At 34.2% G+C, this 60,948-nt stretch overlaps 4 protein-coding genes across 4 annotated transcripts; all 4 read right to left on the bottom strand.

Moving 5' to 3' along the window:
• Window positions 1–1,757: 1,757 nt before the first annotated feature.
• LOC131616065 (vacuolar-sorting receptor 1-like) lies at window positions 1,758–11,120 on the bottom strand. Its single transcript, XM_058887294.1, has 12 exons — window positions 10,552–11,120; window positions 9,189–9,887; window positions 8,968–9,056; window positions 8,814–8,883; window positions 3,355–3,438; window positions 3,159–3,235; window positions 2,995–3,076; window positions 2,792–2,874; window positions 2,639–2,705; window positions 2,429–2,557; window positions 2,239–2,345; window positions 1,758–2,144 (listed from the first exon to the last, which is right to left on the bottom strand). The coding sequence occupies exons 1-12, from the start codon at window positions 10,853–10,855 to the stop codon at window positions 2,049–2,051; spliced, it is 1,887 nt and encodes a 628-aa protein (XP_058743277.1). The 5' UTR covers window positions 10,856–11,120; the 3' UTR covers window positions 1,758–2,048.
• Window positions 11,121–11,729: 609 nt separating this feature from the next.
• Window positions 11,730–14,991, bottom strand: LOC131616066 (uncharacterized). Its single transcript, XM_058887295.1, has 5 exons — window positions 14,742–14,991; window positions 13,710–14,667; window positions 13,392–13,487; window positions 13,128–13,264; window positions 11,730–12,373 (listed from the first exon to the last, which is right to left on the bottom strand). The coding sequence occupies exons 1-5, from the start codon at window positions 14,960–14,962 to the stop codon at window positions 12,199–12,201; spliced, it is 1,587 nt and encodes a 528-aa protein (XP_058743278.1). The 5' UTR covers window positions 14,963–14,991; the 3' UTR covers window positions 11,730–12,198.
• Window positions 14,992–18,447: 3,456 nt separating this feature from the next.
• LOC131619794 (receptor-like protein 7) lies at window positions 18,448–20,794 on the bottom strand. The gene is made up of 5 exons (XM_058890852.1): window positions 20,034–20,794; window positions 19,395–19,492; window positions 19,230–19,282; window positions 18,620–18,692; window positions 18,448–18,486 (listed from the first exon to the last, which is right to left on the bottom strand). Exons 1-5 carry the CDS (start codon window positions 20,689–20,691, stop codon window positions 18,448–18,450), a joined length of 921 nt encoding a protein of 306 aa, XP_058746835.1. The 5' UTR covers window positions 20,692–20,794.
• Window positions 20,795–22,209: 1,415 nt separating this feature from the next.
• Window positions 22,210–24,541, bottom strand: LOC131617942 (subtilisin-like protease SBT4.3). Its single transcript, XM_058889211.1, has 2 exons — window positions 24,178–24,541; window positions 22,210–23,951 (listed from the first exon to the last, which is right to left on the bottom strand). Exons 1-2 carry the CDS (start codon window positions 24,527–24,529, stop codon window positions 22,210–22,212), a joined length of 2,094 nt encoding a protein of 697 aa, XP_058745194.1. The 5' UTR covers window positions 24,530–24,541.
• Window positions 24,542–60,948: the final 36,407 nt, after the last annotated feature.

Raw genomic sequence — 60,948 nt, 5'->3', positions numbered from 1 at the left:
GCATAGAAATGCATGCATTCAATAATGAAAAGAAAGAGTGTAAAAAAAGAAAGGAAAAAAGTGATTATTTGTAGGAAGGAATCAATATACTTACCTGGTTTCTTGGAGAGGAGAAGTGAGTGGCACTGTCTGAGGGAGGAGGAGGAGATGGATATTGTGGCAATGCTGTGATCATAGAACTCATACTCCATGTTGCAGGTTGATGATGGAGATTCTTGCCACGTTTTGTTTTCAAGGTTCTTGCTAAATAACAAGAAGAGGAAGAAGAAGAATCTATTTGGTCTGAGAGAAAATTGGACATAATTTCCAATGCAAACTAATCACTATGCTCTTCACTTACTTATAACTAAAAATTGGACATTATTGCAAATGCAAACTATTTGAAAAATTGAATAAACAGTCATTTTTGAAGGTATGAAGTATAAAAAACATAGAAAAATGTATTTTTCGTATATTATTTTATTAATTAATTTAGATCGTCGATTGTGTCTTTAATTAACAATTTAATTTATTAATTAATTGTGTTTGTTATGAAATGATTATGTCTTATTAGTGTTTGCAAACCTATTTCATGTGTTCATTAATAAGAGAAAAATTTACCACATGATTTTTGAGGGTGAGACATTTGTTGATGCCGAGCCAATCTATTATGTAGAAGCAACTAAAATAAAGGTGTGGAAGAGATTCAAGCCATAAAAAGGAATCAAACTTAAACTCTAGTTTCATTACCAACACATAAAAGGCCAATTGAAGTCACGTAGATTTACAAAGAGGTTCCATTGCAAAGCATAAAGAAAAGACTTGTTGCACAATATAACATGGAACTTTTGTAAAATGATTGAATCAAGACATTCTTAATATAGTGTGACTCTATGTAGATGATTTACACTTTGGTTATTCTAGATGAACAATGAATTTGATATGAAAAATTTAGGAGGACTGAGGTATTTCCTATGCTTTGAGTTTGCTCAAACTAGAAGTGGAATGATGATTCATCAGTTAAAGCACATGATTGATATTCTAAAGAGGTTCAGCACAATGAACTGCAATTCAACATTTTCTCATATGGAAGCCAATATGAAACTAATCAAAGATCAAGGGATAACATTCTGTACAAACAAATGGTAAGATGTTTTAGGAATGCTTGCAACCCAAGACATAGTATATGCTTTAGTGTAGGAGTAGTTAGCCATTTTATGCATGAACCTAAACCATATCATATGTAAAAAATGAAGAGATTAATGAGATATCTTTAAGACATAATTGGTTTTGATGCTTTGTTCCCAAAATTTGAAAGGGAAAGGCAACTTATTTAGATTTTGTGGAAAGAAGAAATGCAATGGAATATGTGCTTGACCTTTTGAATCCTTGAATTTCACGGTGTTCTAAGGAACAAACAGTCGAGGCATTGTCATCATGTGAGATTGAATGCACCTCAGTTTGCAATGTCAAGGTTTTCGGTTGCAATAGTTATTATGTGAAATGAAGATTGCCAAGGAAAGATTCCACCAACCTACTGCAAATATGATGATCAAATTGCGGATGCTTTAACAAAACCATTAAAGATTGAAAATTTTATTGGAATGAAGAATATGCTCAATGTACTAAGCCTATAGACTTTGAATTAAGAGGGTGTTGAAGTGTAATTAAAAAATTAATTAAAGTTTTTGAGATAGTTAAGTTACTTGTTACCAAAGAACTAACTAATTGTGTCTGTAAGCCCATTTCACGCATCGTATAAGTAAGCCACGTGTTCATGAAAAAGATGAGATCAAGTACATAACCATCTTTGTCTGTGTTCACTTAATTCTAACAATTGTAAATCAATTCTTGGCAGCAATAATATTTAAGGGGGTAAGGATGATACTAAACTAGCAGAGTCTTGTTGAGTAAAATAGCTTGTTTTTCGCATTAATTGATATAATAACAATAACTAAACAGCTAGCTATAGATTGGATTGTAGAGGAAGTCACAACTTTAAATTGTTCTTTGCATAGAAATATGACTGTAACTATAATAATCTTCTGCTGCATCTTCTTCTACTTCTTCTACACAGCATGCTGAACTTGATTTAAGTTCTCCGGTTGATTATCCAACGGCATATATTGCGCCATTATCGCTCTTATCTCATAATCCATGTATCTCTGCACAAATTCATATTTTCTTTTTAACTTCAACAATGTTTTTGGTAGAATGACTGTAGAATACGATAAGATTATAAGTGTGACAGAATGATACCTGGATTCTGTACTTGTAGAATGCATATCCGCCAGTGCCACCAATACCTAATATCAGTATAAGCATCCAAACAAATCCCCCATTCGACACTGAAGCGCTATATTTGCCTGAGTTTTGTATCACATATCACAAACTGATTATCATACAAATTATTCATTCTCAACTCAAAATGGCTAAAAAACTCACTCACCAATACACATGTCACTTTCCCGCATATAGAACAAACCGTTACTACACGAGCATTCATAACTCCCCCAGGTGTTTTTGCAGCTGCACTCTGGGCACTGGCATGCCAATTTCTCTTTGCACTCATCCACATCTTCAACAAGATCATATCAACAAGTAAATGCCTCTGCACTATAAATTTTTCACAATAGAATTGTTCAAACAAATTTAGTACCTTCACATGAGTGGACTCCGTCGCCCCTGAATCCATGCGGACACTTACAACCTTTTGTATGATCGTCCTGCAAAATCAATTCAGAAACTAAAGATAATCAAAAACACGTAAGCATGTATGCAAGGAAGCTGCAGACGAGAGGAGTCGGCTTACGATACAAGCAGAGTAAGACCGACCGCCTTGGGTTCCCTGCCAACAACCTCCGTTGTTGACTGCACACCGCAAAGGTCCACTAGCTGTTTAAACATTCACATAAACACCGAAAGTTGTTTTAGTTTCACTTCATATTTTTAAATAAATAGTAGCTTGGAGACGAAGCAATTGGTTAAAATAAGTGAAAGAAACTAATTTACTACCTTCGCAATGAGTATATCCATCACCAACAAACTTCACATTTTGTACAATAGGGCACTCGCATATTCTTCCGCGGAAAGTGTCCTATTATGAAGAATATTATCATTAATCGCAAAACGAATATTTAACAAAAATGTGTTGAGACAGGATTGAGTGAACCAAATACCCTGCATGCTGTAATGTTGGCAGTTTTGTCTTGCCAACAACCACCATTGTTCACCAAACACTCATTTGTTTCCATGTCTGCATATAGTAATAATCAACGGTACAAGATATATCAGTGGATTCTTGTAAAAGCAAAATCACTGAGAGAACATAAGAAAGTAGAAAAGAAGAATAAAAAGAAAAGAAAAAATAATGACCTGGAGTTAAACAAATTGATGGCTCAGTTGTCTCTTGGAAACTTGCGCAGATTGCTTTCAATACCGCTGCTTTCGACAGCATACCTAAAATCGAAGCAAAATTAAATAGCCATCATTCAAAGTAGTTTTAAATTTCGAGTTTCTAATTGCATATGCAACTGCATGTGCAATATTGAAGTTTCAGGTTTCCACAATCATGTTCATAACTGCAATTGCGACCACATTGATAGATTCTGAATAGTATTGACAATTAAGGGAATAATAATACACACCATTAGAGTACTTTATGGCAGTTATACAGGGAATAACTTCCTGCAGTAGCAGTTACAAACTGCAACAGCAGTTATACTTACACAATTAACTGTAAATAACCTCTAGGATTAGAGAGCCTAGTCTCTCCCAAACCAACCCAACCAAATACAAACTGAATGATAGCCTTTCTCATTCTTTATTCTACTTATATACTTGACATCTAACTAAATCATTTGGGCCTAACTTACTTGGCCTTTGGGCCTACGCCTAACATACACATTAGTAATTGGAGGTCTACTAACAATACTCCCCTCCAAAAGTTTCACCTTGTCCTCAAGGTGAAAATCAGGAAATTGTTGGTTGATGACCTCAAAAGCTTCCCATGTTGCTTCAAATGCTGGTAAGTCCTTCCATTGAATAAGCACCTCCACAACGTTGGCAGCATTAGTACGGACAGCCATGAGATTTTGAGGTTCCACTTGAAGTTCTAAATCTTCTGACAGCATAGGTGGTAATGGTTGAGGATTTGGGACTGGTGTGACAGCTTTCTTCAACAGAGAAACATGAAAGACGGGATGAATCTTACTTTCAGCAGGAAGGGCTAATTGATAGGCAACCAAACCGATGAGCTTAGTAATTTGATAAGGGCCATAAAAACGAGGACTAAGCTTTTCATTGATCTTCTTTGCCAAAGATTTGAGTCTATAAGGCTGCAATTTGAGATAAACCCAGTCCCCAACAACAAATGATACATCTCTCCGGTGTTTATTGGCTTGAGTTTTCATTCGGTTTTGGGCTTTGGCCAAGTTGGAATGAAGATCATGCAGAATGATGTCACGTTCTTGAGTCAACCTGTTAACTTCCTCCACCGTTGAAGGAACAGTGGTACCCTTAACCAATTGTGGTGCATCACGGCCGTATAAAGCTTTGAAAGGAGTGGTCTTGGTTGAGTTGTTGTAATTGGAATTAAACCAAAATTCTGCCCAACCTAGCCACTTGACCCATTGCCGCGGTTTGTGTCCGGTTAAACATCTCAAATAGGTCTCCAAGCACCGATTTGTTACCTCAGTTTGGCCATCTGTTTGAGGGTGATAAGCTGTACTGAACTTCAATTTGGTACCAGCCATTTTGAACAATTCCGTCCAGAAATGACTCAGAAAAATCTTGTCCCGATCAGAGACTATGGTAGAAGGAAAACCATGAAGTCTAACAATTTCTTGCAGGAAAATTTCAGCCACTGACTTAGCATTAAAAGGATGGCTAAGAGGCAAGAAATGAGCATATTTAGTGAATCTGTCAACCACCACTAAGATAACATCCTTACCTTGACTTTTGGGAAGCCCTTCGATAAAATCCATTGATATATCGGTCCAAACTTGAGAGGGGATTGGAAGTGGTTGGAGAAGACCAGCAGGGGATAAGGTTTGGTATTTATTTTGTTGGCAAATAGCACAAGAAGCCACAAAATTCTGAATATCTTTCTTCATCCCTTCCCAATAAACCAAGGCACCTAACCGTTTATAAGTGCGGAAAAATCCCGAATGGCCACCTACTGCTGAAGAATGGTATTCATTTAGTAGTTTGGGAATTTTGGAAGAACTCCGGGGTAAGACTAACTTGCCTTTGTAGAATAGTTTCCGATTTTGGAAGGTATAGTTTGGGTGAGTACTGGAATCCCGCAACAAGTCGTGAATAATGCTTTGGAGCTTAGAATCAGCCATTATCTCCGCTTCCCATTCTTCCAAATCAGCAAAGTGGATCACAGAAACTGCAGCATAAGTCATGCGACGGGATAGAGCATCGGCTGCTCGGTTATCACTGCCGGGTTTGTAAACAATATCGAAATCAAAGCCCATTAATTTAGAAGTCCATTTGAATTGGTCATCACCCAAAATGCGCTGGTCAGTGAGGAACTTTAAACTTTTCTGGTCAGTGTGAATAATAAAATGGCGTCCCATCAAGTAATGTCTCCATTTCTGAACCGCCATGACAATAGCCATAAGTTCTCGCTCATAGACAGATTTGCGTTGTGCCCGGTCAGATAAAGTTTGGCTTAAAAATGCTACTGGTCGACCCTGCTGCATTAATACGGCGCCTAAGCCTTTGTTAGAGGCATCTGTCTCAATAACAAAGGGAAGAGAAAAATCTGGTACAGTAAGGATAGGTAATTCAGCCATGGCGTTTTTCAAAACTGCAAAGGCAGCTTGTGCTTCCTCATTCCAACCAAAATTGTCTTTCTTAAGAAGTTGAGTGAGAGGTCTCGCAATCTTCCCATAATTTCGAACAAACCGACGATAATAACCCGTCAGACCTAAGAATCCCCGTAAGGCTTTAAGATCTCTTGGAATAGGCCAATTGAGCATTGCTTCAATTTTCTGTGGATCGGCTGCCACACCCTTCCCCGAAATGACGTGTCCCAAATATTCCAATTGGCTTCGTCCGAAGGTACACTTTTTGAAGTTGGCCACCAATTGATTCTCTTTGAGCAAGATCAAAACAGCCTCCAAATGTCTCTTGTGCTCCTCCTCGGTTTTACTATACACCAAAATATCATCAAAAAATACCAATGTGAATCTACGTAAATATGGGCGTAACACTTCATTCATTAAAGCCTGAAATGTCGAAGGGGCATTAGTAAGACCAAAAGGCATAACAACAAATTCATAGTGGCCTTCGTGAGTTCTAAAGGCTGTTTTGGGGATGTCCTCTATTTTCATTCTGATTTGGTGATAACCAGACTTCAAATCCAACTTAGAGAATATCGTCGCACCTCCGAGTTCATCCAACAATTCATCAATAATGGGTATAGGAAATTTATTTGGCAGAGTGATTTTATTTAAGGCTCGATAATCTACACAAAACCGCCAGCCACCGTCTTTTTTCTTGACAAGGATGATAGGGCTAGAGTACGGACTAACACTTGGCCTAATGACTCCGGATTGCAACATGTCATCTACTAATTTCTCAATTTCATTTTTTTGATAATGGGGATACCTGTAAGGACGTAGATTGGGGATAGGAGCGCCTTCCTTCAATATGATTGCATGGTCATGACTCCGTTGGGGTGGTAAACCTTGTAGTTCGGTGAATACTTCTGGATAGTCTTCCAAAATTGGTCGAATCCACGGTAGTGTGGCAGCATGTGGGTCTGTTGCTTCTGAAATCATGTGATAGGTGATTAGAAACCCTTCCCCTTGGTTGGAGAGTGCCTTATACATGGATTTGATAGATGCCGGTGCTTTGGAGAGGGTGGGATCCCCTTGGATTATGTGAGTTCCTGTGGGTGTAGGAATTTTGAGAAGCAAGTCTCCAAAGTTGGCCCGGATTTCCCCAAGTTGTGCTAGCCATTCCATCCCCAACACAATATCGACTCCACCAAGTTCAAAGACATAAAAGTCTTGTTGAATTGTAAGACCTTGAATGTCCAAGGTTAATTGTTGACAAACCCCTCCACATGGAATTTTGCGGCCATCTCCCACCTCCACATTAAAAGAAGGTGTTGCAGCAATGGATAAGCTTAGTTGGTGAGCCAAGAGAGAGGAAATGAAATTGTGAGAGGCTCCACAATCGACCAAAACCAAAATGCGTTGCTCTGCCAAATATCCCCACAACTTTATAGTTTTCTTAGATGTGAATCCTGATATACTATACATCGACAATTGAAGGGTATGGAGTGTGGATTCTGCTGTTTCAATAAATGGGGCTGATTCGTCATCGTCGTCTCCTTCCATAAGCATGACATGAAATTGTTTATTAGCGCACACATGACCCGGAGCAAATTTTTCATCACAGCGAAAACACAAATTCTTGGCCATTTTATCCTGCAGTTCCGTGTCTGTAAGGCGTCGAAAAGCTCGCCCACGAGAAGTAGTTGCTGGTTTTGTGTTAGATGTCTCAGTTGTGGCAGCAATCGACGTTGTTTTGGCGTTGATTGCTTTGTTGTTGGAGTCCCACGTAACAGTGCGGTTAGAAGGATAACCATAACCCTTGGTGAAAGTCTTGGAGTGGGTGTTGGAGGAAGTTCCTTTGTCAAGGATGACATTCTTTTCATCAATTTTCTGGGCGAAATCCATCATCTCGGCCAAGGTTGTAACCGGATGTAATTTCAATTCTGCCTTTACCCCATCTTTTAACCCATTGAGAAAAATCCCTTTAAGATAATCTGGTTCTACACTTCTAAGTGGGCCAGCATACAATTCAAACTTGTCCCGATACTCTTCCACCGATCCCATTTGCTTAAGGCTGAGGAGCAGTTCATAGGGACTTTGTAGCATTGACGGTTGAAACCGTTTGATCAAACCAGCCTTGAAATCATCCCAAGATGGTGAGGGGGAACAAAATTCCCACCATTGATACCAAGTGAGTGCTTTTCCTTCCATTGCTATCATGGCAGCCTGTACCTTTTCCTCGTCAGTTACACCCCTTAAATCAAAGTAGCGTTCAACACGATTAATCCACCCAAAAGCGTCTTCACCCTCGAAAATGGGAATTGTAAGTTTTCTCCATTTGTCATCATGGTTGCGGAGATTCTGTCCAAATACAGGGGTACCATTACCTATGTTGTCATTTCGGATAGTGAGACCGCGGACAGTTTCGAGTAGTTCATCAATTCGGCGCTGCGATTCATATTTTTCAGTTTCCATCAGATTGCGCAACTCATGAATCTCTTCTCTGGTTGCAACAAAACCTTCATATGCCCTTTCCAAAAATTCCAATCTTGCTTCCATTTGGCGGCGCGTGTGGACCATAAACTAGTGCCAAGGATCGTTGTCTATGATACCAATGATAGATTCTGAATAGTATTGACAATTAAGGGAATAATAATACACACCATTAGAGTACTTTATGGCAGTTATACAGGGAATAACTTCCTGCAGTAGCAGTTACAAACTGCAACAGCAGTTATACTTACACAATTAACTGTAAATAACCTCTAGGATTAGAGAGCCTAGTCTCTCCCAAACCAACCCAACCAAATACAAACTGAATGATAGCCTTTCTCATTCTTTATTCTACTTATATACTTGACATCTAACTAAATCATTTGGGCCTAACTTACTTGGCCTTTGGGCCTACGCCTAACATACACATTAGTAATTGGAGGTCTACTAACACACATCAACTGAAGTTATGTACAATTCCAATTCAAAACATTGGAAAAATCGATGTGCAAATTCGCTATAAAACCTTGGAAAGCTGTGACAAACCTCTATATTGTCTGTTGTTTATAACAAGAGTAGGTAGTATTGTAACATCTCCACGAGTACCCTGTCCAATCTGAAACCAAAGTACAAGAAAAATGCAATAACCATTTAAGAACAAACTTATAAGAATACTTAAATTTTTCTTCTTCATACCAACCTGTGCATCCTGTTCAGCCTTAAGGATAGGATTTTCAACATCTGCATTGCGATCCCCTATGCATTCTTTAATTTTTTTTAAATCAACACCTATATCAAGTAAATCATGAAAGATTTAGCAGCTATGTTAAGTGTTGTTATGATACTCGTAAATAATCAAACACCGCAAAGAAAAAAGGCCACATTATTATACGCAACGAAACATGAAAACATCCAACCTACCAAGAGATTGAACAACTTGATCCGAGCATTCTTCAGTGTATCTATGTCCTCTCATTGGACATCGGATTGCAAAGTCGGTAACATAATCCCACCATTGCCAAGGCTTACCACTATCATTTGCAACTTTAAAGAAGCAAGCTTGGCGCAAATTTTGAACAACAACATCTTTCCCATCATACCCTCTACTGAAATCTTGTTCGGGATCAGGCGCACAGTACCTCCCGTTATTAATGCACTGAGCTTTACACTGTTGGCTTAAGATGAATGCTTCTGGACAATACCAAGTTATATAATGAGGCGTAAACCGAGTGTACCCTTTTTGCTCAAGTAATTGAGCCGCGCCTTTAAAACTCTTCAAAAAATTCATTTCGCTCTCACATTTTGGACCACACTCGTCGTTACTACTCGTCCATAACTCATATTCAACTCTCTCGTCAGGGTGTGGAAGTGCTTCTCTCCAATCGAGATTTACGTTCACCATTCCTCCACTTGAGAGAGCCTTCTTGATACTGTCCCCGAGTGATTTGCTGATAAGAGCCGACGGAATTGTAATCTTTTCAATATAATCATCAGCGTTACCACCAGTCCCTTCTTCAGGAGTGTCCATGGTGATCAATGGTTCTACCCTGTCATCTGCAACAAGAATCGCTGCTGCTCCACCCATCTGAGCATTCCATGCCTTCAAAGTGAAGTAACAATCTACAAAAAAAAAGAAGGTCTTTTAAACACTTGAGCATTTCTATTTGAGATTTTTCTAGCTAGTAGTAACTGATATATATGATCAATGTGTTAGCAATCGCAACATCATAAAAAAATAATTGCAATAGCGTTACGCTGAACCCTACCACCGCTACGCTATTATGCTATAGCGCGCTATTCACAACATAGATAACAATTACTAAAGTGAAGAAAGAATTGCAATGTAAGTGGTAGAAACATGTTATCCCACACTATCATTCCAATACTCTTTAGTCTCTGATCAGGTAAGGTTTTTGTGAATTTCACTCAAATATGTGTGACAAGATGAACACTGACTACCGAGTTCATCAGACACAAACACATAAAACAACATGATACCTTACCATAAGGGTCGTCTCAAGTTTTTGACAAATATTTTACGGGACCTTATTTACCCATGGTTTAACCGTGACATATTTTGAGCCACGTGTTTTAGCCAGTCTTACACGCCCTCAAAGAGAGTCATATGCTTACTAACAAACTAACTCAATACAAGTTTACACACTTCATAGAAACCCATGTTTTAGAAAGTAAACAAAAAAACACAAGTTTTACTATGTTTCTTCTTCCTTTTTTTGGTCATATATTGATTAAAAGGAGTGAAGAATTGGAAAGCGTAACAAACCTCCGCGATCAACAAGAACAAAGGAAGGAAAGCTTCCAGGCTTGGAACTCAAGGAAGTATCAGCATCATTAAATTTGTGGCATCCATTCTGATTAAACTTAGGGTACACAACTGTTCCAATCATGGTTCCACCATATTTAGGAACCCCAAAATTCCCAATTGCACATTCATAAACACCTCTCAATGATTTGGGAGAAGTGATTTTCAAATTGTTTTTTTCTACCACAAATCTTCCCATACAACAAGACCCACATAGAAAAATCCAAAGACACCATAAAAAACAAAACTTTGTCAACATTTTCATGCAAAAAACTATTCTACTAGTACAAATTAGAAAGATCTACAAATAGCATTGAATCAGTATAAGCTTAGTGTAATAATGTATGCAATGTGATGAAGGATTAGGAAGAAAACCCAGATTAGGAAAATGGAAAAGAATGGATTTTTTTGTGGTTGATGTGAATGGAAAGAGAAAGTGAAACGAAAATGGCGAAAGAAATGGGCAATGGGGTGTACGTGTTGGTTTCATTCATTCAAATGGCAATACATTTTTGAAAATCATCCTTCTATTATTATGAAAATATGATAACTAACTTTTGTTTTTGTTTGTTTGTGTGAAAACATCATGATAACTAACTTATGGTTTCAACAATGTTGTCTTTTTTAATAAAAATATTATAATTTAAAAATGGTTGCAAATAGTCCTATACTATGAAAAAAAATACAATATGCAATTATAACTGAATTAATTTTACACAGTCAATATATGACCATTGTGTATTCCTCTATTTATTGGCATGACATGGTAGGGTGATCAATTAATTTGATTTTGATGTATTTCATTGTTATATTAAATTATTGTATTAATACAAAATTTTATAATTATAATCTATATGATAAATTTTATTATGATTATACTTAGTTTTTGCGGTTATTTGTTAAGTAAATAGATTGAAGATGTATAGCTTTTGCGGTTATTTGTTAAATAAATAGATTGAAGATGTAAACAAATTGGTGGAGAAATATTTAAAGAAGTGAAAGAAATTTGGTTGCACTTTTATGTTTATTTCATATTGTTGATAGTGAAGATAAATCTTCTATAGACATTCTTTACAAATATATAATCAAAGCTAAATAAGAGATGATGAAATATTTTTAATGAAACAAGAAAGAAGAGATTATTTGGTAAATTCAGCATGTTAATATAATGAAAGAGAGTGAAGCAGTAACAACATGAACTCAGGAAGGGATTATCATATGGACTGTCTCCACCACCTGAAGAGTGATAATTCACTCAAACCTGTAATTTTAAAACTCATTGAAGATAAGGATTCCAGAAAATATGCTATGAGAAGCCCCAAACAAAAGGGGATTAAAATTAGAAGGCATATAACTAAGGATGATAGTCAAGTAAAACTAAGCTGGTGAATGATTTGATCATAACATATGTTCAAATGTTATGGAGAGTATCGAGATTTTTGCTCCTACGTGATACACGTATCATTTGCAGTTATGATTATGATCAAATGGCACCGCGACTCTGTTTCTCCATTACTAACTGAAACCTTCCGCACAACAAACTATTTGTATATATGAACATTTACATATGACGACATATGAAACACTACTATACAAATATGGGCGACATTATTCCCGTTTATCTTCCTCAATATCTTCTGCAATCGTAAGATTTGTGGCACTGGAACCTTTCCTTTCTTTCCGCTCAAGATTGGTTGTCACATCCCCACTCATCTTTGCAATGCTGCTTGTCAGAGAGATACCTTCCTCATCAATGTCATCTGTTCCTTCTAAGTATGCATATCTAGAAATAAAATATTTAAATGCAATCAGTCTAAGTGACATGAATCAAATGATGGAGGTAAAAACAGAGATTATTCTGAAGGTGTTCCTATATACAGAGATACAACATAATTTCCCTAGTGTAGAGTTTTTCCATGTCACTTTTGGGTTCAATTGGCAATAAATACTTATTCTGAAACTCTCAAGATTCACCATAGGGGCTAGAGACTAGTACAACAACAATCTAAGCCTTTTTCATCACTTTCATGGATTAAATTAAATGACAACTTTTGTAAAATGTATTTGCTGACAATTGGACACGAAAGGGGCATGAAAAGTCCGGCTAACTAGAAATAAGGAATTTGGTAAGAATGAACCTATTGATCAATACAATAGAAACTCACCAAATCAGAGTGTAAGAAGTAACAATTATTGAATAGAAAAGAAAGTTATGAAGAAGTCTAATAGAAACTGGCTAGTACATCTTCTATTTACAAGTTAAAAAAACCTGTACCCTGTACTAGTACATCTAAGTTTATAGAATACACAAGATCACATAACCACCAAAGAGTGCAGTACAGATTACAGGTTCCCAATGAAATGAAAAGAAAATTATGAAAAGGTAAATTCAGAACAAATTTTGCTATTACACGTTACAACTAATATAACTAGCAGTGGATTGACATTTGGACTAAGGTTTTACATAATATTAGCATAAAACAGCCACATAACTCTTTTAGTAACACCATTCATGAAGATCCTAGAAAAGAACGTACCTGGTAGGGTTACGAGAAGGAGCCCAAAGGACACATATCACCAGCAAGAGAGTATATGAAAGCAGGGACCAGAAAGCAGGAATAATCCAAGCAATTTGCCACAGCTCACTTAAAGGATCGGTTGCATTGAAGTACAGCTGGTTAAACACAGTAACAAATGATCATTAACAATATTATCTCTAATTAATTTTATTTAAAAATGCTTAAATGAAAATCTGTTGCATCTCTAAAATCAATGCATCAAATATCTTTTGCAAAAACTACCTCAAAGCCAATCCATGCAATGGACAATAGCACAGACACTGCAAGGGTATTCGTAAATTTTCGGTAGATCTCCATCTTAGCCAAGTTTCTCCTTGTCTACACCCAAAAACAAATAGAAAATGAGAATAAGTAGAAATGGTATGCCTAACTCACATATTTCAGACTATATAAACCTCAAACCTTAGTAAACAATTCTTGCTTTCCCCCCAAAAAAGAAACACAACCCAACAGAGAATAGAGGCAGTGGTTAATTGATTACTATTACACTGATAAAAACAGCACTGAAGAATATGGAAAGGAAGTGAAATTAGTAATTGCCTGCAGTTTCTCCAAGGTTTTAGACAAGGAAGAGAAGATCCAGAGAATGAAGCATGAGTCAAGGCAAACAACAGGTAGTACCAACAGCAACTTAGATTTCCCAGAGAAGTCATTGATGTTCCCCAAATGCTCAACAAGCTCAAACGCTTCACATGCAACAAAGTACATCAACCCAAGAAGCACAACTCTATTCGCAACCCCCTGCCCGCCAAGGGTAGGACGAACAACACCGTATCCCATAGAAACAACAAGCAGAAGCAACCTCGAAAGCGTCTTCTTAACAGAGGTAAAAGTAACAGCCCATATCGTAATTCCCATAGGCCTACTACCAGTAACATTGAAATTGGCATACTCAAAATACCACAAAGCCATCTCACACATTCCAAGAGCAATAACAGCTGTTATATGGTAGTGAAGGTGAACATGCACAACATCCTTCTCTTTCCAAAACTGAAGAAACCTCAAAAACCATAGAAGACCAAGTAACAGATAAGCCAAAGACATGAAACCGTAAAGCGTCATAAGAGGTGCCATTTTACCAGGAAGATAACCAGTAGGGTTTCTCCACACAGTTTTTCCAGTAACAGTAGTCCCCTTCAGGTTAGGATCACAAAACATGAAGTATAGATAATACATCCCAGTAGCATTAATTTCAACAGTTTGAGGATCCATCTTAGCAACTTGATCGATCCCTCGGAAGAACGTCTTAATCCGTTTGGGGAAGTCGGGGTTATCAGGATTATTCTGAACAATAACTTCACCAACATTACAGTTATGCAGTTTAGCAAGATCAGGAGTACAACAAATCAAATCAGATTTGGGATTAAAATAGAATCCACCAATTCTGTTTCTGTCTTTAACTTCAAGAATAATAGCTTCAACAAGACCAGTGTGAGTTTGCATTTGGCCATAGGTGATGGCAGATTCATTGGGTCTGGTGAACGACACCGTTTCAAACCTGAATTGAATTGAATTGAAATGAACGAAACCCTAATCGTAATAGTAAGTGAAAAAGAAAGAGTGAATGAATACCTGATGAAAGATGAAGAAGAGGAGAAGAGAGCTTCGGTGCCGGCGTGGAAGAAGAAGGCGTTGGAACGGTGAGTGAAAGGTTGGTTGTTGTAGTGATGAATAGAAGCGTTGATTTTGATGAGAAAGAGTGAAAATAGTGCATAGAGGAAGTTGAATCTCATCATGATGAACAAGATTGTAGTAGTAAGTAAGAATGAAGAATGAGAAAAATGAGAGAGCATCGATGGTACTAACAAGTTAAGAGTTACTAGGTTGAGTAAATGTTGTGTTGTTCAAATCAGTCACGTGGTGTCAACTTTTTCATTTTTGTTTACACTCTTTCTCTATAAATGTTACATGGCATCTAAGTATCTACTAGTACTAACACTAGTAACAAACCCGTGCATTTGTACGGGTTCTTGTGTGGGACGCGCATTTGTTTTAAATATATAATTTTTATTAGCAAAATATTTGGTACCTTGGAAAAATAATAATTAAATGTATAGAAAAATGTCTGATATTCGTGAAAAAATAATAATTGAATGTATAGAAAAATATATGGTACCTGTGAAAAAAATAATAATTGAATGCGTAGAAAAAATTTCTATACCTGTTAAAAAATAATAATTGAATATTTAGAAAAATATCTGGTACCCGTAAAAATATATTAATTAAATGTTTAAAAAAATATCTGGTACCCGTGAAAAAGTAATAATTGAATATATAAAAAAATGTCTGATACCCGTGAAAAAAATAATTGAATGTTTAAAAAAAAATCTGCTACCAGTGAAAAAATAATAATTGAATATATAGAAAAATGTCCAGTATCCGTGAAAAAATAATTGAATGTTTAGAAAAACGTCTGATACCCATGAAAAAATAATAATTTTAATATATAGAAAAACGTCTGGTATCCGTAAAAAAATAATAATTAAATGTATAGAAAAATATCTGATATCCGTAAAACTTGAATAATTTGGATAACTGTTGAGTCTTATCTATTTTTTTTAAAATCTAAAAAAAAAACAAAAAAAAAATTAAAAATAGTGAATTTCAATATCAAAATTCACATAAATAAGAAATCGGTAGAAATTGGTGAAGAAGTGATATTAAAATGAACAAACCTTGATAAGAGTATCTTGATCTGAATTACATAGAATACCTGCTAACTATTTATCACTCGAAAGGAAAAACTATAAATAGGATGAAAAATCAAGATTTCATCATATACAGATGATTGTTGATCTTTTCCTAGGCGTGATTTATATTATGTCTTGAATGCTTATCAAAATAAAAAATAATATTATGTTTTAAAAAATCCAGATTTAAGTGATACATTTTATTATAAGAGTATATTAAAAAGATAAAATGTGGAAGTGACTGAATGTGAAATTGACCTGCACCCCACAAAATGTGGACCAAAGTTATGATAAAAAACAGTGAAGACAGCTTGCAAAAAAGTTTGTTTTCTTCGAGCATGATTAATATCCAAGGGTCAATGAGATATTACATTGTGGTTTTAGATGTATTGTAGAATGACGATATTGGATATTCTCCTGCTTTCTGTGTTGAGGACGATATCCTACTTAACATCTACTGGGTATTCTCCTGCTTTCTGTGTTGAGGATAATATCCTACTTAACATCTACTGGTTTATAGACAATACATAATAATATATTAAAAAATTAATGTGTCTACAATGTAACATTTTTTTTTGCTATACCTTACGCCATAAAATTCTCTATCAAACATACCTATAAATGAAAATGAGATATCCATGTATTGAATAAGCATATAGTGTTCCTGTTAATACCAATTGTTATCATTCATCAAATTGTAAAGTGTTAATTACAATATATATATATATATATATATATATATATATATATATATATATATATATATATATATATATATATATATTAAAATCTTTTCTTTATATTGATTTTTATAATGATAGAAACACTTTTTTTTTTTATAAAAGAAAAACCTCTACATTTGTAAAATACACAATCATGCTCAAAATATTACTCCCATTGGAAAAAGATGAAATGGAATAATTTTATCCCTCTCTTCAATTGTAGTCATATTTCATTATGGTATTACACAATTGAATAGTTATATGCATGATGCTTCCATCTTCCATCCAATCTCTTAACATTTACAGCATTACTTTGATGCCATAGCAGGAGATTCCTTATTATCACAATTTCCAGTTTTGTTTCTACCAATCTGCACTCAGAAAGTATCAAATAAGTTAATTCAATTCCAAAAAAATATTGGATTGAACTTATAATTTAAACAACAAACTTTGTAACAACAACAATTTCTCAAGCATTATATGTTTTTCAACCAACAACTTTAACAACTTTCCCATGTCAAACTCATACTCAGTATGAATAGCATAACTCCATGATGAAGATTATTGCAACATGAGTATTCATTAGCAGCAAAATTCATTGTATTAATCAAAGGGTGAGACATTTACTAAATTAAATATATTCTGGTTAAGGTAAATTAAATATATTCATAAGATCATGACGATTGATGATTCAAAGCCAAAACTTAAACATCATTCATATGTCTAAATATATAAACAGGAGGAGCATAAACAGGCTTCATAACTGAATGAGCCCTAACTGTACGAAAAAGTAGTGAGCTTCTAGAGAATATACAACTACATCATGTCGTATCCATGCCACAGCAGTTAGCAAAGAAACTATTCCCGCCGAAAAGAAACAGAGCAAAAGTCAATACTAATTCATACTAAATTCACAATGTGCATCCAAACATGAGACTGGCCTTCAAAATTAAAGCTAGAACTAAAACTCTTGCTGACTCATACCTTGCCATGCTAATCAAAACTTGAACATACTCACCTGAACTGAACCAAATTCCACTCAAACCTTTCTTAAATTTAGTGCTATAGATGTGTCCAAACCATCACAACCTGCTATAACAGACATGCACCAAGACCAAACAGCCAGTTAAACCCACAAAAATCTTCATAGAATTTCAAACCAAGTTAACATGCATAATATTCAAACACGAAACCCATCCCTGCAACTTTCTTTCAATCAACTCAAGCCATGTTTATACAATGTATTCAAACAAACCAAAACTAACAAACTTTAATAGCTTTCAATTATTAACCATTTCAATTTAATACACTCTAATTTCTAAACCCATTCAACCATAACCAAACTTGAATCATTCTAACAATACCAGCATAAATCATATTGCAGCCATTTATTCATGTATGTCTTACATACAATATTCAAACATGCACCCTTTTCAGTAAAGAATAATTAAGACATATTTTGTACTCACAAGAAAATGTGGTTGGTTCCAGCTTCCTCTTTCCATGTTGCCCTGCTCAATCGGATTCAACTGGATTGCTAAACTTGAAATAATGCAAACAGTGATTGACGTGCTTAAATGTTGAAAGACAAATGTTATAAAGACAAAATGTTGAAAGAAAAATGTTATAAAGAATTGGATTGAATAATAAAAACTTTAATTATACAACGATGAACCAAACAATCATTACGAAGGTTGAACTATGACATGGTTATCATCTTCAATTGCTTTCCCGTTGAAGTGATTGGATTTTGATTGAGATGATGATTTGCATCATCAATGGATGTCATTGGTGCTATTGTACACCAGATTGGATTTTGTAGAGAATTTGTATTAGTCAACAGCAAGGTGTACTTTGTTATTTACTCTATAGGTTATACCTATTTCTTGGACAATAATGTTGTTTCTGAGACAACAGAATACAAACAAAATAATTAAAATCCTAAACTATAATCATTAAAATTAGAATACATTCAACTAAAATAAACAAAAGGGCATCTCCAAAACATATAAAAATGATAACTTTATCAACGAAATACCTCTAATACAGCAGAGATTTGATCCAAAATCAAAAACTTTATCATCCAAATACCTCTAATATCCACAGTCACTCTGCAAAAAAAAAAAAACAAACATGAAATTCAATTAAGTTCCAAACAATAACAATAGAAGATTCATAATTCATCATTAGGGTTTATGTGAAGGAATCAGAATTTTTAAGGGGAATGATTCAAATCACGGGTCTAATCTTTACTACAAATCACAAATAAACTTTGGTTCACAGTAAAGAGAATCTGATTCCCAATTTTCACTGCAAGCAGAATATAGAACCAAAACCCTAAAATTTCATCATCATCATCATGTATACAAATTTTCCAAAAACTATGAGAAGAAAGAAAAAGAACTCAGTTCATATTCAGTAAATGGGATACAACACTAACGTTCATGAAACCCTATTTTATCATCATCTTCCTCATTTTTTACACAAACCCTTCAGAAAATATTGAGAGAAGAAGACAGATTAAAGAACTCAAAACACGAAAAACAAAGAAAGATCTCACCGATTTGCTGTGACTTTGAGCGTCACCAACATCATCATCAATTTCTCGACCGTAACCCTTAAACAACCATCAACGGTTAAAAATCAACATCACGATATCATCGGCAAACGTGTTCATCGTCACCATCAACATCATATTCATCTACAGAAAAATCAAAAGAAGAACGATATCAGAGAAATAGAAACAAAAGAAAGAGGAAGAGGAAGAGAGAGATAGAGGAAGAGAGAGAACAAATTTTCAAAATAGAAGCAACCCTGGGCACATAACGTAGAAGTGAGAAAAGGAAACGTGAAGTGAGGAATAAGGAAGTAATAGACAGACTAAGATTGGAGAGGCATGGGAAAGAGGAAGCTGCAATGATAAGACAGGTTGAGTAAAGCATACAGTAAAATTGGGTTTCCAAGGAAGAAAAAAAACGAAACAGGTTTTGGTTTTGTTGCAAGAAAGTGAGTTAGTGGAAGGTAGCATAGAAAGAGCAAGCTTTTCAAAGAGAGCATACACGTGGCTTAACATATGAGCAAAGGGGCAGTTTCGGAATTTCCAGAACATACAACTTTCTTATATTGTAGATTAGTCAATAACAATTCACTAATTTATCCTTTGTTTTAAGTTTATTATTTACACTTCAAAGATGACCAAAGAGTAATCAATCAATACATCTATTGATATTTTAAAGAGACATTTATTTTGAGACATAGAAAAAATGCAAATGAGACACTTATTATGAGATAAAAGGAGTAATATTAATTCGCAATCTCCCCTCCAAATCATGCCAAATGTTTTGTGATTTTACTTGGAATTAGGCCAACTAGTTTATTGCTAGAAAGATCTAAATATTCCAATTTGAATAAATTTCCAAAAACATTTAAATTGTTGCCGCTAAAATTATTACCTCCAAGATTTAAGAAAGTGAGCTTTGTAAGTTTTGAAAGTGATGATGAGATCTTACCCTCAAAATTGTTGGCGACAAGGTTTAAGAATGTGAGTTGAGTGAGGTTCCACAAAGATGGAGGAACCATTCCATTAAAATTGCAGGCTCGAAGGTTTAAGTGAGTAAGAGACTTCAAGTGACCTATGGAATAAGGAATTTCACCTGAGAAAGTAATGTAGGAGAGGTCCAAGTACCTAAGAGGAGTGCTCCAATTGAACTTTGGAAGTTGACCACTAAGATCATAATTATCAAACAAATTTAGTTTTTGAAGATTAGGTAAAGAGAGGATGTCACTTGACAAATTTCCTTGCATCCCAGTGTATGACAGACTAAGAGAAACCAAAGAGGATGACAAATTATTTATCATAGACAAAGAGTTCTCTCTTATTGAACTCATATTCACACTATCTAGATAAAGCTCCCTCAAATTGGTAGCATTAAGAATGGGTTTCTTCCATGTGAATGGATTGAGTTCCATGTCATTTGTGATAAGATCAAGTGATACTAATTTTGACAAATGAGAGATGGTGGAAGGAGTATTACCCATGAGATTAGAGTACGATAGATTTATATATCTGAGATTAACTAGATCACTAACACCAACTTGCAATGAAGACATGGAAAAGTCATTAAAAGCCAAGTTGAGTTGTTGAAGGTGTCTAAGTTGAAAGATAGTGCTGTTGGGATGTAATTCACCTACCAGATTGTTGCAACTAAGATCCAGACCAATCACGTAGTTTGACACGTTGTTGCATGTGACACCATCCCACTTGCAGCAATCTGTATTATTTTTTCAAGAATTGGCATATGATGAACCACCTTTCTGGAGAAGGAAAATAAATTCCCAAATTGCTTATGATAGACCACATTTCTGTAGAAAGGAAAGAAATTCCAAAAATTGTATATGATAGGCCACATTTTTGGAGAAGGGAAAGATATTCCAGAAAATGTAAATGATAGATCATACTTTTAGAGAAGGGAAATAATTCTAGAAATTGCATATGATGGATATGTTTTTGGAGAAGGGTAAGAAATTCCGGAAATTGCTTATTATAGACCACATTTTTGGAAAAGAGAAAAAATTCCACAAAATGCAAATGATAGATCACACTTTCTAACTGGGTTAACAATTGTGTTCATGTGTTCTAATCAGAACTGAAGTAAATGCATGAGAATAAATGAGGGTACATGAGGGAAAGCAAAGAAAGGGTCTAGAAAATACTCTAGGATTAACCTCAAAGAACCCAAAACGATATCTAAAAAACAAAATATCTATGTAGAATATTTTATATATGTGAAGATTAAAGTACTGACACTGTTATCTGGATAATGGATGCCTGAGATACACGATTGGCGTAAAACATATGTTCTAAAGCTCGACATTGAAATATGAAGGACTTGTGGCATTTGGAGGAAAATAAAAATGAAAGATCAATGATTATAATATTGTTGATAATTTTTCTTTCCTTTATATTCATAATGTTTTATTATTTCAAGGATTGACTCATAATTAACTAAAAAATTGTAGTTATGACATAATCTTTAGTAAAAAATCCTCTAAAATCATCAATAAGAAATTTGGTCCAATCATGTTCAATGGAAAAATGAAAAATAATGTGTGTAAATCTTTTTTTCAAATTTAAAAGCTCAAGAGGTAAAATGCATTTTGTCCATAAATGAAGAGAAATGGAATTGTTACGGTTAGCACATGATATTTGGAGTTGAATATATAAAATTAATAAGTTCAAACTTTTTAGAGGTATGAATATGTATTATATAGTTTTCTTCTATGGGGTATGCATCATCAATTTTACTTCTTTTATTTTTTACTGTCAACATATCAACTTCACTAAGGTTGATTTCCATGAATATCTTACGAGTTTTCATATATATTTTGTTTTGGCTAATAGGACAACAAAGTCAAACACTACTAGCAAGAGCTATTGGTGATTATATAGTTTACTTAGCATTCTTCCATGGTTCTTTTATGCAAGTAAAACTATCTATATTCAATGTACATACAAATTTGATATTTATGAAATCAACATAAACATAAACAACTTTAGAGATACAAAAGCATCATACTTTATAAGAGACTCAACAATCATATGTTTATTTTCCATAACAACAACTTGGTTTAGGATATTATTTGAACAATAATTGGACTCTTTACATTGTGAGTGCCATCTGACCAAACAAGTGACGAAGAAAATGCAGTTTGATTAGATTCTTGTTTCCCAATAAGGGTGACGACAAATGATTGTTTCTCATTCAATGTCTTGAATGAAAGAAGTTTTGGCTCCACTATAATTTTGATATTTGGAATTGGAATCACAGTTGCTTTGTAGCTTGAGTTGGGGGGGCCAACATTCGTAACTGTTCTATGAATTTGAACATTGAAAGGTTTATTAGGCTTTATAGGGATCACTAGTGCAGGATAGTTTATATCTTTTACCAAAGACCGGTGAGAATTTCCAATACAAGTTAAGTTTTCTTTACTAATCTGTTTAATTTGGTTAGTATCAAAGCCATAATTACAAAGCATTTTCACATAATCTTCTTTAGAGATGTCATAAATCAGTCCAGGATTAAGAACCTTTTGTGGATTGACATTCCCAGATCCATAAGCAAACTCACCTGGAGAATTATTATAAGTACCATTAACTGATTTTGCCGTGGTCATGATGGCAGATTTGATAGCTGCAGGTGACCAATTTGGATGAAATGATTTCACATATGCAGCAATTCCTGCAATATGGGGACATGCCATGGATGTTCCAGATTCTATACTGTATTTGAACCTCCTTTTGTCACCCACATTATCAGATGGTGATGCTTGGTATGAATATGCAGCTAAAATCTCCACTCCTGGAGCACTTACATCTGGTTTCATAATTTCTGGAACCACAGGATTAGGCCCGCGAGAAGAGAAATGGGGTACTTTTGGAGCATCAACATCATGGAAGATCTCACTCTTCAAAATTTCAGCTACAGGGTATTTAGTCGAATTTGTATAAGATTGCACAAGAGCATAGTCCTTTGTATCCAAGTTAAGTGAAGGCATCATAGTGAGATAAGAAAAATCATTTTTATATTCCGCAACATTTTTTATCGAACCAAATGCACCACTTTCATACATTTTTTCATCAGCCCATGCTATTCCACACAAAACAATTTTACCTTTCACCATTTTTTTGTCTAAACAACCACATGTTTCAGGGGTTATATTTATATTTTGATCAGGGCAAGATTGAGCATTACGCTTAGCTATTGGAAACTTTGTGCCATTTGAGGGTGAAAGATTAACAGACTTACCGATAAAAGTATTTCCATTTCCAAGAATTAGCTTATCAATGAATTTACGATCAATGGTAGTTGCACCCACGCTAAATAACCATGGTGCTACACTTGCAACACTACTTGGGTCAGGACCATCGTTTCCTACCGCTTGCACTGTGAGTATTCCTTTTTCCATGGCATGAAAAGAACCAATGGAAATAACATCTTGCAAAAGACCAATGATTAATGAGCCCCCAACCGAGATTGTGAGGATGTCCACTCCATCAGCAATGGCATCATCAAATGCAGCTAAAATATCTTTATCATAACAAGCACCATCATCACCACATACTTTGTATACAGCAATCCTTGAATTTGGAACTCCTCCTCTTGCAGTACCTTTGGCAAGACCATCCAAGCTCACACCTTGCACCTCTCTTCCACTTGCTGTTGATGAAGTGTGAGTCCCATGACCATTATAATCTCTTGCACTCACACTGCCATTACCGTAAAATCGTGCTCCAATAACTTTTTTGTTGCAAGTGAAATTAGCCCCTCCTGCACAAACCCCCCTCCATTTTCTTGGAATGGGACCAAAACCTGACCAATCATTTTAATATATTAACATTTTTTTTTAAAACTAACATATTAACATTGTTAACTTATATAAATAATGTCAATATTTTAATCTTATACTTTTTAAGTAAAAATCAACACAATCTTTATAAAATAAGAAATTAATCATATATAACAATAAAAGTTATTCTAATAAATAATTATGAAAATCACACAAATATATTTTTATTATGATTAATAAAATATAAACCTTTGTCGTTGAAACTTTCGGATTCTGGCCATAATCCAGTATCAAGGACTCCAACCACCAAATCATTCTCAACGATATGATCTCTTTTGATTGACTGTGGAAATCCAAGGAAATCCCACGACCTAGTGGTTTGTAGTCGAAAAGTTTGGCTTGGAAAAACAGAGACCACATTTTTCATGCCAAGAAGCCTTTCCTTTTGGTGATCGTTGAGCATGGCAGCAAAACCATTAAAACTTCTCTTGTAACTTTGAACTAAGAGATTTTCTGGATTGCTACCATCATAAACTTGTTCCAACATGCTTAGATGATGAGAATTTGGAGAGTATGATATTTCATTAGGAAGTGAGCCCATGTAAACAATATGAAGTTTACTTTCAGTGGCATCACACACCAACAAAGCTGTTAATGACAAAACCACATAGGCAAAGGCAAACAAGAATAAACAAATATTATGATTCACCATTGTTTGTATTTTTTAAAAAGTGATTTGTTATCTCAAACCCAAATAATGCATACATTTTATATACACAAATCTAAACCGATCTAAATTATATATATTCCAAATCTTATCATTTAATTTTAATTTAATCTAACGGTCCTAATTAAATATGAATTCATAAGATCAACATCGTATTCCAATTTATTTTTGCAGGATTCACTTCTTTATATAGATTGTACCAAGAATTTTCATGCTTTCATTATTTTTACATAAAAACACTTTTTCTAGTTTTTTATAATATAATAAAAAAAGTGTTTCACAATATAAAATGAATGAAAGATAATTTATTTTTGCGGGATTCACTTCCTTATACCGATTCATGCTTTCATTATTTTTACATAAAAACACTTTTTCTAGATTTTTATTTTTAATGTTTAACATGAAATTTAAATTAATTATATTATATTACACTATATTACACTTTTCCATGTTTTCATTATTTTTACATAAAAACACTTTTATATTATATTTATAATGTTTAACATGAAATTTCTATATAAAAATAATAATAAAAAGTGAAAATTTTTGGTACAATCTATTTAAAGAAGTGAATCATGCAAAAATAAAATGGAATAAAATATTTAATTAAAAATGGAATTTTCACTTTCTTTTTTATTTTTAATAGAAAAAGTTTTTCTATATTTTTATTTTTAATATTTAACCCAAAATTTAAATTAATTATATTATATTACATTTACATTGTGAATCACTAAATAATATTTTTTTAACATTTTTATTTATAAGTGTAACACAAGGTTTCAAATTAAATTATATATTATATATATTTTTTATCACAGTCGTAATTTAATATTGTACACATCGTCTTGCAATCTCGGTAATTTAATTTAAATTTATCAAAATTGTTATTTCATTCAATCAGTAGTATAAAATTAAAATTTAATAACAATAATATTAAGATTAAATCAGATAAAGTTTTGATTCAACATTTTTTTGTAACAATTCTCAATTTTATTTATTCAACAGTTTTTTTTTATAATAATTCTCATTTTTATAAACAGTAATTTTTGTTTGTTTTTAATTATATTTTTTATGTGAGTGCATTTTATTTTTAAATCATAATGTTTTAAACTATTTTCTTCTAGACTCATAGCGTGATATAATATAATTAATTTATATTTTATGTTAAGATTAAAAATTAAAATCTAGAAAAAGCGTTTTTATGTAAAAATAATGAAAGCATGACATTTTTTTATACAATCTGTATAAGGAAGTGAATCCTGCAAAAATAAATGCTCTTACTTAATATGATATATATATATATATATATATATATATATATATATATATATATATATATATATATATATATATATATATATATATATATATATATATATATATATATATGAGGAGGGATCAAATTACACCCGAAGAGTTATACACGAGTTACACCCGTTCAATATATATATATATATATCCAACAGCTAGCTCAAGAGGTGAGGTTGTCCTCACATACTGCAATATAATTAAATAATATGCAAAATGCAAGCCACCAGAATTGAACTCAGGTTCTTTTTGTATTAATGAAGTAGTAATTGCCACCAGACTACGTACAATTTGATGTCAAAGTTAGCAAATTCATTATAATTATTATAATTTAAAAGTTGATTTATTTAAAATAAATAAATAAGTATATATAATTTAAATTAAATAATTAAATATTATATATATGATTTTTAAATATTAAATTATATTATATGTTTTAATAAATACTGGGTTAATAGTCATGCGGTTCGACCAATAACCCACTGGTTCGACCAATGACCCATTAACCCAGTATCATGACCGAGTCGATCACCGGTCCGGGTTTTAAAACATTGCAATTTAAAGAAGAAAATTATGCATATAATTGATATGATTTGATATTTATCTATTCAATTTGCTCCTCAAGACCGAATCACTCGTTGAGGAGCATATTCAATTTGCATATTCAATTTTCGGAATTTCTTTCCTTTCTCCCAAAACGTAATCTATCATAAGCAATTTCTGAAATTTCTTTGATATAACATGTTTTTGGAGAAGGGAAATAAATTTCAGAAATTGCATATGATAGACTATGTTTTTGGAGAAGGGAAAGAATATACAGAAAATATATATGATAGACCAGGTTTAGGGAGAAGGGAAGAAATTCCATAAATTGCATATGATAGATTACGTTTTGGGAGAAGAGAAAGAAATTACAATAATTGCATATGATAGATTACGTTTTTTGAGAAGTGGAAGAAATTCCAAAAATGCATATATTAGACCACGTTTTTGTATAAGGGAAAACTAGTCCGAAAATTTCATATAATAGACCATAATTTTAGAGAAGGGAAAGAAATTTTAAAAATTGCAAATGATAGACTACCTTTTTGGAGAATGGAAAGAAATTCCGAAAATTGGATATGATAGGACACATTTTTGGAAAGGGAATTAAATTCCATAAATTGTATATTATAGACCACATTTTTAGCTTTCAGAAAGAAATTATAGAAATTGCATATGATAGACTATGTTTTTGGATACGGGAAAGACATTTCAGCAATTGCATATAATAGACCATGTTTTTGGAGAAAGGAAAGAAATTCCTGAAATTGCATATGATAGACCATGTTTTTGGGGAAGAGAAAAATTCAAGAAATCGCAAATAAGAGACCAAGATTTTGAGAAAGAAAAGAAATTCCAAAAATTGCAAATGATAGACCATGTTTTTGTAGAAGTGAAATTAATTCCTGAAATTACATATGATAGACTACGTTTTTGGAGAAGGGAATGTCTAGAAATTGTATATGATAGAACAGGTTTTTGAAGAAGGGAAGAAATTCCAGAAATTGCATATGATAGACCATGTTTTTAGAGAAGAGAAAGAAATTACAAAAATTGCATATGATAGATTACCTTTTTGGAGAAGGGAAAGAAATTCCGGAAATTGCATATGATGGGACACGTTTTTGGAGAAGGGAATTAAATTCCATAAATTGTATAAGATAGACCATGTTTTTGGAGAAAAGAAAGAAATTATAGAAATTGCATATGATAGACTACGTTTTTGGATACGGAAAGACATTCTAGCAATTGTATATAATAGACCAAGCTTTTGGAGAAAGGAAAGAAAATCCTGAAATAGCATATGATAGACCATGTTTTTGGGGAAGAGAAAGAAATTCCAAAAACTGCATATAAGAGACCAGGATTTTGGATAAAGGAAAGAAATTCCAAAAATTGCGTAAGATAGACCATGTTTTTGGAGAAAGGAAATAAATTCCTAAAATTACATATGATAGACTACGTTTTTGGAGAAGGGAATATTTAGAAATTGTATATGATAGACTACCTTATTAAAGAAGGGAAATAAATTCCAGAAATTGCATATGATATGTCACATTTTTGGAGTAGAGAAAGAAATTCTAGAAATTGCATATGATAAACTACGTTTTTGGAGAAGGGAAAGACATTTCAAAAACTGCATATAATAGATCAAGTTTTTGGAGAAAGGAAAGAAATTCCTGAAATTGCATATGATAGACCACGTTTTTGGGGAAGAGAAAGAAATTCCAGAAATTGCATATAAGATTTTGGAGGAAAAAAAGAAATTCCAGTAATTGCATATGATAGACCATGTTTTTGGAGAAGGGAAATAAATTCTAGAAATTGCGTATGATAGATTACGTTTTATGAGAAGGGAAAGAATATCCAGAAAATGTTTATGATAGACCAGGTTTAGGGAGAAGGGAAGAAATTCCAAAAATTGCATATGATAGACCATGTTTTTAGAGAAGAGAAAGAAATTACAGAAATTGCATATGATAGATTACATTTTTGGAGAAGGGAAAGAATATTCATAAATTGCATATGATAGACCATATTTAATGGAAAAGGTAAAGAAATTCCTAAAATCTCATATGATAGTCCATGTTTTTGAAGAAGGGGAAGAAATTTCAAAAATTGCATGAGATATACCATATTTTTTGGAGAAGGGAATGAAATTCCAGAAATTGCATATGATAGTCCATGTTTTTGGAGAAGGGAATGATATATGCAGAAATTTCATATGATAGACCACGTTTTTGGACAAGGGAAAGAAATTCTAGAAATAGCATAAGATAGTCCACGATTTTGGAGAAGGGGAAGAAATTTGCAGAAATTGCATATGATAGTCCACATTTTTTGGAGAAGGTAAAGAAATTTCAGATATTGCATATGATAGACCATATTTTATAGAAAAGAGAAAGAAATTCTAGAAATTGCGTATGATAGTCCATGTTTTTAGAGAATGGGAAGAAATTCTAGAAATTACATATGATAGACCATGTTTTTGGAGAAGGGAAAGAAATTCAAGAAATTGCATATGATAGTCCACGTTTTTGGAAAAGGGAAAGAAGTTCTAGAAATTGCATATGATAGTCCATGTTTTTGGAGAAAGGGAAGAAATTTGCAGAAAATTGCATATGATAGTCCACGTTTTTAGAAAGGGATAGAAGTTCCAAAAATTGTTTATGATAGTCCACGTTTTTGGAGAAGGGTAAGAAATTTTAGAAATTGCATATGATAGACCATATTTAATGGAAAAGGTAAAGAAATTCCCGAAATCTCATATGATAGTCCATGTTTTTGAAGAAGGGGAAGAAATTTCAAAAATTGCATAAGATGTACCATATTTTTTGGAGAAGGGAATGAAATTCTAGAAATTACATATGATAGTCCATGTTTTTGGAGAAGGGAATGAAATATGCAGAAATTGCATATGATAGACCACGTTTTTGGACAAGGGAAAAAAACTCTAGAAATAGCATAAGATAGTCCACGATTTTGGAGAAGGGGAAGAAATTTGCAGAAATTGCATATGATAGTCCACATTTTTTGGAAAAGGTAAAGAAATTTCAGAAATTGCATATGATAGACCATATTTTATAGAAAAGGGAGAGAAATTCTAGAAATTGCGTATGATAGTCCATGTTTTTAGAGAAGGGAAAGAAATTCTAAAAAATGCATATGATAGACCATGTTTTTGGAGAAGGGAAAGAAATTCTAGAAATTGCATATGATAGTACACGTTTTTGGAAAAGGGAAAGAAGTTCTAGAAATTGCAAATGATAGTCCACGTTTTAGGAGAAAGGGAAAAAACTCTAGAAATTTCATATGATAGTCCACGTATTTGGAGAAGGGGAAGAAATTTAGAGAAATTGCCTATGATAGACCATGTTTTTGGGGAATGGAAAGAAACTCTAGAAATTTAATATGATAGTCCATGTTTTTAGAAAGGGAAAGATGTCCCAGAAAACGCATATGATAGTCCATGTTTTTGGAGAAGGGAAAGAAATTTCAGAAATTGCATATGATAAACCATATTTTATGGAAAAGGGAAAGAACTTCCAGAAAATACTTATGATAGTACACGTTTTATGAGAAGGGGAAGAAATTCAAGAAATTACATACGATAGACCTTATTTTTGGAGAAGGGAAATAAATTATATAAATTAAATATAATAATCCACGTTCTTGGAAAAGGGAAAGAAGTTCAAGAAATTGCATATGAATTAAATATAATAATCCACGTTCCAGAAATTGCATATGATAGTCCACTTTTTTGGAGAAGGGAAAGAAATTTCAGAAAATATATATGATAGACCATAATTTTTTGAAAAGGGAAAGAAAATCCAAAAATTGCATATGATAGTCCATGTTTTTGGAGAAGGGAAAGAAATTTTAGAAATTGCATAGAAAAGTCCACATTTTTGGAGAAAGGGAAGAAATTTGCAGAAAATTGCATATGATAATCCATGTTTCTAGAAAGGGAAAGAAGTTCCAGAAATTGTTTATGATAGTCCACGTTTTTGGAAAAGGGTAAGAAATTGCATATGATAGACCATATTTAATGGAAAAGGTAAAGAAATTCCTGAAATCTCATATGATAGTCCATGTTTTTAAAGAAGGGGAAGAAATTTCAAAAATTGCATGGGATATACCATATTTTTTGGAGAAGGGAATGAAATTTCAGAAATTGCATATGATAGTCCATGTTTTTGGAGAAGAGAATGAAATATGCAGAAATTGCTTATGATAGACCACGTTTTTGGACAAGGGAAAGAAATTCTAGAAATAGCATAAGATAGTCCACGATTTTGGAGAAGGGGAAGAAATTTGCAGAAATTGCATGTGATTGTCCACATTTTTTGGAGAAGGTAAAGAAATTTCAGAAATTGCATATGATAGACCATATTTTATAGATAAGGGAAAGAAATTCTAGAAATTGCGTATGATAGTCCATGTTTTTAGAGAAGGGAAAGAAATTCTAGAAATTGCATATGATAGACCATGTTTTTGGAGAAGGGAAAGCAATTTCATAAATCATGTATGATAGACCATAGTTTTTGGAAAAGGAAAAGAAAATCCAGAAATTGCAAATGATACTCTACATTTTTGGAGAAGGGAAAGAAATTCTTGAAATTGCATATGATAGTCTAAGTTTTTGGAGAAGAGGAATGAGTTTGCAGAAAGTACATATGATAGACCATATTTTTGGAGAAAGGAAAGAAACTCTAGAAATTGCATATGATAGTGCTCGTTTTTTAGAAAGGGAAAGAAGTTCCACAAATTGCATATGTTAGTCCACGTTTTTTGCATTTGATTGATCATTTTTTTTGGAAAAGTGAAAGAAATTCTAGAAATTGCATATGATAGTCCACATTTTTAGATAAGGGAAAGATATTTGCTGGAATTGCATATGATAGACCACGTTTTTGGAGAAGGAAAATATATTATAGAAATTGCATGTGATAGTCCATGTCTTTAGAGAAGGGAAAGATATTTGATGGAATTGCATATGATAGACTACGTTTTTGGAGAAGGGAAAAAATTTCTAGGAATTGCTTATGATAGTCCACATCTTTAGAGAAGGGAAAGAAATATGCAGAAATTGCATATGATAGACCAATTTTTGGGGAAGGGAAACAAATTCTAAAAATTTCATATGACAGTCCAGGTTTTTGGGAAAGGGAAAGAAGTTCCAGAAATTGCATATGATAGTCCACGTTTTTGGAGAAGGGAAAAAAATTTCAGAAATTGCATATGATATACCATATTTTATGGAAAAGGGAAAGAAATTCCAAAAATTGCTTATGATAGTCCGTGTTTTTAGAGAAGGGGAAGAAATTCTAGAAATTACATATGATTGACAATGTTTTTGGAGAAGGGAAAGAAATACTAGAAATTGCATATGATAGTTCACATTTTGGGAAAAGGGAAAGAAGTTCCAGAAATTGCATATGATAGTCCGCATTTTTGTAGAAGAGAAAGAAATTTCAGAAATTATATATGATAGATCATAATTTTTGGAAAAGTGAAATAAAATCCAGAAATTACATATGATAGTCCACGTTTTTTGAGAAGAGAAAGAAATTCAAGAAATTGCATATGATAGTCCACGTTTGTGGAGAAAGGGAAGAAATTTGCAGAAATTGCATATGATAGGCCATGTTTTTGAAGAAGAGAAAGAAATTCGAGAAATTGCATACGATAGTCGATGTTTTTTAGAAATGGAAAGAAGTTTCAGAAATTGCATATGATAGTCCACGTTTTTGAAGAAGGGATAGAAATTTCAAAACTTGCATATGAAAGACCATACTTTTTGGAGAAGGGGAAGAAATTCTTGAAATTGCATATGATTGTCAATGTTTTTGAAAAAGGGAAAGAAATTTCTGAAATTGCATATGATAGACCATGCTTTTTGAGAAGGGAAATAAGTTTTAGAAATTGCATTTGATAGTCCATGTTTTGTGGAAAGGAAAAGAAATTCTAGAAATTGTATATGATAGTCCACGTCTTTAGAGAAGGTAACGATATTTGTTGGAATTGCATATGATAGATCACGTTTATGGAGAAGGGAATTTTTATTTGAAATTGCTTATGATGGTCCATGTATTTAGAGAAGGGGAAGAAATATGCAGAAATTGCATATGATATACCAAGTTTTTGGAGAAGGGAAAGAAATTCTAGAAATTGCATATGATAGTTCACATTCCTGGAAAAAGGAAAAAAGGTCCAGAAATTACATATGATAGTCCATGTTTTTAGAGAAGGGAAAGAAATTCGAGAAAATGCATATGATAGTCCACGTTTTAAGAGAAGAGGAAGAAATTTGCAGAAATTGCATATGATATTCCACATTTTTTAGAAAGGGAAAGAACTTCCAGAAATTGCATATGATAGTCCATATTTTTTGGAGAAGGGAAAGAAATTTCATAACTTGCATATGATAGATCATTTTTTTGGAAAAGGGAAAGAAATTCTAGAAATTTCATATGATAGTCCATATTTTTAGAGAAGGGAAAGATATTTGCTGGAATTGCATATGATAGACCATGTTTTTCGAGAAGGAACAAATATTATAGAAATTGCATATGATAGTCAACATTTTTAGAGAAGGGAAATATATTTGCTGGATTGCATATGTTAGACCATGTTTTTTGGAGAAGGGAAAAAAATTCTAGGAACTGCTTATGATAGTTCATGTTTTTAGAGAAGGGGATGAAATATGCAAAAATTGCGTATGATAGACATGGTTTCTGGAGAAGGGATACAAATTCTAGAAATTGCATATGATAGTCCACGTTTTTGGAAAAGGGAAAGAAGTTCCATAAATTGCATATGATAGTCCACGTTTTTGGAGAAGATAAAGAAATTCTAGAAAATAGTCTACGTTTTTGGAGAAGGGGAAGAAATTTGCACAAATTGCATATGATAGACCATATTATTGGAGAAGGGAAAGAAATTCTAGAAATTGCGTATGATAGTCCACGTTTTTTAGAAAGGGAAAGAAGTTTCAGAAATTACATATGATAGTCCATGTTTTTGGAGAAGGGAAAGAAATTTAAAAAATTCATATGATAGACCAAATTTTTTAGAAAAGAGAAAGAAACTCCAGAAATTGCATATGATAGTCCACTCTTTTGGAGAAGGGAAAGAAATTTCAGAAATTGCATATGATAGACCATGTTTTTTGAGAAGGAAAGAAATTTTAGAAATTTCATATGATAGTCCACATTTTATGGAAAGGGAAAGAAATTCTAGAAATTGCATGTGATAGTCCACGTCTTTAGAGAAGGGAAAGATATTTGCTGGAATTGCATATGATAGACTACATTTTTGGAGAAGGGAAAAAAACTCAAGAAATTGCTTATGATAGTCCTTGTTTTTAGAGACGAGGAAGAAATATGCATAAATTGGATATGATATACCACGTTTTTGGAGAAGAGAAAGAAATTCTAGAAATTGCATATGATAGTCCACGTTCTTGGGAAAGGGAAAGAAGATCTAGAAATTGCAGAAGATAGTGTACATTTTTTTGGAGAAGGGAAAGAAATTTCAGAAATTGCATATGATAGACCATATTTTATAGAAAAGGGAAAGAATTTCCAGAAATTGCTTATGATAGTCCATGTTTTTAGTGAAGGGGAAGAAATTCTAGAAATTACATATGATAGACCAAGTTTTTGGAGAAGGGAAAGAAATTCTAGAAATTGAATATGATAGTCCCCGTTTTTGGAAAAGGGAAAGAAGTTCCAAAAGTTGCATATGATATTCCACATTTTTGGAGAAGGGAAAGAAATTTCAGAAATTATATATGATAGACCATATTTTTTGGAAAAGTGAAAGAAAATCCAAAAATTGCATATGATAGTCCATGTTTTTGGAGAAGGGGAAGAAATGCAGAAATTGCATATGATAGACCAAGTTTTTGGAGATGGGAAACAAATTCTAGAAATTGCATATGATAGTCCACGTTTATGGAAAATGGAAAGAATTTCTAGAAATTACTTATGATAGTCCACGTTTTTAGAGAAGGGGAAGAAATTCTAAAAATTACATATGATAGACCATGTTTTTGGAGAAGGGAAAGAAATTCTAGAAATTGCATATGATAGTCACGTTTTTGGAGAAGGGGAAGAAATTTGCAGAAATTGCATATGATATCCCACGTTTTTTAGAAAGGGAAAGAATTTCCAGAAGTGGCATATGATAGTTCACATTTTTGGAAAAGAGAGAAAATCCAGAAAGTGCATATGATAGTCCACGTTTTTGGAGAAGGGAAAGAAATCTAGAATTTGCATATGATAGTCCTTTTTTTTGAGAAGGGGAAGAAATTTGCAGAAATTGTATATGATAGACCTTGTTTTTGGAGAAGGGAAAGAAATTCTAGAAATTGCATATGATAGTCTACGTTTTTTAGAAAGGGAAAGAAGTTTCAGAAATTGCATATAATAGTCCACATTTTTAGAGAAGGGAAAAAAATTTCAAAAATTGCATATGATAGATCTTATTTTTTAGAAAAGAGAAAGAAATTTCAAAAATTGCATTTGATTGTCCATGCTTTTGGTGAAGGGAAAGAAATTTCTGAAATTGCATATGATAAATCATATTTTTTAGAAAAGAGAAAGAAATTCAAGAAATTGCATATGATTGTCCACGTTTTTGGTGAAGGGAAAGAAACTTCAGAAATTGCATATGATGAACCATATTTTTTGAGAAGGGAAAAAATTCAAGAAATTGCATATGATAGTCCATATTTTATGGAAAGAGAAAGAAATTTTGAAATTGTATATGATAGTCCACGTCTTTAGAGAAACTGCTGGAATTGCATATGATAGACTACGTTTTTAGAGAAGGGAAAAAAATTCTAGAAATTGGTTATGATAGTCCACGTTTGTAGAAAAGGGGAAGAAATATGCAGAAATTGCATATGATATACCATGTTTTTGGAGAACGGATAGAAATTCTAGAAATTATGAAAGTCCACGTTCAAAAATTGCATATGATAGTCCACATTTTTTGGAGAAGGGAAAGAAATTTCAGAAATTGCATATGATAAACCGTGTTTTTGGAGAACGGAAAGAACTTCTAGAAATTGTATTTAATAGTCCATGTTTTTGGAAAAGGGAAAGAAGTTCCAGAAATTGCGTTTGATAATCCATGTTTTTAGAGAACGGAAAGAAATTTCATAAATCATGTATGATAGACCATATTTTTTGGAAAAGGGAAAGAAAATCCAGAAATAGCATATGATAGTCCATGTTTTTAGAGAAGGGAACGAAATTCTAGAAATTGCATATGATAGTCTATGTTTTTGGAGAAGGGGAAGAAATTTGCTGAAATTGCATATGATATTCCACGTTTTTTAGAAAGGGAAACAAGTTCCAGAAACCACATATGATAGTCTACATTTTTTGGAGAAGGGAAAGAAATTTCAGAAATTGTATATGATAGATCATTTTTTTTTTTGGAAAAGGGAAATAAATTCTAGAAATTGCATATGATAGTCCACATTTTAGAGAAGGGAAAGATATTTGATGGAGTTGCATATGATAGACCATGTTTATGGAGAAGGAAATGATATTATAGAAATTGCATAAGATAGTCCACGTTTTTAGAGTAGGGATAGATATTTGCTGGAATTGCATATGATAGACCATGTTTTTGGAGAAGGGAAAAAAATTCTAGAAAATGCTTATGATAGTCCACGTATTTAGAGAAGGGGAAGAAATATGCAAAAATTGCATATGATAGACCATGTTTTTGGAGAAGGGAAACAAATTCCAGAAATTGCATTCGATAGTCCACGTTTTTGGAAAAGGGAAAGAGGTTCCAGAAATTGCATATGATAGTCCAAGTTGTTTTAGAAAGGAAAGAAATTTCAGAAATTGTATATGATAGACCATATTTTATGGATAGGGAAAGAAATTCCAAAAATTGCTTATGATAGTCCACATATTGGGAGAAGGGAAAGAAATTTTAGAAACTGCATATGATAGACGATATTTTATAGAAAAGGGAAATAAAATCCTGAAATTGCATATGATAGTCCATGTTTTTGGAGAAGGGGAAGAAATTTCAGAAATTGTATGAGATTGACCATAATTTTTGGAGAATGGAATGAAATTCCAGAAATTGCATATGATAGTCCATGTTTTTGGAGAAGGGAAAGAAATTTGCAGTAATTGCATATGATAGCCCACGTTTTTGGACAAGGGAAAAAAATTCTAGAAAGTGCATATGATAGTCCACGTGTTTGGAAAAGGAAAATAAGTTTCAGATATTGCATATGATAGTCCACATTTTGGGAGAAAGAAAGAAATTTCAGAAATTATATATGATAGACCAATTTTTTTGGAAAAGTGAAAGAAAATTCAAAAATTCTATATGATTGTCCACGTTTTTGGAGAAGGGGAACAAATTCTAGAAATTACATATGATAGTCCACATTTTTGGAGAAGGGGAAGAAATTTGAAGAAATTGCCTATGATAGACCATGTTTTTGGAGAATGGAAAGAAATTCAACAAAATGAATATGATAGTCCATGTTTTTTAGAAAGGGAAAGATGTCCAAGAAATTGCAAAGATAGTCCATATTTTTGGATAAGGGAAAGAAATTTAAGAAATTGCATATGATAGACCATATTTTATGGGAAAGGGAAAGAACCTCTAAAATTTGCTTATGATAGTCTGTTAGAACAAGATTTGTTCTTATCAATTATCTTAGTTTTGATGATAACAATAATATGAATTTTGCTTAAGATAATATGGTACTCTAATCCAATGCAATTTCCCTTTCAGGAAATATATATAAAGAGTACGCATAATTCAGCGCTCAGAAGTTGTATCTCAAATGGTTCAGCATGCAACATCAGAACATGGTCTGGCAAGACATCAGAAGATGGTCGAAGCAGAATCAGAACATGGGTCTATGGAAGCATCAGAAGAACATGAGATCAGAAGCACTGAAGATCAGAAGATGGTATCACGCTCAGAAGCACTTCAAGGTCAGAAGATCAGAAGATGCTATGCACCAAGCTGTTTGACTCTGATGATATTCAAACGTCGTATTCACAAACATCAGATCAGAAGGAAGTACAGGTGGCAGACTACGCTGACTGACAAAAGGAACGTTAAAAGCTACTAAAGGCTACGTCAGTAGACACAGCGTGAACAAGGCTCGAGGTAGTTGACAAAAGCGTATAACATTAAGTGCAATGCTGTACGGAACACGCAAAGCATTAAATGCATTCAACGGTCATCTTCTCAACGCCTATAAATATGAAGTTCTGATGAGAAGCAAGGTTACCAATTTCTACATCTATTCTGTGAATATCAAACTTGCTGAAACACTGTTCAATCAAAGCTCAGAATCTTCATCAACTCACTACATTGCTGTTGTAATATTTTAGTGAGATTAAGCTTAAACGATAAGAGAAATATCACAGTTGTGATTATCGCTTTTAAGAAGCATTTGTAATACTCTTAGAATTACATTAAGTTGTAAGGACTAGAGTGATCAGTGTGATCAGTATACTCTAGGAAGTCTTAGCAGTTGGCTGAGCAGTTTGTAACTAGAGTGATCGTGTTGATCAGAATACTCTAGGGAAGTCTTAGGAGTGAACTAAGCCTAGAGTGATCGTGTTGATCAGTAGACTCTAGAAAAGTCTTAGAGGGTATCTAAGCAGTTGTTCCTGGAGTGATCAGTGTGTGATCAGAAGACTCTGGAAGACTTAGTTGCGGACTAAGTGGAAAACCATTGTAATCCGTGCGATTAGTGGATTAAATCCTCAGGTTGAGGTAAATCATCTCTGCGGGGGTGGACTGGAGTAGCTTCGTTAACAGCGAACCAGGATAAAAATAATTGTGCAATTTATTTTTATCGTCCAAGATTTAAAGTCACACTTATTCAATCCCCCCTTTCTAAGTGTTTTTTATCCTTCAATTGGCATCAGAGCGCCGGTTCTAAGGTGCGAGCACTTAACCGTGTTTAGAAAAGATTCAGGAAGAGAAAAACGCTTCATCTAAAAGATGGCTGGTGAAACTCCGACAAATCCACCTGCATCTACATCTGGCTCTGCTGAGCAATACAATGGTAACAATGGTTATACTAGACCGCCGGTATTTGATGGTGTAAACTTTGAATACTGGAAAGATAAACTGGAAAGTTACTTTCTGGGTCTAGATGGTGATTTATGGGATCTTCTAATGGATGGTTACAAACATCCAGTAAATGCCAGTGGCGTGAAGCTGTCAAGGCAAGAAATGAATGATGATCAAAAGAAGCTTTTCAGGAATCATCATAAATGTAGAACTGTTTTGCTGAATGCTATCTCTCATGCTGAGTATGAGAAGATATCTAACAGGGAAACGGCCCATGATATATATGAGTCCTTGAAAATGACTCATGAAGGAAATGCTCAAGTCAAGGAGACAAAAGCTCTTGCCTTAATCCAGAAGTATGAAGCCTTCAAGATGGAGGATGATGAAGACATTGAAAAGATGTTTTCGAGATTTCAAACTCATACTGCTGGATTGAGAGTTCTTGACAAAGGATACACCAAGGCTGATCATGTGAAGAAGATCATCAGAAGCTTACCCAGAAGATGGGGTCCTATGGTGACTGCATTCAAGATTGCAAAGAATCTGAATGAAGTTTCTCTGGAAGAGCTGATCAGTGCCTTGAGAAGCCATGAAATTGAGCTGGATGCAAATGAGCCTCAAAAGAAAGGTAAGTCTATTGCATTAAAATCTAATATCAAGAAATGCACTAACGCTTTTCAGGCCAAAGAAGAAGATCCTGAAGAATCAGAATCTGAAGAAGAAGATGAACTGTCCCTGATCTCCAGAAGGCTAAATCAACTCTGGAAGACCAAGCAAAGGAAGTTCAGAGGCTTCAGAAGTTCAAGGAAATTTGAACGTGGAGAATCTTCTGATGAAAGAAGATTTGACAAGAAGAAGGTCATGTGCTATGAATGCAATGAGCCTGGACACTACAAGAATGAATGTCCAAATCTTCAGAAGGAAAGTCCCAAGAAAAAGTTTCATAAGAAGAAAGGTCTTATGGCAACCTGGGATGAGTCAGAAGATGATTCAGAAGATGAGCAGGCCAACTGTGCGCTGATGGCGACAGAAGATGACGGATCAGAATCTACATCAGAATCAGATTCTGAAGAGGTATTTTCTGAACTTACTAGAGATGAGTTAGTTTCCGGTCTAACTGAACTTCTGGAACTCAAGTCTCAGATTAGTCTCAAATACAAAAAGCTGAAAAAGCAATTTGAATTTGAAACAAAGAAGCTTGAGTTGGAGAATTCTGAATTAAAAGAAAAACTTTTAAAATTATCCAATAATGTTGGATCTCCTTCTGATTCAGAAAAATCCACTCCTAGTCTAAACCATATTCTGAAAGAATATGATTTAAGTTTCAGGAAGTTCTTATCTAGAAGTATTGGCAGAAGTCAGCTAGCTTCTATGATATATGCCGTATCTGGAAACAAAAGAGTTGGCATTGGTTTTGAGGGTGAAACCCCATACAAACTTGAACCTGTTGATGAAATGAAAATTACATACAAGCCATTGTATGATCAGTTCAAGTATGGCCACTCTCATGATATTAGGCACACTTCACATGCTCAAAGTTTTCACATAACACACACCAAGAAGCATGGGACACAACCTAGGAAATATCATGAAACTCATATTAAAAATTATCATGCTGTTCCTCTTATTGCTTATAATGTCAAACCCAAGTTCAATCAGAACTTGAGAAAATCTAACAAGAAAGGACCCAAGAAGATGTGGGTACCAAAGAAAAAGATTATTTCTTTTGCAGATTCTCTTGATAACAAAGAAGACAACATTCAACATGACATGACACCTGGACTCAAGCTGGTCTCAACACTTGAAGGGAAGAAAGATTGTCTTCCAAGTTCTGGTTCTTAAATCTGTTGAAGAAACTATGTTTGTAGGATTTCAGAAAAGAAGCTTATTAGTCTTGGAACCATCTCTGATGTTTGCCTCTAAGGCTTTGATGTTTCTTTCTTGATTATTCTGAATGCTCTAAATGCTACAGAATATACAACATTGAAACATTGTTTGTGGACAAATCAAGAAACATCTGTTTTGATGATAAACTTGTTTCTGATAAAACAAAGAGCTTAAGAATTTCTGCAGATACAGTTTTGTCTTATCAGAAGCTGCAGAACAAAGAAGTGAACCTCCAGAAGCTGTGTATATCAGAAGTAATGAATCAGAAGATCATTCAGATTTATATCAGCACACTTCAGAAGAAGTGTTTTCAGAAGAGAAAGTTGATCAGATCAGAAGCAGTGATCTAAATCTGAAGGCGTAAAATCTCTCTGATATTTACAGCTGTCATCTATTATCTGATGATGAACACGTGTCTGTACGGTTTGTACAAAGCGTGCAGTTGAAAAGACGCCGACCTAGGTAACTGTTTTAAATCATTTCATTTACCACGTTCTCTCTCCTCACGTCACTCATCATTTAATAAAATTGATTTCCTTTGATTCTGGAACTGTTCAATTTATTTTTTTTTAAAATCCGTCTCTATATATGCTTTTCAAATCATATCATACATCTTTTTCGCTCCTTTGTCTCTCTCTCTCTCCTTGCATTCTCTCGTTTGAAAAGTTCTTAGCCGTTTTCTAAAAAAAACCCTAATCAAAAACCCAGTTCGCTTCTCTTGCTCGTTTTGTGTTGGTCATTCTGCATCAATGGCTGCATCCTCATCCCAAAATGCTGAGTCATCTGTTCCTCATCATCTCCAAGAAGAATCGTTGCAACTTACTCCTGTTGTTGCATGCTCTATTCTCAAGAACAAATTAGAAGTTCTATGTGAACTTATTGTTGACTTTGACAACCTTGAAGAACATGGATTTAATCTTAAAGAAGACATCATCTTTCAAGGATGGACCTCGTTGTTTGCTGAGTTCGTTGGCCCAGTTTATCCAGATCTTGTCAAGGAGTTCTGGGCACATGCTGTGGTTGCTCCAAAATCAATACTTTCTTTCGTCCATGGAAAGTTTGTTGTTATTACTGAAAACATTCTTAGAGTGATGTTTGATTTGAAGAACGCGGAAGGAGCTTTTGAAATCGATAAAAGGGAAGATTGGGAAGAGGTTCTATCCACTCTCTATTCAAATGTCAAGAAAACAAAACACGTCAAGGAGTTGAGAGATATCTACAAAATCTGGACAAAGATCATTCTTGGGTGCTTCTACCATAGGAAAGCGACACATGCCGCTGACTTCATAAACAATGAGCAAAAATATATTCTTTATTGCATTGCCACTCAGAAGAAGGTTGATGTGGTTTACATTATCTTCAACCATATGTGGAAAGCAGTAAAGGATTCCAGAAACGCTTTCAGAAAAGAAAATGGTGGAACAATCATTCCTTTTGGTAGAATCATTACAAACCTTCTGGTGCATTCCAAGATTGTTGAGAGTCTGGAATCTGAAGGTATTGTGAAAGACCTTGCTGTCACATCTGGGGCTTGTCTGAACGCATTCACTTTAAAGAGGATGAACGTGATTAAGGCTATCATTAAGACTCCTCAACCTCTTGCTGGAACAACAATCAGAAGAGAGCCAGTTCTAGCTGAATTCAAAACCTTCTTCAATAGTGAGGTACCACAAGTCAGAACTAAGTATCTGATATCACAAAAAGAGGATAAGAGTCTTAAAGATCAAGACAAAGGTGCTCCTATTAAAGTGAATCGTAAGAAGGAGGTAAGGACCAAAAGAAAGTTTGATCATCCTGCTGCTACCACCAATAAAGAAGTGACCCCAGAAGAAGTCATTGCAAAGGTTGCTAAGGCTGTCTCTGCTGATTTTGAGAAGAAAAAGAAGGAAGCTGAGAAAAAGAAAAAGAAGTCAAATAACGATGCTGAAATTGTTGAAGTTGTTGAGAAGAAGAAAATCAGAAAAAGGAAGATGATTATTCAAAGCTCAGATGAAGAAAATGCTGCTCAAGAGGCTGAGAATCAACCAGAAGTTCTGGCTTATGTCAGAAGGAAAGAAATCGCTAGTGGCAAAGCAAAGGTTATTGAAGAGCCGAAGAGTAAGAAGCAGAAAAAGACGGAGGATGTGGCCAAAGCTTTTCTGAGAGGTTCCAAAGGTATATGCATTTCTGAACCTAATTCTGTTCCTGCTGTTTGTTCAGAAGCTGCACCAATAGAGATTGTCCCTACACCTGAACCAGAAAAAGCCACATCAGAATCACCTGTTTTTGCCCATGTTCTTACACATCCATCTTCTCCTTTAACTATTCCTTCCTCTCCACCTACCATAAATCCTGTTCTGGATATACCACCCCTTCAAACTCTTCTTCCATCTCAACCTTCTCTCAACGCTACTCTTGAACATACTCCCTCCACCTCTCAAAACAATCCTTGTGATTCTCCTTTTCCAACCTCTGCATCACATGAGCAGCTGCTCCGTGATTGCAACTACACTCCCAAGCCTCGTCCTGAAGTTGAAGTGGTAGTGTTAGATTCTGATACTGAAGCAGAATCTTCTTATAGGTTGGATAGAGAACCTCATCCGTACTTCACTTCCAAACCTGCCTTCTCAAAAACCCAAATAAAACCCCGCCCCGTATATCCTATTGGTGTAGTTTTTGAAAACATAAAGAGGAATCTCAGAAGTACCTTCGATACTCTCAGACTCGCTGAAAGTTCTGGATTGAATGATGTTGCTATGCGGAACTTCTGGAGGATCTTTCGCAGAGAATCAGATGCTCTGTTTTTAGAACTTCAGGAAGCCTGTGTAGCTGCTGCCCCACGGCCTCGTGGAATTCTGAGGAATTATGAAGACTTCTGGTTTGCTCGTCTCAAAGGAAGATATCTTTTGGAAGAGAAGCCCTTCTTGGATGAGATGGAACAATTAAGACTCGCTGCTGCATTGGAAGCAAATCCTTGCAGGGAGATTGTGGTTTGGATACCTCAATATCCTGTTCTGCTCGGAGATTTCAAGACTCTCTTTGACTATCTGAGGGAAAACCCGTCTGAGAAAGATCCAAACTTGGTCATTCCAGAAGTTATTGACCCACCAGAAGTTGAAGGTCCCTCTGCTCCCAGGAATTTAGCTGCCATTCTTCAGGCACTAGAGAATGGAGACTCTGAAATTCCTGCTGCAGAGTATGGAGATGCTTCTATGCAAGAAGCAGATGCTGAAGATCATGTTGCTAAATCAGACCCTGTTGAGGAAATCCGAGCAAATGATACTTCTATGGAAGCTGCAGATCAACATGCCATTCCTGTAGTTGAAAGCGGTGAAGCTTCTTCTGATGAACCTTCTCGTCTTGCAAGGACTCTAGAAGCGATTCAGAGGAGACAGGATGAGCAACGCTCACTCAATGACAAGTATGATGCTTTCATTGAAAGGCAAGAAGGACACAACAACGATGTTAAAGAGATGCTGGCCAAGATCTTGTCAAGACTAGGGCCATCTTAGATTGAGTCTGTGTTGTTTCTTTCTTTTCGTTGCATCTGTTTTGTTTCTGTGCATCTGATCTTATCATTTTGTACTTCTGTACCCAATGGTTGAACCTTAATGAAATCATCTTCTTCCTCCATGTGTTCTGGTTTATTCATCTGAATCTTTTCTAATTTTTTGATGATATGACAAAAAGGGGGAGAAATACTGTGATAAATGATTTGATTTAATCAGTTGCATTCACTAACAAGAACTGCAAGTTCTATATGGTTTGAATGTTTTTTGCAGGTACAGAGAAGTGAAGTGAATCTTCAGAAGCAAACACTAGAAGCAAAACCATAAGAAGCGTTATTCTGTAAAAGGAATAAGCTCTTGGAAACTGAAGCAAGCTGAGTGCTGTCAAGCTTCAGAGATCAGAAGCAAGAAAGAAGAATGAATCAGAAGCACTGAAAATAGAATTTGAATATCATTGTCTATCATGTTCTGACAAAATTCTATTTGCTCTGATACATATAATGTTATGGCTCTGATACATTATTTGCTCTGATACATTATTTCAGCCTATATGGCTCTGATACATATAATGTGTTCAAACATACATTTTATGTTCTAACTCGTTCATGCTGACTTTTGTCGTTTAGTTTTTGTTCTGTAACATTTCAGGATGTAGAGATGCTCTGATGATGCTCTGGTACATTCAACAATGTTCTGATACAAATCTAGCATGAAGTGATGTTGGTAGACATTCAAAGTTCTGAAGCTATCCGAGGGAAGCAGAAATCAGAAGATGTGAATGTTCTAAAAGATCCAGAAAATTCAAGTTCTGAAGCTGTCCTGAATGGAAGCAGAAGTCAGAAGCTGTGAATGTTCTGAAGATCAAAGAAATTCAAGTTCTGAAGCTGTCCACGATGGAAGCAGAAATCAGAAGCTGTGAGTGTTCTAAGGATCTAAAGAAATTCAAGTTCTGAAGCTGTCCAATGGAAGCAGAAGTCAGAAGCTATGAATTCTCTGAAGGCAGAAGCTTATATGATCGTCTCTACCGAAATAATCAGGGAAGTCTTTTATCAAAGTTCTTCGAGTATTTATTTCAGGGGGAGATTATTTATCTCAGGGGGAGATTGTTAATCTCAGGGGGAGACATATTCATATGCTTATGCTATAGCTGTGTAATTTGTCTTTTGCCGTCTACTCTTTCTGATCGCAAATTCATATCATTTATATATGTTTTTGTCATCATCAAAAAGGGGGAGATTGTTAGAACAAGATTTGTTCTTATCAATTATCTTAGTTTTGATGATAACAATAATATGAATTTTGCTTAAGATAATATGGTACTCTAATCCAATGCAATTTCCCTTTCAGGAAATATATATAAAGAGTACGCATAATTCAGCGCTCAGAAGTTGTATCTCAAATGGTTCAGCATGCAACATCAGAACATGGTCTGGCAAGACATCAGAAGATGGTCGAAGCAGAATCAGAACATGGGTCTATGGAAGTATCAGAAGAACATGAGATCAGAAGCACTGAAGATCAGAAGATGGTATCACGCTCAGAAGCACTTCAAGGTCAGAAGATCAGAAGATGCTATGCACCAAGCTGTTTGACTCTGATGATATTCAAACGTCGTATTCACAAACATCAGATCAGAAGGAAGTACAGGTGGCAGACTACGCTGACTGACAAAAGGAACGTTAAAAGCTACTAAAGGCTACGTCAGTAGACACAGCGTGAACAAGGCTCGAGGTAGTTGACAAAAGCGTATAACATTAAGTGCAATGGTGTACGGAACACGCAAAGCATTAAATGCATTCAACGGTCATCTTCTCAACGCCTATAAATATGAAGTTCTGATGAGAAGCAAGGTTACCAATTTCTACATCTATTCTGTGAATATCAAACTTGCTGAAACACTGTTCAATCAAAGCTCAGAATCTTCATCAACTCACTACATTGCTGTTGTAATATTTTAGTGAGATTAAGCTTAAACGATAAGAGAAATATCACAGTTGTGATTATCGCTTTTAAGAAGCATTTGTAATACTCTTAGAATTACATTAAGTTGTAAGGACTAGAGTGATCAGTGTGATCAGTATACTCTAGGAAGTCTTAGCAGTTGGCTGAGCAGTTTGTAACTAGAGTGATCGTGTTGATCAGAATACTCTAGGGAAGTCTTAGGAGTGAACGAAGCCTAGAGTGATCGTGTTGATCAGTAGACTCTACAAAAGTCTTAGAGGGTATCTAAGCAGTTGTTCCTGGAGTGATCAGTGTGTGATCAGAAGACTCTGGAAGACTTAGTTGCGGACTAAGTGGAAAACCATTGTAATCCGTGCGATTAGTGGATTAAATCCTCAGGTTGAGGTAAATCATCTCTGCGGGGGTGGACTGGAGTAGCTTCGTTAACAGCGAACCAGGATAAAAATAATTGTGCAATTTATTTTTATCGTCCAAGATTTAAAGTCACACTTATTCAATCCCCCCTTTCTAAGTGTTTTTCTATCCTTCATAGTCCACGTTTTATGAGAAGGGGAAGAAACTCAAGAAATTACATATGATAGACCTTATTTTTGGAGAAGGGAAAGAAATTATAGAAATTGTATATGATAATCCACGTTTTTGGAAAAGAGAAAGAAGTTCAAGAAATTGCATACGATAGTCCACTTTTTTGGAGAAGGGAAAGAAATTTCAGAAAATATATATGATAGACCACATTTTTTGGAAAAGGGTAAGAAAATCCAGAAATTGCATATGATGGTCCACGTTTAAGGAGAAAGGATTGAAATTCTAGAAATTGCATATGATAGTCCATATTTTTGGAGAAGGGGAAGAAATTTGCCGAAATTGCATATGATAGACCAAGTTTTTGAAGAAGGGAAAGAAATTCTAGAAATTGCATATGATAGTCCACGTTTTTAGAAAGGGAAAGAAGTTCCAGAAATTGCATATGATAGTCCACGTTTTTGGAGAAGGAAAACAAATTTTAGAAATTGCATATGTTTGACAAAATTTTATTGAAAAGGTAAAGAAATTCCTGAAATTGCATATGGTAGTCCATGTTTCTGGAGAAGGGGAAGAAATTTCAAAAATTGCATGAGATAGACAATATTTTTTGGAGAAAGGAATGAAATTCCAGAAATTACATATGATAGTCCACGGTTTTGGAGAAGGGAAAGAAATTTTTAGAAATTGCATATGATAGACCACGTTTTTGGACAAGGGAAAGAAATTTTAGAAATTGCATATGATAGTCCACGTGTTTGGTAAAGGAAAAGAAGTTCCAGAAATTGCATATGATAGTCCACATTTTTGGAGAAGGGAAAGAAATTTCAGAAACTATATATGATAGACCATATTTTTTTGAAAAGTGAAAGAAAATCTAGAAATTGCATATGATAGTCCATGTTTTGTGAGAAGGGGAAGAAATTCAAGAAATTACATATGATAATCCACGTTTTGGAGAAGTGAAAGAAATTTGCAGAAATTTCATATGATAGACCACGTTTTTGGAGAAGGGAAAGAAATTCCAGAAATTGCTTATGATAGTCCACGTTTTTAGAGAAGGGGAAAAAATGTAGAAAATACATATGGTAGACCATGTTTTATGAGAAGGGAAATAAATTCTAGAAATTGCATATGATAGTCCACGGTTTTGGAAAAGGGAAAGAAGTTCTTGAAATTGCGTATGATAGTCCACGTTTTTAGAGAAGGGCAAGAAATTTTAGAAATTGCATATGATAGACCATTTTTTATGGAAAAGTGGAAGAAATTCCAAAAACTGCTTATGATAGTCCACGTTTTTAGAGAAGGGGAAGAAATTCTAGAAATTACATATGGTAGACCATGTTTTTGGGGAAGGGAAAGAAAATCTAGAAATTGCATATGATAGGCCACGTTTTTAGAAAGGGAAAGAAGTTCCAGAAATTGCTTATGATAGTCCACGTTTTTGAAGAAGGGAAAGAAATTTTAGAAATTGCATATGATAGACCATATTTTATGGAAAAGGGAAAGAAATTCCTGAAATTGCATATGATAGTCCATGTTTTTGGAGAAGGGGAAGAAATTTCACAAATTGCATTAGATAGACCGTATTTTTTGGAGAAGGGAATGAAATTCTAGAAATTGCATATGATAGTCTACGTTTTTGGAGAAGGGAAAGAAATTTGCAGAAATTGCATATGATAGACCACGTTTTTGGACAAAGGAAAGAAATTCAAGAAATTACATATGATATTCCACGTTTTTGGAGAAGGAAAATATATTATAGAAATTGCATATGATAGTCCCTATTTTTGGAGAAGGGGAAGAAATTCTAGAAATTACATATGATAGTCCACGTTTTTGGAGAAGGGGAAGAAATTTGGAGAAATTTTCTATGATAGACCATGTTTTTGGAGAATGGAAAGAAATTCTAGAAATTGAATATGATAGTCCATGTTTTTTAGAAAGGGAAAGATGTCCTAGAAATTGCATATGATAATCCACGTTTTTGGAGAAGGGAAAGAAATTTCAGAAATTGCATAAGATAGACCATATTTTATGGAAAAGGGAAAGAACTTCCTAAAATTGCTTATGATAGTCCAAGTTTTATGAGAAGGGGATGAAATTCATGAAATTACATACGATAGATCTTAACTTTGGAGAAGGGAAAGAAATTCTAGAAATTGCATATGATAATCCACGTGTTTGGTAAAGGGAAAGAAGTTCAAGAAATTGCATATGATAGTCCACTTTTTTGGAGAAGGGAAAAAAATTTCAGAAAAAATATATGATATACCATATTTTTGGAAAAATGAAATAAATTCCTAAAATTGCATATGATAGTCCATGTTTTTGGAGAAGGGGAAAAATTCAGAAATTGCATGAGATATACCATATTTTTGGAGAAGGAAATGAAATTCTAGAAATTGCATATGATAGTCCACATTTTTGGAGAAGGGAAAGAAATTTGTAGAAATTGCATATGATAGACCACGTTTTTGGACAAGGGAAAGATATTCCAGAAATTACATATGTAGTCCACATTTTTGGAGAAGGGAAAGAAATTTCAGAAATTATATATGATAGACCATATTTTTGTGAAAAGTGAAAGAAAATCCAGAAATTGCAAATGATAGTCCACGTTTTTGGAGAAGGGGAAAAAACTCTAGAAATTACATATGATAGTCCACGTTTTTTGAGAAGGGGAAGAAATTTAGAGAAATTTCCTACGATAGACCATGTTTTTGGAGATTGGAAAGAAATTCTAGAAATTTAATATGATAGTCCATGTTTTTTAAAAAGGGAAAGATGTCCCAGAAATCGCATATGATAGTCCATGTTTTTGGAGAAGGGAAAGAAATTTCAGAAATTGCATATGACAAACCATATTTTATGGAAAAGGGTAAGAACTTCCAGAAAATACTTATGATAGTCCAAATTTTATGAGAAGGGGAAGAAATTCAAGAAATTACATATGATAGACCTTATTTTTGGAGAAGGGAAAGAAATTCTATAAATTGAATATGATAATACACGTTTTTGGAAAAGGGAAAGAAGTTCAAGAAATTGCATATGATAGTCCACTTTTTTGGAGAAGGGAAACAAATTCTAGAAATTGCATAGAAAAGTCCACATTTTTGGAGAAAGGGAAGAAATTTGCAGAAAATTGCATATGATAGTCCACGTTTTTTGAAAGGGAAAGAAGTTCCAGAAATTGTTTATGATAGTCCACATTTTTGGAGAAGGGTAAGAAATTTTAGAAATTGCATATGATAGACCATATTTAATGGAAAAGGTAAAGAAATTCCAGAAATCTCATAAGATAGTCCACGATTTTGGAGAAGGGAAAGAAATTTGCAGAAATTGCATATGATAGACCACGTTTTTGGAGAAGGGAAGGAAATTCCAAAAATTGCTTATCATAGTCCACGATTTTAGAGAAGGGGATGAAATTCTAGAAAATACATATGGTAGACCATGTTTTTGGAGAAGGGAAAGAAGTTCCAGAAATTGCGTATGATTGTCCACGTTTTTGGAGAAGGGAAAGATATTTTAGAAATTGCATATGACAGACCATATTTTATGGAAAAGGGAAAGAAATTCCTAAAATTGCATATGATAGTCTATGTTTTTAAAGAAGGGGAAGAAATTTCGTAAATTGCATGAGATAGACCATATTTTTTGGAGAAGGGAATGAAATTCCATAAATTGCATATGATAGTCCACATTTTTGGAGAAGGGAAAGATATTTGCAGAAATTGCATATGATAGACCACGTTTTTGGGCAACAGAAAGAAGTTCTAGAAATTGCATATGATAGTCCACGTGTTTCGAGAAGGGGAAGAAATTTGCAGAAATTGCATATGATAAACCACGTTTTTAGAGAAGGGAAAAAATTCTAGAAATTGGTTATGATAGTCCACGTTTGTAGAAAAGAGGAAGAAATACCAGAATTGCATATGATAGTCCAAGTTTTGGGAGAATGGGAAGAAATTTTTGAAATTACATATGATAGACCATATTTTTTGGAGAAGAGAATGAAATTCCAGATACTGCATATGATAAAATCACGTTTTTGGAGAAGAGAAAGAAATTTGCAGAAATTGCATATGACAGTCCACGTTGTTGGAGAAGGGAAAGAAGTTCTAGAAATTGCATATGACAGTTCTCGTTTTTGGAGAAGGGGAAGAAATTTGTAGAAATTGCATATGATAGACCACGTTTTGGAGAAGGGAAAGAAATTCTAGAAATTGCATATGATAGTCCACGTTTTTTTGAAAGGGAAAGAAGTTCCAGAAAATGCATATGATACTCCATGCTCTTTAGAGAAGGGAAAGAAATTTCAGAAATTGCATATGATAGATAATTTTTTTTGTAAAAGGGAAAGAAATTCTAGAAATTGCTTATGATAGTCCAAGTTTTTAGAGAAGGGAAAGATATTTGCTGGAATTGTATATGATAGGCCACGTTTTTGGAGAAGGGAAAGAAATTCTAAAAATTGCATATGATAGTCCACATTTTTGGAATGGGAAAGAAGTTCCAGAAATTGCATAAGATAGTCCACACTTTAGGAGAAGGGAAAGAAATTTCAGAAATTGCATACGATAGACCATATTTTAATGGAAAAGGAAAAAATTCCTAATATTGCTTATGGTAGTCCATGTTTTTAGAGAACGGGAAGAAATTCTAGAAATTACATATGGTAGACCATATTTTTGGAGAAGGGAAACAAGTTACAGAAATTTCATGTGATAGTCCATGTTTTTGGAGAAAGGAAAGAAATTTTAGAAATTATATATGATAGACCATATTTTTTGGAAAATGGAAAGAAATTCCAAAAATTGCTTATGATAGTCCAGATTTTTGGAGAAGGGAAAGAAATTCTAGATATTGCATATGATAGTCAACGTTTTTGGAGAATGGGAAGAGATTCTAGAAATTACATATGGTAGACCATGTTTTTGAAGAATGGAAAGAAATTCTAGAAATTCTAGATATTGCATATGATAGTCCACGTTTTTAAAAAAGGGAAAGAAGATCCAAAAATTGCATAAGATAATCCACGTTTTAGGAGAAGGGAAGAAAATTATAGAAATTGCATATGATAGTCCACGTTTTTAAAGAAGGGGAAGAAATTTGCAGAAATTGCATATGATATACAACGTTTTTGGAGAAGGGAAAGATATTATCGAAATTGCATATGATAGTCCACGATTTTGGAGAAGGGAAACTAATTTCAGAAATTGCATATGATAGACCATATTTTATAGAAAAGGGAAAAAACTTCCAGAAATTGCTTATGATAGTCACGTTTTAAGAGAAGGGGGAGAAATTCAACAAATTACATATGATAGAACTTATTTTTGGAGGGAAAAAATTCTAGAAATTGCATATGATAGTCCACGTTCTTGGAAAAGAGAAAGAAGTTCTATAAACTGCTTATGATAGTCCACGTTTTTAGAGAAGGAGAAAATATATGCAGAAATTGCATTTTATAGACCAAGTTTTTGGAGAAGGAAAACTAATTCTAGAAATTGCATATGATAGTCCATGTTTTTGGAAAAGGGAAAGAAGTTCCAAAAGTTGCATATGATAGACCACGTTTTTGGAGAAAGGAAAGAAATTTCAGAAATTATATATGATATACCATATTTTTTGGAAAAGTGAAATAAAATCCATAAATTACATATGATAGTCTACGTTTTTGGAGAAGGGAAAGAAATTCTATAAATTGTATATGATTGTGCACGTTTTTTGAAAAGGGGAAAAATTTGCAGAAATTGCATATTATAGACCAAGTTTTTGGAGAAGGGAGAGAAATTTAGAAATTGCATATGATAGTCCACATTTTTTAGAAAGGGAAAGAAGTTTCAGAACTTGCATATGATAGTCCACATTTTATAGAAAATGGAAAGAAATTCCATAAATTGCTTATGATAGTCCACGTTTTTAGAAAAGGGGAAGAAATTCTAGAAATTACATATGATAGACCATGATTTTGGAGAAGGGAAAAAAATTCTAGAAATTGCATATGATAGTCTACGTTTTTGGAAAAGGAAAAGAAGTTCCAGAAACTGCATATGATAGTCCATGTTTTTGGAGAAGGGAAAGAAATTTCATAAATCATGTATGATAGACCATATTTTATGGAAAAGGGAAACAAAATCCATAAATTTCATATGATAGTCCATGTTTTTGGAGAAGGGAAAGAAATTCTAGAAATTGCATATGTTAGACCATGTTTTTGGAGAAGGGAAAAAATTCTAGAAACTGCTTATGATAGTCCACGTTTTTAGAGAAGGGGAAAATATGTGCAAAAATTGCATTTTATAGATCAAGTTTTTGGAGAAGGAAAACAAATTCTAGAAATTGCATATGATAGTCCACTGTCATACCCTAATTTTGACACCCCCAGAGATGTCGCACCTCCAAACATCTCATCAAACTCAAAACAGGTACTCAGAGCAGTCACTTGTTTAACTGGTACTCAACTGAGGGTGCTCAAGGACAAAGGAGTTCAGGCAAAGGATCAATCAATATGAGAATAACCTCTAATACAATCACATAAATCAAATGATTCATTCATTCACCTATGATTGATTAGACACCAGTCATCAAGACTCAGGTTTGCTCAGATCACCAGACTAGGGTTTTGAGCCCATCAAGGACTGAAATCAGGGACCACATTTGGGAAACCCTAAAAAGCTCCAGGACATCACTCAAAGGATTGAATCATCTTTAAATAATCCATATAACAATATCCACTGGGCATTGTACCTCAATTCAAGATCTACAGTCATCAATTTCATCTGGTCGACAATTAGGGTTTTTGACCTAATTCACCTGGACAGTTGATTTTTAATCAGGACATGGATCCACAACTCAAAACATGCCTCAAGAGCTTCTATTACCTCAATATGTTCCAATCATATCACTCATTTGAGGAGAAGAACCTAATTCATCACCAAAGTCCAAGATTTCACTTCATTTGGAAAAAAGTCAACTGTACCAGATCACCTTTAACTTTTAGGGTTTTGGATCACAACATGACTTTTAAGGATCAATATCATCAATATATGATTATTGAAGTCATTTTACCAAGATAAATCAAGAAAATCAATCAAGAATCAAAAAGTCAAAGATTGACTTTTCATACTTAGAAATTTTTCTAAGTGTTTAAAGGTCTTTTTTTCAAAACTTTGGAAGGGAATATCTCAAAATTTCAAGTACAAACTGAAAAAACTCCCAACTTCAAAGTTGTAGATTTTGATCCAATGAACAAATTTGTCACAGATGATTTTTAGGCTAGAAATCAACCATTGAAGAGACATGGAGCTTCAAAGTTGCTGCCTCATGAATCTAGCAAAAAACCCTAGTTTTCTTCAAACTTTAAGCCCATTTTTCACAAATTTCCCAAGTGATTTTGAAGAAACTCCAAACTAATGAATTTAATTACATGTTAAGGGCTTTCCAAATTGTGCTCAACCTTCTCCAAATTCATCTTGAGCCAAGAGATATGATTGATCAAAGTTAGGCATTTGAAGTGAAATTATAGGTCATGCTTAACTTTGAAACTTGCAATTTTATGCAAATGCCTACACTATTTGGTGCCTCTAAACTTCAGAAACATTACAAGGGATAAGAGAGGATCAAATGCATCATTGCAAAGAGATTGAAGAATATTCAAAAATTCAATTCCATGTGATTAAGTAATCATTACAAAATGGAATATTAGTGAATCATCAATGAATCTTCTCCTAAGCCAATGGGAAGCCATTCTGCATCAGAATTGTCCCCTATGATTAGAAGAGATCAATGGATGGGGAGATAGCTCAAAAACACCATCATTGCATCTTGGAGGTTCCTTGCATTTCTTCATGGCCAAGAAACCAAAACCCCCTCACTAAGCAAGCTTACTATCTCCAATTGCTCTGAACCTTTTGCCTATAAATAGAAGAGCATACCCCGGTAATTAAACACACCAAAGCAACAGAAATCTTGCTTTCTCTCTTCTTCCTTCATACTTAGGTTTTTCAAAGGCTCTTTGGCAAGAAGACTCGGATTCTTCAAACCAGAGCTCTTCCTTTGAAACTAAGTATTCAAACACCTCAAGGGAGGTATTTAGAAGTGATCCATACACCTGGAACACTTCTGAAAGTGGAGAATCATCATCTTCACCTCTCACTAGGAGCTGCATCAGTTGGGGTCGAGCAAGAGGTTCTGGGGAGTTTCAACCCAAGCTAAGCATCTCAACACCTTCCTGGGGGATCACTGAAGCTATCCGGATCACTGCAACAACTCTGTAGCACACTTTGATCAGAGCTCAATCTCCATTTTTGAGGTAAGTTTCATGAACTTCAAACTCCATAATTCACGCATGATAAATTAAAAATGAAGTTACCAGTTGGTTTCTGCACCTTTGAGGATCATTAACCCTCAATCAATTGCATCATATCATACATATACATCATTTCATGTTAAATTCCAGTTTTAGGGTTCTTAGTGTTCATGCTTGCGACTTTTAAGTTACACTCAGAATAAATGAAATTAAAGGATACCATCATGATCCTTGTCCAAAAACGAGTAAAATCCATCTTTACATCTTTGGATTTGGTTGAGAATTGAGGGAGATAGGATTTCCAGAAATTTGAAATCGTGAGGTTGAAGATGAAGATGGTGGCGCCTTTTTTCAAATTTCCCAGGGAAGGGTTTATTTTATTTTGAATGGTAGGCGTGTCATCTATGAATTCATCGTAGTGTCCCAATGGTTACAGCGCGCGTACAAAAGCTTTGCCTTGCCTTAGGTCTGGGGTTCGACCCCCCCAGACCTTTTGTTTTGATCATTTTATTTTTAACTCATTTATGAACTTGTTTTAAAATATATTGAGTTGGAGGTGTTTATCTAACAAGCCACGCGCGTGGTCTAGATGGTAAGTGTTTTATGTGTTGATCTAGAGGGCGTGAGTTCAAGCCCTTTGGGAGACAAAACCTTTTTATTAACACTTTTCTCATTCAATTTCTTCACAACTTCACATAATTATTTCACCTATCAAATTAAATCATTTTCACTTGATTTTTCACACACTTCTCATTCAATATATCTATTTTGAGAATATACCATAAAAATCATAAAAAATATATTATTTTAATATGTTTTAATTAGGTTTAAAATCACATATCTTAAAGTATGTTTTACTGCTTAGAAAATATAATTTTCACTTGATTTTCAAAACCTAATCTCTTGTAAATATTTTTGTGATAAAACCCTAATCATTTAGGTCATAATTAGGTATAGGCTTTGTCTTTACTCTAATTAAGTTGACTTTTGTCAATTTTCAAAAACTGTATTTACAAAATCTTCTCTCTGTTTTCAAAATATTCTTCTGGTATTTGAAGGGCATTATTCCCGGTGAAACTCTTCAGATACCTATGTGACCTAGTGTCCAACCTCACCTCTTCTATTTTCAAAAACATTTAACTGTTTTCAATAAACATTCTACTGTTATCAATAAACAACCAAGCTACTGGTAAGGCTTTGTACATACTTCTTCAAAGGCCTCCACTCCATCCAGGTTAGGTACGTCTGAGTACAACCTTAGGACATATAAACTATATATATATATATATATATATATTATAGGACTATGGCCTAGGATTGAGAATTTCTTCCCGGTGAAGGCTCTTTCCTAATTAGAGATCTTTAGTTCAAACCTCAAGATGAATTATTCCCGGTGAAACATATTGAAAAAAGCCTTAGATCAAAAATAGGATACATCCACCCAAGAGGAATTATTCTCGGTGAAACCTCTTACCCATTTGCTTAGAGCCAAAATAAGTTCAAAACCACATAGCTTTCTCTTGTGCTATAACAAGGACCCTCAATGACCCTCGATTAGCCTCCTCTTGGGCTTTGTATAAGGACCCACAGGCTTCTTAAAAGAATTCCCAGCTTTCTCTTGAGCTTGTATACAAGGACCCATCAGGTTTCTTATAAACATAGGAACAGGTCTTTAGTCACCTTTTAGCCTACCCTGGTGAGTTTCTTCCACTATTCAAATCAGACTTCAAACAAGCTAAGAATGTCTCAATCTCAGTATTGAGTTCACCTTTTGGAATGAGAGACATGGACAGTCTCTGTCACCTTTATTCTCAAACTTCAATAATTTTTCTCCTTAGCAGAGTCTAGGTTCCATATCTATCTATCCTCAATCAGAGTCAGCCTTAATCTTAGGCTTTAAACAAGAAGTCTCATATAGTTAATCACTCTTCCATCATTCAAAATCCCCTGGAAAGGGTCAGCCTCCAAAATTATTCCTTTAAAGTATAAAATTCCCTGGAAAGGGTTAGCCTCCACATCATTCCTTCATTTTAGCAAAAATCCCTGGAAAGGGTTAGCTTCCAAAAATTCAACTTTCAAAAGATAAAACTCTCCAGCAGAGCAAACCCCTGGAAAGGGTCAGCCTCCAAAATCACTCCTTCAAATCCAAATTCCCTGGAAAGGGTTAGCTTCCAAAATCATCTTTCAAACCTTCAAAAACTCCTCAATAGAGTCTAAGTCAATCATCCAAACAAATTCCCCAGTAGAGTCAATCTTCAAACCTGGGTCTTTCATTCACCAATCCTTGTTTAACAAAAACACAATCCTCAGTAGGGTCAACCTATAGTCTTTAAACAATAGAGTAATCCCCTCTAAGTCAAAAGATCCCACACTGGTAGATATTTCCCCATTTTAAGAGTCAGCCACAACCTTGGGCTTTGTACAAGGCACATACTCCCCTTAGAGTCAAAACCCTACTCATAGGTATTCCCATATCTAGAGTCAGCCACAACCTTGGGCTTTGTACAAGGCAGATAATAGAGTCTCCCCAGTGAGTCCTTCACCATCAAGTAGCCACAACCTTGGGCTTTGTACAAGGCAGATAAACCACATGTCCTGTGTCAAAAGAATCCTAACCTTTAGGATCTTTTTCCCATAGAGTCATCCATACTCAGTTTCCTCAACAGTCAGCCACAACCTTGGGCTTCATACAAGGCATAAAATAGAGTCTTCCCTAGCTAAGAGTCAGCCACAACCTTGGGCTTCATACAAGGCACAAAATAGAGTCTGCCTAGGTAGAGTCAGCCACAATTCTGGGCTTTGTATAGAACACTAAATAAACCTTTCAATCAATAAAACAAAATAAACACTCTCCAACTAGAGTCAGCCTCAATTCTGAGCTTCATACAGAACACAAATCATTCAATCAAAAGTCAATTCCCAGTGGAGTCATCTCCCAGAGTCAATAAAAGAAAACCTTTAAAAAGCCTCAAGCTTGGGCCTCATACAAGCCAGCTAAAAATTAAATCTTTCATACAGTAGATAGACATAGCTTATCTCTATAGGGAGATATTTCTCCTATCTCACCACAAACAAACAAACAATCATTTCAAACAAACAATCATTTCAAACAAACAATCATTTCAAACATTCTCCCATTTAGGACTCGTGAAAGGCATGCTCTGGCACTTCCCCAGACTTGTACAACTTTCCCTAATTTGGTCGAGAATCTTTCATTCAAGAGACACGTGACTGGCATATTTGTACACAACCAATTAAGGTCTCTCTCTTAATGAAACAAACTCAGCTTTTATGTCACTTTAAATGTTTGTGGTGGAATGGTAGCAATACCTCTCTGTGGAGATGATTTCATGTTTCTTTACTGTAAACAGAGACTTAATTAAAGCTTCAACCTTGAGCTTCAAGCAAGGCACCCAAAAACAATTAATTTCCCTAATAAGTTCCTCGAACTACAAAAAGCTCTGACTTCCATTAGGGATATGTAGGCATGAGGTTCACAAGGAATCTCAGCGAGCTAATAAAAACCCAAAAATAGTCTGTCTGTCTGTCTTTTTCAAATCAATTCAATTTTCCCTCCTAATACAAAGGATAAACTTTCCCAATCATTAAGCAACAAACGCAAACACATAGACACAAAGAAGGTTCCCGTAGAGTACTACGGATATGTAGGGTGCTTAAAACCTTCCCTATGTATAACCGACCTCCCGGACTCCAGAATTTCTAGTCTAGGTGAATCCCCACACTTAGCAAACTCCTAGGGTTTATTTGAGATCTTTTTACCCTTTCCTCCTCGTAGGATAATTAAAAAGTTCGTGTGCTATCGTAGGAAGAACTGAAATAAAATTCATCCCGCAACGGGCGCTTCCCTCCTTCCAAATTTCGCGTGAAGGGTCTAGCGTGCCATCCTCCCAAGTGAAACAGGGAGGTAAAAAAAACGACACCACATCCACGTTTTTGAAAAAGGGAAAGAAGTTCTAGAAATTGCATATGATAGACCACGTTTTTGGAGAAGGGAAAGAAATTTCAGAAATTATATATGATAGACCATATTTTTTGAAAAAGTGAAATAAAATCCATAAATTGCATATGATAGTCTACGTTTTTGGAGAAGGGAAAGAAATTCTATAAATTGTATATGATTGTCCACTTTTTTGGAGAAGGGGAAGAAATTTGCAGAAATTGCATATGATAGACCATGTTTTTGGAGAAGGGAGAGAAATTTAGAAATTGCATATGATAGTCCATATTTTTTAAAAAGGGAAAGAAGTTTCAGAAATTGCATATGATAGTCCACATTTTATAGAAAAGGGAAAGAAATTCTAGAAATTGCTTATGATAGTCCATGTTTTTAGAGAAGGGAAAGAAATTCTAGAAATTACATATGATAGACCATAATTTTGGAGAAGGGAAAGAAATTCTAGAAATTGCATATGATAGTCCTCGTTTTTGGAAAAGGAAAAGAAGTTCCAAAAACTGCATATGATAGTCCATGTTTTTGGAGAAGGGAAAGAAATTTCATAAATCATGTATGATAGACCATATTTTATGGAAAAGGGAAACAAAATCCAGAAATTGCATATGATAGTCCACGTTTTTCGAGAAGGGAAAGAAATTCTAAAAATTGCATATGTTAGACCATGTTTTTGGAGAAGGGAAAAAAATTCTAGAAACCGCTTTTGATAGTCCACGTTTTTAGAGAAGGGCAAAATATATGCAGAAATTGCATTTTATAGACCAAGTTTTTGGAGAAGGAAAACAAATTCTAGAAATTGCATATGATAGTCCACGTTTTTGGAAAAGGGAAAGAAGTTCCAGAAATTGCATATGATACAACACATTTTTGGAGAAGGTAAAGAAATTCTAGAAATTGCATATGATAGACCACATTTTTGGAGAATGGAAATAAATTCTAGAAATTGCGTATGATAGTCCACATTTTTTAGAAAGGGAAAGAAGTTTCACAAATTACATATGATAGTCCACGTTTTTGGAGCAGGGAAAGAAATTTTAATAATTGCATATGATTGACCATATTTTTTAGAAAAGAGAAAGAAAATCCAAAATTTGCATATGATAGTCCGTGTTTTTGGAGAAGAGAATGAAATTTCAGAAATTGCAAACGATAGATCATGTTTTTTGATAAGGGAAAGAAATTTTAGAAATTGAATATGATGGTCCACGTTTTATGGAAAGGGAAATAAATTCTAGAAATTGAATGTGATAGTCCACGTTTTTAGAGAAGGGAAAGATATTTGCTGGAATTGCATATGATAGACTAGGTTTTTCGAGAAGGGAAAAAAATTCTAGAAATTGCATATGATAGTCCATGTTTTTAGAGAAGGAGAAGAAATATGCAGAAATTGTATATTATATACCACGTTTTTGGAGAAGGGAAAGAAATTCTAGAAATTGCATATGATAGCCCTCTTTCTTGGAAAAGGGAAAGAAGTTCTAGAAATTGGAAAAGATAGTCTACATATTTTGGAGAAGGGAAAGAAATTTCATGAACTGCATATGATAGATAATTTTTTTTGGAAAAGAGAAAGAAATTCTAGGAATTGCATATGAAAGTCCAGGTTTTTAGAGAAGGGGAAAAAATTCAAGGAATTACATACGATAGACCATGTTTTTGGAGAAGGGAAAGAAATTTTAGAAATTGCATATTATAGTCCCTGTTTTTGGAAAAAGGAAAGAAGTTTCAAAAGTTGCATATGATAGTCGACATTCTTGGAGAAGGGAAAGAATTTCATAAATTATATATGATAGACCAAGTTTTTTGGAAAAGTTAAGGAAAATCCAGAAATTGCATATGATAGTTCACGCTTTTTGAGAAGGGAAAGAAATTCTAGAAATTGCATATGATAGTCCAAGTTTTTGGAGAAGGGGAAGAAATTTGCAAAAATTGCATTTGATAGACCACATTTTTGGAGAAAGGGAAGAGTTTTTATAAATTGCATATGATAGTTCACGTTATTTAGAAAGGGAAAGAAGTTCCAGAAATTGTATATGATAGTCCACGTTTTTTGGAGAAGGGAAAGAAATTTCTGAAATTGCATATGATAGATAATTTTTTTTGGAAAAGGGAAAGAAATGTTAGAAATTGTATATGATAGTTCACATTTTTAGAGAAGGGAAAGATATTTGCTGGAATTACATATGATAGACCACGTTTTGGGAGAAGG

Source organism: Vicia villosa, linkage group LG7 (genome assembly GCF_029867415.1).
Source record: "Vicia villosa cultivar HV-30 ecotype Madison, WI linkage group LG7, Vvil1.0, whole genome shotgun sequence".
NCBI classification, from domain to species: domain Eukaryota; kingdom Viridiplantae; phylum Streptophyta; class Magnoliopsida; order Fabales; family Fabaceae; genus Vicia; species Vicia villosa.
Note: the sequence above shows the minus strand (reverse complement) of the source record. Positions and strands in the feature narration are given on the sequence as shown.

Bases quoted from the DNA above. Each gene is read 5' to 3' on its own strand.
- LOC131616066 (XM_058887295.1), bottom strand. From the start codon at position 14,962: ATGCTCTCTCATTTTTCTCATTCTTCATTCTTACTTACTACTACAATC. The intron at 14,668-14,741 runs GTATTCATTCAC...AATTCAATTCAG, and splicing joins TCTTCTTCATCTTTCATCAG to GTTTGAAACGGTGTCGTTCA. The intron at 13,488-13,709 runs GCAATTACTAAT...TTTTGGGTGTAG, and splicing joins AAACCTTGGAGAAACTGCAG to ACAAGGAGAAACTTGGCTAA.
- LOC131616065 (XM_058887294.1), bottom strand. From the start codon at position 10,855: ATGAAAATGTTGACAAAGTTTTGTTTTTTATGGTGTCTTTGGATTTTT. The intron at 8,884-8,967 runs GTTGGTATGAAG...CTTTGGTTTCAG, and splicing joins AGGCTGAACAGGATGCACAG to ATTGGACAGGGTACTCGTGG. The intron at 2,346-2,428 runs GTGAGTGAGTTT...TACAAAACTCAG, and splicing joins GGAAAGTGACATGTGTATTG to GCAAATATAGCGCTTCAGTG.
- LOC131617942 (XM_058889211.1), bottom strand. From the start codon at position 24,529: ATGGGCTCACTTCCTAATGAAATATCATACTCTCCAAATTCTCATCAT. The intron at 23,952-24,177 runs GTTTATATTTTA...ATGATTGGTCAG, and splicing joins CGAAAGTTTCAACGACAAAG to GTTTTGGTCCCATTCCAAGA.
- LOC131619794 (XM_058890852.1), bottom strand. From the start codon at position 20,691: ATGTCTTCATTGCAAGTTGGTGTTAGTGATCTAGTTAATCTCAGATAT. The intron at 19,493-20,033 runs GTAATAATTTTA...TTATCATTGCAG, and splicing joins CACTTTCTTAAATCTTGGAG to CTTCCTCTTTCCCATGCCTC. The intron at 18,693-19,229 runs GTTGATTTTTAA...TTTTTTTTGCAG, and splicing joins TTTGCCGATGATATCGTGAT to AGTGACTGTGGATATTAGAG.